The 70,095-nt window shown below is 53.8% G+C and overlaps 1 protein-coding gene across 1 annotated transcript; it reads left to right on the forward strand.

The window, feature by feature from the left end:
- Positions 1–6,027: 6,027 nt before the first annotated feature.
- On the forward strand, positions 6,028–59,243 carry BMP7 (bone morphogenetic protein 7). The gene is made up of 7 exons (XM_049776347.1): positions 6,028–6,489; positions 32,515–32,707; positions 40,576–40,724; positions 48,183–48,380; positions 54,539–54,615; positions 55,788–55,898; positions 59,011–59,243. Exons 1-7 carry the CDS (start codon positions 6,066–6,068, stop codon positions 59,158–59,160), a joined length of 1,302 nt encoding a protein of 433 aa, XP_049632304.1. The 5' UTR covers positions 6,028–6,065; the 3' UTR covers positions 59,161–59,243.
- The last annotated feature ends 10,852 nt before the right edge of the window (positions 59,244–70,095 follow it).

Genomic DNA, 70,095 nt, shown 5'->3' on the forward strand with positions numbered 1-70,095 from the left:
GGGGGGTGTTCTTTTTTTTTTTATGACTGAAACCCAACAACAAACATGCTTATAATCATAATGCTTAGATAAAGATATTAATTTAAAAAAAAAAGAATGAATTCTGGGTTTTGGTGTTACTGGTGGCTTTCTGAGCTACAGGATGGTGGAACTATCTATAAGGTTAGGCAAAGATCAGTGGGCCAAAAAGCAGGCGTGTCAAAGGAAAGGCAACTTCATATAAAGGATTCAGCCCTTTTTGGGGGAAGCACAAGGGTGCTTGGGAGCTACTCACAACATGGTGCTAAGATTCCCCAGCAGTGCTGGGATTAAACTCCAGGCTCCAACCTTTAAACCATCTTCCCCTGCTTCAGACACCATGTTTGCACCTTGAGGCCAGAATTTAGTGGAACTGCTCAGCACTGTGTCTGCCTCAGAAAACCTTTGGTTTGGGGACGGTGGTGCTGGAACATTCTCCAAACCACTCATAGTTCTTCATGAGGCCAAACTGAATCTTCCAGTCCAAAGGTGAGTGGGTTTGCTTTGGTTGCATTTGTTGGCAGACACCTGGGATGTGTTGGCAACAACTCTGGTGCAACTGAGGAGAACCCCAGTTCTTTTCTGCAAATAGCTTACCCGGACGCTGCACTGGAAATGGAAGCACAGACAGAACCAGAACCGGGACTTGCGGTCATGAGCCCACCTCTGTGTCTTCTTTCTGGGCCTTGCCCCTTGCCACCTTTCTTCACCTCAGTGCTGTGGGGCATCAGGAGGAAGGGTAGCCCACCACCATCACTATCCAGGTTCTGCTCTGGGGTATTATTGGCTGAGTTCTCTGACTTTCTCCAAACAGAACCTGCAGAATATTCTGGAAGTTCTCCACTTCAGAACATGGCAGGGAATGAGGCTGGGAGTCAGCTGGAACTAAAGAAATCTGATTTTCTGGTTACGGGACCTGAGTGCCTGCTTGAGAAATCTGCTTTCCACCACTTGGCAGTGACATGGCTATGAAAAAGCAGATGCCTCCAGCTTCAGTGTTGTCATTTGTAAAATGGGTATAATTGTCATCTCAGAGGCTTGCTCGCAAGGAGAAAGACCATCATTACACTTAGAGGTGGAGGGGCTGGGGACAGATGGCTCAGTGGCCATAGGCACTCACCCTCCTTGCCAGGGTGAAGTCCTGAGTTTGTACCATGGACCAAAAACTCCAGCACCATGCTGACTTTGGAGCACCATGAAGGGAGGGTACACCATGGCAAAAGACATCTAAGCATGTGACTGAGCACAGCAGCCAGAGTTTGATGTACCCCCTCACGTGAGTATCTGAGCATGAGGCCGCAGGCAAGAACCAAGACTGATGGCGCTGAAGAGATAGCACAGTGGTAGGGTGTTTGTCTTGCAAGCAGCTGATCCAGGATGGACAATGGTTCACATCTCAGCATCCCATATGGTCCCCCGAGCCTGCCAGGAGCGATTTCTGAGCACAGAGCCAGGAGTAACCTTGAGCACTCCAGGGTGTGACCCAAAAACAAAACAAAATGAAAAAAAAAAAAAACAAGGCTGGGGGTGCGAACCCCACATTCAAGCATGTGGCCGGCCACCAGCAGTCATTGTTACCACAGTGGAGATAGTAAACAGAGAGAAGTGATTGTGAGAGAGAGACTGAATGAAAGGAAATAAGGTGGGACCAGAAAGATAGCACAGCAGTAGGGTGTTTGCTTTGCATGCAGCAGACCCTGGACGGACCCAAGTTTGATTCTCAGCATCCCATATGGTCCCCCAAGCCTGCAAGGAGTGATTTCTGAGCGCAGAGCCAAAAGTAACCCCTGAGTGCCACTGGATGTGGCCCCAAAAGAAAACAAAAAAAGAAAATAATGTGGTTTTTTTTTTTGTTTGTTTGTTTTAGGTTTTTGGGCCCCCACACAGCAATGCTTAGGGGTTACTTCTGGAGAGCTCGGGAGACCATATGGAGTGCTGGGGATGGAACTCAACTCCGCTGTGGGCAAAGCAAGCACCTGACAAACTGCTTTATCTCTCTACCTCCAAGAAGGAAATAATGACTTATAACCATAAACAAACAATGGTCTGGGATATGAGTCTCTTCTGCCTGCATGTCCATGCGTACATAGATATGTGTTTAGGCCCATACGTGACTTCCCCGGGGCACTGTGATGACTGTTGTGGGAGCTGGAAGCCCTTTTTAAGAGAAGCACTTTCGGGGCTGTAGCAATAGCACTGTGGGGAGGGCGTTTTCCTTGCATGTGGCCCAGCAGGATTTGACCCCAATTTCTGAGCACAGAGATAGGAGTAACCCCTGAACACCGCTGCAGGATGTAGCTCAAAAATAAAAACAAACAAACAAACAAACAAAAAAAACCCCAAAGAGATTGTTTGGGATCTGTCTTCTTTGTTCAGAAATGGTGCCATGAAAGCCCCCGAGGGAGCAGGCACGAGGTGGCACGCCTGGCACGGTAATTCAGGATGGGCAGCGCCCACACACTTCCTCCCAGAGGAGGGAGCTCTGTATGCCCCGTCTTCTACACCTGCTCCAGAGCTCGGCCTGCTGGGGTTCAAGGACAGCAGGCCTTGGCTACCTGGGCAGACAGAAGCAGCCGCCCCCCCCAACTTCCTGGCCCTTCCAAGAGAGTTTTTCTCAGCGCAGATGGGCTGAAGGCTGCCCCTGGAGCTGAGGTCCCCCCGCCCGCCCCCCGAATGTGCGAGTCAGCAGAATTCCTCTCTTCTTTTTATTGCTCCAAGACAGATGCTGACTTGGTCAAAAGCGCTTCAGCAAATGTGAGGGATGATGTATGAAATGAAGAGAGACCTCACCCCGCCAGCAGGCCAGCAAGCCAGGCGGGGTGGGGCCAGACACAATAACACTCCCTAGGCCCAGCCTCACCCCAGGTGGGGGTTGGGGGGCAGTCTGGCAGCTCAAGTTACTGCATTGCTTGGGTAGGGGGAGAAGTTCCTGGGTCCGGCCTGGCCTGGGCAGCCTGGGGTGACATTAGGGTACAAAGGAGGCTGGAATGCAAGGGACTGTTTTCACCTCTCACCCCTCTTCCCCCCTCTGGCCCCTGTTTTTCTTTACTCCTCCCCGGAGGAGTGGGCTCTGTCGGGCTTCTGGGGGGTATTTGCTTTGTCCAGATGGTCACCCCCATTTATCAAGGGCTGTATCTGGGCCCCATGTGTCTGGTGGAGTTTCGTGGGTGTTTCATTTTTGCACATCTTTCTCGCTCCACATCTGTCGCAGGCAACTCAGGTCCCCATCACACAGATAGGGAAACTGAGGCCAGAATGGTGACAACATGTGGCAGTTCTGTGGGAGAAAAGCAATGGCCAGGCTTCCGGCCTTCTCAAAACCACCCAGCATCTCAGCTTGCAAACCGGCATAGACGATGCTGGGGCTGGAGGTCTGCAATCCACTTGTTTCCAGGAACACTGGTCTGTTCCTTCCTTCATTTACTCACACTCATTCAGTCATTCACATGCTCATTCATTCATTCACTGGCATTCATTCACTCACTCACACCCACTCACAAATCCACTCACTAATTCACACATTCACTCTCTCTCTCTCCAGCCCCTGGAAGCCTGGGTGGGGGGAGTGGGTTCAGAGTTCCTCCAGGAAGGCAGTGGAAGGCAGTGGAGGGCAGGCTTTTTCTCTGCAAGGCCTGGGGTCCTGGCCGGTGTATCCTGGTCCTTTTCTGCTGTTGGTGGCTGTGCCCAAGCCTCCTTCCCAGGGCCAAAAGATCTCGTCCCAGCCTTTCCGGAGCTTGGCCAGTGGCTGTTCTCTGGGAGACCCTCCTAGCGCCCTTTACTTTCCCTCACTTATCTCTGGGGTACAGGTCACATGCTGCCATGAGGGTCCCTCGTCCATCAGCACCTCTCCCTGAATCTGCGGAGCATATTCCGGACTCCTTCCTGTGTCCCCAATCCTCATTAAAGGCCCTACTCCCTCTCCCTGGCCTGAAGCCACCACGTGGACCACAGGGCGTGGCTTTCAGTGAGCACCTTCTAAGTGATTACACACGGGATGGACCTGCCATATCGCATCACATGGCAGGGCTCAAAAGCCAAGCCAAGGTGCTTGTTATACAAGTAAGCAGGACCTCAAAGCAACAGCAGAGCAGGGATGGGTGGGACCCATAGGTGGGTGGCCAGGACCACCGGGCAGGAAGGTGGGACCCGATAGAGGACACCCCTGGCTGGAGTAGCTGCTTGTCCCTGCCCAGGCCAGGGGACAGGCAGGGGGACAGCCAGGGCTGGCTCTGACTGCTGTTTCTTTTTCTTTCCACTCAACCTGGTGCCTAGCAGGCTGCTTTCTCGCCCACAGGGTCTTTTTCTTGTTTGTTTGTTTGTTTGTTTTTTGGTTTTTGGGCTAGGGGTTACTCCTGGCTATCTGCTCAGAAATAGCTCCTGGCAGGCACGGGGGACCCTATGGGACACCGGGATTCGAACCAACCACCTTTGGTCCTGGATCGGCTGCTTGCAAGGCAAACACCGCTGTGCTATCTCTCCGGGCCCTCACGGGGTCTTTTTCAGGCATCATGTCTGCCCTAGAAAGTTCTAGAAGGCCAGATCCGTCTTCACAACTTCTGGATTCTTGGCCCAACCCAAATGAGGGTCAGCTGGCACCCCCCAACCTCCAAAGTCCTGCTTCTGCTCAGACAAACTTTCCCCCTCTCAGCGGAGACCCTTCAGCCTGTCTGGCTGGTGGGACCAGGCAGTGTTGAAGGCCCAGAGATGGAGGTAGAGTTGGGTGTTGGGGTCTGGCACACTCAGGTGTGCTGAGAGAGATGGGAGCCCCCCCCATAAAGTCACACCTGGTTAGATGTGTCCCCACACCCCCAATCAGCAACTGTGTCTCCTATGATCAGAACTCAGTGCTCAGGGGTGCTGGGCTCAGGGTGGGCAGCCTCTCCTCCCTGGACCAGCCTTGGAGCTCAAATGGTGAAAAAATAGAGGGGCCGAAGTGGTGAGGGAGGTGATGGTGCTACTAGCGCCCAGGGGTGCCCCATTTCTTCTGGGAGGGGGAGCCAGGGCCACAGAGAAAAACCGCAGGAACTGAATCGTAATTCCAGGCACGAAAGGCGTGGGGAGGAGGCACCCCAACTATCCAGGCTCTGATCTGATGGGGGGGCTGGAAGTGTTGGCAATGAGAGGAAGGAATTCCATCTAGATACAGAGCAAGGCAGGGGTGAAGCGAGGCGCAGTGGCGACTCCGGTGCCTGACTGCCTGACTGAAGGGGGCAGCTTTAAGGGGTTCTCCTCCGTCTTTCTGTCAGTCTGTCTGTCCGTCGGTCGGTCGGTCGGTCAGTCGGTCGGTCGGTCGGTCAGTCAGTCGTTCGGGAGGGCGGGGAATCCTCCTATCCGCATCCCCGCGGCGCTGGCCCACAAGTACCCCGCGGGTTCTCCGTCAATATTTGCAGTTCCCTGGGCGCGATGAATGAACCCGTTGGGCGCAGCTGGGGGGGGGGGGGGGAGGCGGAGCCGAGGGCAGGTGGGAGGCCGCGGGCTCGGGAGGGGCCCCTGAAAGCCCGTCCTTCCCCTTTCCCCTCCTTCCCCTCCTTCCTCGTCCTCCTCTCCCTCCTCCCTCTCCCTCCTCCTTGGCCCAGGCAGGCCCCGGGCCGGGCGTGGACTCCTCCTCCGATCGGGGCTGCCGATCCCATCCGATCCGATCCGATCCGACCCGGGGCGCACAGGCCTCGGCGCGGCGCCGAAGTGCCCAAACCGGCGAGAGCGCACGGGGTGCGCCGGGGAGCCAGGGGGGCTCTCCACGCCGCCCCTCTCGGCGCTCCTGGGCTGGCCGGCTGCTCCTCCCACCCGCGCCCGCCTCCTGGCTCCTGGCTGGCCCGATCCCTCACTCCTGCGCCCGCTGCTCAGCAGTCCCCCCCAAAGCCCCTCGGTGCGGCGGTGCCTTGGTGCGTCCGTGCGCCCTGGGCGCGCGCGCTCTGCGGGCTCGGGGAGGTCCGAGGCAGCGCCGATGCCCAACGTGGGGGCTCGGTGAGCGGCGTGGACGGCGCCTGCACCCTCTCCGCCCGGCCGGCCGTCCCTCCGTCCGTCCGTCCCTCTCCGAGCCCGGCGCGATGCACGTGCGCCCTGGGCGCACCGGCGGCGGCTCCTCCTTGGCGGTGATCTGGGCGCCCCTGTTCCTGTTGCGCGCCGCCCTGGCCCTGGCCGACTTCAGCCTGGACAACGAGGTGCACTCCAGCTTCATCCACCGGCGCCTCCGCAGCCAGGAGCGCAGAGAGATGCAGCGCGAAATCCTCTCCGTCCTGGGCTTGGCGCACCGGCCGCGCCCGCACCTCCAAGGCAAGCACAACTCGGCGCCCATGTTCATGCTGGACCTGTACAACGCCATGGCGGTGGAGGAGGGCGTGGGGCCCGACGGCCAAGGCTTCTCGTACCCCTACAAGGCCCTCTTCAGCACCCAAGGCCCCCCGCTGGCCAGCCTGCAGGATAGCCACTTCCTCACCGACGCTGACATGGTGATGAGCTTCGTCAATCTGGGTGAGTGGGTGAGTGAGTGAGTGGAGGAGAGAGGGAGACCCGTCGAGGGGCTCTGGACCCTCCGATCCACAACCTGCCTTTGCCACCCCCAGCATTGGGCACCCCCCAAAAAATAAACAAGCAGTGGCGCACCCATCACCCTCTCCAACCTCTCCAAGCGCATTACAGCGTGCCCCAGCCGTGGCCGTGGGAGTTTGGGGCTGGCTGGGTGGGTGGGATAGGGTGGGATGAGGTGGATCCTGGTGGAGTGGAATGGGATGAGATGGGGTGAGCACCCCAATCCCGCTCCGGTTCCCCTCAATGAATCAGTGACTGCACCTCTGCGCCTGGAGGCGTTGGGCCAAGCGCGGGGTTCGGTCCTGTGAGCGGTTCCGGTTAGCTAGCTAGTTAGCTACCTGCCGGCCTTGCTTGCCAAGGCCCTGCCCGGCGAGGCTGCTTTCCCGCCCCTTTTGGGGTCCCTTCTGGGCTCTGCTTGGAGCTGGCCTCGCTGCACACCCCCTTGGACCTTCCGAAGCCTACCTGTGTTCACCTCCCGCGCGCTCTCTTGGGGGAGCCTAGTTGGGGGAAGCCACCCTCCTCCTCCGCCTGGCTCGCAGCCCTCCAGGCTGGAGCTGGGAAAGAAAGGAAGGTTGCCATCGCGAACTTTCTATTTTCAAAGTTTAATGACAGGGCCCAGGCCGGCCCGAATCCATTTTCAGGGGTTATCACGCGCGGCGCGTAAAACCGCCAGTTTTGGGCACTTGGGGAGGTGCGCGCGGTCTTGGAGCCGCCGCCGTCCCCAGGGGTGCGCCCGCGTATGTGTGTGTGCGTGCGGGGTGTGGTGGGGGGGGACTGTGTATCCTGCAGAGGGGTGTCCCATCTCTCCAAGGGAGCCTCTTGGGTGCTGTCGGGCTCCCCCTTGCTCTCTTCTTGGCGCACAATCCTGAGACTGGTTTAGAAACTCAGCTCTGGCCGTGCGCGGTGAGACTGACTGATGGCCAAATATTTGTTTTGCGAGATAACACGCCCCGATAGTGGTGTTTCCTGAACCTTTCTTTTCCTTCTTTCTACACGTGGAACTTTGCAGCGCACATCCCAACTGGGACAGGACGGGAAATGGGCTCAGCAAGGTGCTGGGTCAACATGGAAATAAATAACTGAGGCCCAAAAGCTTTCCCCCACCCCTCCTGGCCGGGGCTTTGATTTGAGGCTTTGAGGCGCAGGGTAAGCTGGGATCCTGCCTGCCATATAAGGGTCCCCCTGTGGCCATTGTTTGCTGCAATAATAGCCCCAAATCCAGAAGTGCTGAGCCCCTGCCGCGAGGGCCCGAGGACCAAATCAAAAAAGTTCTGGAAGTTTCCCTGATCCTAAGGGACGCTCCACTTGGGGAGGGGGGCGTGTTTAAAACATCTCCCGGATGGATGAGGTAGGAAAGAGCAAGATGAGGGTAGGTGGGTGACGGGGCTGGTGGGCCCAGGATCCCCTGACACCCCAGAGCCATGAGCTGGAGCTGGATTTAATTGGAGAGGGGCCTTGCTGTGGCACTCTCTCTGTCTCTCTCATCTCACTGGGAATCCAGGATTTCCTCAACTGTTCCCTGATATACCCAAGCTGTGGGCTTGGAAAAGATATTTGGAACTCTTGGGGATGAGGGCAGAAGAGCAAGCACCCCGCATGGCCCATCTAGGGGGCCTGATGTCCTAGGCGCCTGCACGCAGCCAGGGCAGACTGAGCTGTTTGCTCCCTCGTGGAAGCAGGCTGGGACTTGTTTTTGCCGGGCCAGCAGCTGGGTGTCTGCCTCCCCTGGCTGTGCACACACCTTTACCCCGCTGGTAGTCAGTGCCTTTGCTTTCTTTCATCTTGAAAGGACAAAGACCAGCTTGTCTGAGCCTCTTAATCAGCGGGGCCAGCTGCGTCTTCATTGGATTCGGCTGACTTCTAAGGCCTGGCTTTCTGGAACATCACCCCCAACAAGGTGGCCCGCAGACTTTTCATAGTTTGATTCTCTCTCTCTCTCTCTCTCTCTCTCTCTCTCTCTCTCTCTCTCTCTCTCTCTCTCTCTCTCTCTCTCTCTCTCTCTCTCTCTCTCTCTCTCTCTCTCTCTCTCTCTTGTGCGCTTCAATCTAGAAGTAATGCCTTGCCCAAACTGCCAGGCAAAAGAAAAGTTCCCGGGCCCGGAGAGATAGCACAGCGGTGTTTGCCTTGCAAGCAGCCGATCCAGGACCAAAGGTGGTTGGTTCGAATCCCGGTGTCCCATATGGTCCCCCGTGCCTGCCGGAGCTATTTCTGAGCAGACAGCCAGGAGTGACCCCTGAGCACCGCCGGGTGTGGCCCAAAAATCAAAAAAGAAGGAAGGAAGGAAGGAAGGAAGGAAGGAAGGAAGGAAGGAAGGAAGGAAGGAAGGAAGGAAGGAAGGAAGGAGAAAGAACAGTTCCCAGCATCAAAAATCAAAAAAGAAAGAAGGAAGGAAGGAAGGAAGGAAGGAAGGAAGGAAGGAAGGAAGGAAGGAAGGAAGGAAGGAAGGAAGGAAGGAGAAAGAACAGTTCCCAGCATCTTTGCTTCTGAAACAAGCAGTTCATTCCTTCCATTCAGTTCTGGTCCCCTCCCCAAGTTTCTGCCAAGGGGCTGGAGGCTGGAAATGGGGTCTTTTGAAGAAACCACCACGCTTCTCGCTTCTCTTTAGCAAGCACATTGCGCCGATCTGTAATTTATAACATGTAATCATATGCTGCATCTCAGGCTAAGGTTTAGCTCGTCTCAGACACCACCTGAGCACGGAAAGGTCATGGGTCCATGACATCCGGTGTCTGTTCTCAGGTGGGGGCCATTAGTGGAAAGACTTTTTGACGGTCCTGTCAAAGAAGTAGCTCACCAGGACAGCCCCTCTGGCTTCATTGCCTTCCTCCTTCCTCCTCTCTCTTCGTTGTCCTGCAGTGCTCAGGGGGCCCTCTGCCCGGATTCTGAAGGTTTTTGCAGACCTGGTGCCTTTATTTTTTCTTCCTTCTGTCTGCAGCCAAATTAGTTTTTTGCTCCTATAAGTCGTTCTTGGAATTCAAGCGTTTGGCCAGGCAGCGAGGAAATCTTAGCTTGAGAGAACCAAGCACGTTTATGATAAAACCAGGTTCTCTGAGGCTGGCAGAGACGGTCTGTCTGTCTGCCTGTCTGCCTGTCTGTCTGTCCATCCGTCCCAGGATACCTGCTTCCTTTGCAGCTCAGACCATGCTCATATACCCAGGCCTTGCAGTGGCTCCGCTCTGAGATTTCTAAACCCCTTTGGATTCACAGCCCCATCTGTGTAGACAAAATTTTAGAATTCGAAACAGACCACCTTCTCTTAAGCAGTTCCCCAGGTAATGTGAGTCCACTTTCTGTCTTATTTTTTGGGGAGAGATGCAGCAGCCCCTTCTGGAATCTTCTACAGAGGCTGGCTAGGCTACGAAAGCTGTGTGATTGGTGTTTATTTCTGGTCCAGGTCGTGCTGGCACCACATCTTCAAAGCTCCATTTCAAACAAATAAACAAACAAAAAACCAAATAGAAAGAAAGTAAGAAAGAAAGAAAGATGGAAACGCCGCCTTGCAGGGCCGGGAGCCTCCAAGTGGCTTTTGTTAATGGAGTTGAAGAGCCAGAGGAGAAGAGGCAGGCGGTGTGGCTTTGACATTGTCCCATCTGGCTCTCCTTTTTGTTGACAAGTGTTTGGCATTAAGATCGCTCCTTTTGCCCCCTAAGAACCGGCCCTCCCACGACAGAGTATTAGAAAAAGATTCTGTTACAGTTGAAAAACTTCCTCCGGGGACAGCTTCTCAGGCAGTGCTTGCCGGCATTTGCAGCTGTAACCTGGCTTGTGTTAAAATTTGGAAGGGGCCGCTGCACATTCCAGCTCCGCAGCGCCCGCCCTCGTGGGTTTAGCAGCAGAGGTTAATAGAAATGTCACCCCACCCAGATCACCCCATCTCTCTCTCTCCCCATCTCACTGTAGGTACCTGCTTAGCAGAAGTACTACTGCGTTTGCTGAGCCCTCCTCCCCAATCGCCTCTGATGCAACCTCATTTTTCCCCTGCATCTGTACATCAAAGAGCCGTTTCTATTCTCCCAAGGATTGAGGTGACCCCAATTTGAACTTCTGGAAGCCTGTGTGGATATTTCCCTCTGGGAACCCAGGCTCCCGTGGATGTCTGCTCTGGATTCTTTATTATTATTAGAAACTTTATTGTTATTTTTTGACTTGGGGAGTGGTAGTATTTGTGGGGACTGAGTGGCCCAGGAAGGAGACAGGGAGACAGACAGACCCTGGAAAGGTGCTCAGAGTCTGAAAAGAAGCTGCTCAGAGCTGTGGCTTTGCAGATGGGGGTTCGGGCCTTCTGGGAGTTTGTGCCGGGATAAACACAGCTGGCGGCCGGTCCCTGCCCACCGGCATGGCTGCGTGTAAGCCATGTCATGTGGTGCAGCTTCCGGACCAGGGATGACCTCATTGCGGGGGGAGTCCCTTTCGAACTGACTGATACCCCAATCTCTTTCCTGTTCCCTCCCTTGTTGGGGGAAGGTCATGTCTACCCTTGAAAAGCCCCGATGTCTTCAAACCACCAGGCTGATCAACACCATCCTGCCTGTCCTTTGAGCCACTGGGATCTGTCGCAAAACAGACAACCTCACTTATTTGGGGGATCCTCCTTCACATCTGGAAAGCCCAGAGTCCCGGCTTCTAGACTTCCATGTGGTCTCTGGTTCCGGGATCACGCCTGTCCTTGTGAAGATGGTGAATACACCTTTTGGGCAGGTGGGGGACATGCCCTGCGGCTCATGACACTTTTCTAGCCCAGGGTCTGTTCCTTCGATATTGCTTCAAAATCACATAAAACTGGTGCCCTGGGACTGTGCCCCGCTGCTCAGCTAATGTGGACAGGGAACCCCCATATTTACCCTGGATCTGTTCACTTACCCAACCTTGTTCAGACTGGCTGGGTCCCACATCCACATCAAAGGCCTAGGGAGGGGTAAGTGGAGAGAGAGGGGCAGCGCACCTGGCCTGGGTGTCGGGGTGGAGTAGGGTGGGTGGCGTTTGAGGTGGGGAGCATCTGTCTGAGACCTGGGCATGGTGAATAGTGGGGGTCAGCACTGGTGGTGGGTGCTAGATTTCCAGTAGACTCACAGAGCAGTCCACTGTATTTTTATTTTTTTGTTTTTGGACCACATCCGGTGACGCTCAGGGATTACTCCTGACTCTGTGCTCAGAAATCGCTCCTGGCTTGGGGGGCCATATGGGATGCTGGGAGATTGAACCGTGGTCCTCGTAGGTCTGGTGTGCAAGGCAAATGCCCTTCCACTGCACTACAGCTCTGGCCTCATTTCTTATACCTTTTTTTTTTTTTTTTTTGGCGTTGTTTGAAATCTCTTGTCCCAATGTCCAAGGTTCTTTGTCGGAGCGGCCCAGACATAGGCTGTTTTTTGTCCTGAGCCTCCCGTGCCTTTTTTCCACAGCCTCAACCATGTGTGGGGAAAGAAGCTCTCCTTGAAGACAAACAAGCTGTTTGTTCTGTGAACTGTTCCCTCTCTGAGCTGCGTGCAGCTGCGACGGGAACCCAAGGACTTTGCAGCAAAAGGCATTTAACAAACACTATGTGACCGGAGTGGGACTGGCTGGTCTGTCTTTTAATTTGGAACAGATCTTTGGTACTTAACCTTTCCAGCCACCCCCTCTTCACCCTCCCCACTCCCCTAAAAAGTTCCACACCCCGCTGTGAGATGGCACAGACCCGAACACAGGGGAGACTGCCTCGCACCCCTTTGAAAGTGGGGTGCATGGCATGCTTCTGAGGCTGTCGGGAGCACATGCCGTCTGCTGGGTCGCTTGGCTGACTACGCTTGCCTTCTGCTGCACGGATGTTGGGGTGTGGGGGGGGGCCCTCCTCGGACGCGCGCGCAAAGCCTTTCTGATCCGCGCGGAGTGGATTGAATTAATGACAGCTCCGAGATCACCAGTGTTGGGGTAATTGCTTTATTGTTTTGGAGCCAGGGTGCTTATAATCCGGTTCCTGTACAAACATGTTTAACGTGTGTTAATGCATTTCTAAACCCGAGCCTGAGCACAGCCCTGCTTTTCATTAATTGATGTCGGTAGCCTGGTACAGTGTTTCAAAGGGCTGGCCAGGGTCGAAGCTGTTTCCAATTTCCTTCCTTTCCTGGCTCTGGAATGCCAATGTTAATTTTTTCCCAGGCCGAGCAGGCCCTGCCAACCGCGGCTGGCCGTGTAAAAGGGGCGCCTGGATGAGGGTTTCCAGCCCTCGCCAATGCGCCGGGGCCCATGGGCCAAGTTGCCTGACACTTTGCAGCTAATTCTGGGTGATATATGGCAAGGGGGGTGGAGGGGACTGAACAGCACCGCCATGTAACAGAAGTTCTCAGTGACAGCAGAGGGTGTGACTTGACTGAGGGGGGACTGAGCAACCTCCAAGCCGTGCCTTTGAGGTGCAGTTTGAGCTCATGTGTTTGTAGAAGGGGGGTGCCACGTTGCTGTGTGACCTTCTGTGAGTTGCCCACCGCCTCTGAGTGTATTTCTTCACTGTATTCACGTTGGATGCTGATCCTCCTCAGTGGAACTCGGGGCGCAGAATGAATGTGAGCTAGTTTTTTCAGTGTGGGGGAGCAGGTCGGAGAGCGTTTTGAAGAGACTCAGGATGTCTCACACACACACACACACACACACACACACACACACACACACACACACACACACACACTAAATAAGGCACACTCTGGCGTGTTAGTACATAGTAGAGTTTTTCGGTTCTTTATCTGAAGATTCCAAGATTAAGCCGCCCATTATTTTATCTCATATTTGGTGTTGGATATAGAACCCAGAGCTACTGGCATGCTGCCTCTGACCCATGGCATTGCAAAGATGCCTGAAGATTGACCCCAAAGAGAGGCATTTTCCTCCTCCTTTGGAGGTGGGAGCTTGGAAAACTTTTTTTTGTTTGTTTATATATTGGCCTTTGAGCTATACTCTGCAGTGCTTAGAGATTATTACTCTTGGCTCTGCACTCAGGAATCACTCCTGACCTTGCTTGTGGGGGACCATTGGGATGTGGGGTGCTGGGGATCAAACCCGGGTCAGCTTGCATGCCAGGCAAGCATTCCCTTATCTGCTGTCCTATCTCTCTGGCTCCTGTTTTGTTTATGTTTTTGAAGGGGCCACACCCAATAGTACTTGGGGCTTCCTCCTGGCTCTGTACCCAACTCACTCTTGGCAGGAATGCCAGGGATCGAACCTGGGTCAGACACATGTCAGCTAAGTACCCTCCCTGCCATACTGAGATACTGGGACTTGAACCCCAGAAGTGAGAAATTTCTTCTGTGAGCAAACTCTTCTCCCTCAAGATGCTAAGTCAAATGTCACACAGGTTTTTCTGGGCACATCTGGGCTAATATATGGGGGCCCAAGGGAGCCCCCCCTGGGGAACTCTGCTGTCTTTACAACTCCCCTTAAGTCCTACACCAGCCTTTTTTTTTTTTTCCCACTTCCCCAGCATACCCTTTTCCCAGTGCTGGAGACGAATGGAGATCAGGAGATCAGGCGCTTCTCCTTCGGGGCTTTCATTCCTGGGAATCCCCCCACCTGCCCACACTCTGGATCAGAGCAGGTGCAGGGGAGCCTTTGGTGTCTCCCCCCTGCCTCTCATGGGGTCTGGTTATGAGCTCCCCACACACATTCCACTCCCTCCCACCCTGAGATCTGAGGACCCAGGAGGGTATTCCAGGGCCTCCCGTCACTCAGGCTTCCCTGACCTGCCCGGCAGTTCTGTCTATACCGCTGGGAAAACTGCGACTTCAGAGAGGATTGGGTTTCCTACATCTTTGAGGTCATGTGCCCCTGTCTCCAGGCTCGATCCCCCCAGAGCGGCTTTCAAGTTTCAACCTTTTGTTGTCTGGCTTAATGAAATTTGGCTGTGAATGGAACCGGGCAAGGTTTCCAGGATCTCGGCCTGGCATTCTAGAAGCTTCGGCTGGTCGGTCGCAGTCGCAGGCCTGTGCGGTCTTGCTCGCCAGCTCTGTGGCTTTCAAGTCATTTCAAGACAAACCCATCCTGAGCTTCCACACTGGTCGGCCTGGGCCTGTGTTGGGCCAGCTGCGTTTTGGGGATCTCTCACTCCACCGGCTGCCAAAAGGCCTCCCTGAGCTCACATGACCAGAAGACAGACAGACGGTCCTGCGTTGTGTGCATGAAGGTGGCGACTGTTCTAGTGTTTTCTACACAGTTCCGGAATGTTTGCATCCCTTGCCTACCAAGAAGTCCAAACAAACTGAAGGTCTGCTCTGTAGTCGCCACTTTCTGAAACATAAGCTCAAGGAGAAACAGGAGGAGGCACAGAGGGTAAAACAGTGCAAAACTCAAATGTTAATTGAGTGAATTTGTGTTTTTTGTTTGTTTGTTTTGGGGCCACACCCAGTGGAGATCAGGGGTTACTCCTGGCTCTGTGCACAGTAACCGCTCCTGGTGGGACCGAGTGATAGCATAGTGATGGGGTGTTTGCTTTGTACACGTAACTGATCTAGGACGAACATTGGTTCTATCCCCAGCATCCCATATGGTCCCCCAATCCATTGCTATTGCTTCTGCCCCATGTTTTTTTGTCTGTTTGTTTTTTGTTTTTGAGGGGGATTAACCATTACCTGGTGGTACTCAGGAATCACTCTGGCAGTGTTCAGGGACCATATGTGGTACCAGGGATCAAACCTGGTTGGACAGACGCAAGATAAGCACCTTACCTCCTGTATTATGTCTCCAATCCTAAGAGAAAAGATTCTAAGTGGAAATTGCGACTGGAGAGACCAAACATGCACCTTTCCCTCTGACAGTCACTATGAGTTTTTGCATGACACTGTTTTGGGGGGCTCGAGGGGTTCGCACCCAGCAGCAGTGCTCAGGGGTTACTCCTGACTCTGTGCTCAGAAATCACTCCTGGCAGGCTCGAGGGACTATATGGGATGCCAGGGATCTAACTTGGCTCTGTCCCAGGTAGGCTGCATGCAAGGCAAAGGCCCTACTGCTATGCTATCTCTCCGGCCCCAATGACAGTGCTTTTGACATCATGCTAAAACTGTGTCTTCACTAAATGCAAAAAGTCTTGTCCAGGCTTTGATGGATTGTCCCATCAGCTCTTATGTCCCATCAGCCTGGAGGAAGGGGTTAAACACCTCTGTCATGGCTTTCTTTTAAGTTTGGAGGCCACATCCAGCAGTGCCGGGAACCCTCTCTTGGCTCTGCACTCACCCTTCCTGGTGGTGCTGGCCTGACCCCTCTGTGCCAGAGATCAAACCAGGGCCTGCTGTTTGCATGGCAAGAGTCTCCCCCTCTGTCCTATTGCTCTGGCCCTGATATTGTTCTAGGAAGATGGGAGGCCATGACTTGTGTTGAGAGGCCCTATAAGAGATCCTTGGGCCCACGGAGCCTCCACCCTCTCCAGTGCCTGTGAAAAAGTTCCCGGGGACTCTGCTGGGATTTGCTGGTCTGTAGGAAACTGCTTGGCAGGTCTGCTCTTATTTCATTGGTCAGAACTGCTCATGTGGTCAAAATCAAATTTGGTGGGGGATGGGGTGGTGCCACCCCCCTTCAAGCTTGAGTAGGGGACCTTAGAAAGAGTCTGGGGACCTTTCTGGACCACTGACTTCTCTCTCTCTCTCTCTCTCTCTCTCTCTCTCTCTCTCTCTCTCTCTCTCTAGCTCTCTCTCTCTTTGACTCTCTCTCTCTCTGACTCTCTCTCTCTCTCTCTGACTCCCTCTCTCTCCCTCTCTCCCCCCTTTCCTCTCTCCTCTCTCCCTTTTTCCTCGCTCAAGAATCCTATCTCCCAAGATAATGAGATAGGAAGGGGACAAGTGAATTGTTGGCTGCGGAGCTGAAATAAGATCCTGTTTTCCATCCCAGCCACCAATTATGCAGAAATTGTTGTTGCAGCTCAGCCAGTACAGAGGTCCCCAAACTTATCTGGCCCCACTGCCTCTGTTCAGAAAAAATCCCCCCTCCCTCAGAACCCCCCACTCTGTCAGTGAACAACCAGAAAGAGGCCCCATACCAAGATTCCAGCATGGGGAAAAACACAAGTTTCCATCTTCCCTCCTGCCCCGAACCAGCTCCTGAACTTTTCTTTTCCCCACCTTCAACTCCAGCAGAACCCTAAGGCTTCCCTACGGGCCTGTACCCCATTTTGGAGACCAGCAATTCTAGAAGCTTCCATGCCACTGAAGTGTTCATGTGATTGAAAAAGAGGAACCCTCTCCCCAGCCCCACTTGCAAAAGGATTGCCTCTTTAAAAAAAAAAATTACTTTATTTAGGGGCCAGAGCAATAGCACAAGAGTAGGGCTTTTGCCTTGCACGTGGCCAATACAGGACAGGATGGACCCAGGTTTGAGTCCCAGCATCCTATATGGTCCCCCAAGCCTGCCAGAAGTGACTTCTAATAACAGAGCCAGGAGTAACCCCTGAGCGCTGCCCGGTGTGACACAAAAACAAAAACAAAACCAAAAAGAAAAGTCTACTGTTGAGTCTGGAGATAGCACAGCAGCAGGGTGTTTGCCTTGTATGCAGAAGGACGGTGGTTTGAATCCCGGCATCCCATATGGTCCCCCAAGTCTGCCAGGAGTGACTTCTGAGTGCAGAGCCAGGAGTAGCCCCTGAGCACCGCCGAGTGTGACCCCAAAACCAAACACACACACACACACACACACACACACAAAACTTAATTTAAACACTGTGGTTGCAAGGTTGCTCATAATATAGTTGCTTTATTTTTTTCAGTTACAAAGTTGTTCATGATCGAGTTTCAGTCATACAGTGTCCAACACCCTTCAGTAGGGCACATTTCTTTTTTTTTTTTTTTGGTTTTTGGGCCACACCCGGTGGTGCTCAGGGGTTACTCCTGGCTGTCTGCTCAGAAATAGCTCCTGGCAGGCACGGGGGACCATATGGGACACCGGGATTCGAACCAACCACCTTTGGTCCTGGATCGGCTGCTTGCAAGGCAAACGCTGCTGTGCTATCTCTCCGGGCCCAGGGCACATTTCTTACCACTTATGTCCCCAGTTTCCTCCCTCACCCCTGCCCTCTCCCCTACCTGCCTCTGGGGCAGACAATTTTCTTCTCTGTTTCTGTCTCTGTCTCTTTGTCTCTCTTGTTACTAAAGGGGTGTCATGCTTCTCACTTTCCCTTCTTCAGACCTCAGTTCTTTGGATCCACCTCTTGAGCATTTGTCTTTCAGCCAAAGCCTATGCCTGTAGGTCACTGGGTCCCTCATGCCTCAGAGGGAGCCTGGCTCTGTAGTGGCCCTGGAACAGCCCTTGACCAGGCTGGGTAGGTCATTCCTTGCTTCCAAATCTTGCCTTGCAGAACTGCAGCTTTTCCCAGGCACAGGGGCTCGCTTCATCCAGGCAGGATCTTGTGTGGTAAAATCTCAGAGCCAAGACCCCAGAGGTTTGTGGGCTCAGCTTGGTGCTGAAAGCTAATGGGGTGATAAAGGGGAAAGGGGCCTGCACATTGAATGCTGGTACCCCAGCCATATCCTGCTTCTTCAGGCTGCTGAGAACTGAGTGCCTGGCCTGATTCTGGGTAGAGGGTCACTAAGTCCCACATGCTGAAGCTTCTTGTCCAGGGACCCCTCACTCCATCAGTGGACATCGTGGTGAGGAATAAAGATGTTGTTTTGTTTTGTTTTGGGGCCACACCCGGCAGCACTCAGGGGTCATTCCTGGCTCTGTGCTCAGGAATCGCTCCTGGCAGGCATGGGGGACCATATGGGAAGCCTGGATTCTAGTCACTGTCCGTCCTGGATTGGCTGCATGCAAGGCAAACACCCTATTGCTGTGCTATCTCTCCAGCCCCTGGCTTTTTGTTGTTGTTGTTGTGTGTTTGTTTGTTCCTCCCAGGGATTACTCCTGGCTCTGCACTCAGAAGTTCTTCCTGGCAGGCTCAGGGGACCATATGGGATGCCAGGGATCAAACTTGTGTCGGTCCCAGGTCAACCTGGTGCAAGGCAAACGCCCAACTGCTGTGCTATCGCTCCAGCCCTGTTTTGCTAGTTTCTGGCCAGTGCCCCAGTGTAGGATCAAACAGTAGAAATGGTCCCAATCCCCATTGACCAAAGTGCATCAGGGATTAGTAGTAGCTGAAGAGGCAACCTGCAGAGCCCTGAAAAAACGGATCCCCAAGCGACCCAGAGGAAGACAAATGGCTCAAAAGCAAGTTCTTCCTCGATGACCAGCACAGCCTCAGTGCAGTGTCCAGAGGAGGGACTGTGCACAGGTGTCGGTTAGGTAGGATCCCTTGTCTGCCACGTGTACACAGGCAAGTGTGGTGTGTCTTGCTATGGGTCCTGGGTTGTGGGTTCATGCCAACACCCTGGAAATCCAGTCAGTTCACACCTGCTGCCGCTGGGGAAGCACCTGGAATAACCTCCAGAGCTCCTGTCCCATTTCTTCTGCTGCCATAATAAGAAACCTCTTGGAGGTACAGTATGCCTTCTGGGGTTCATCTTGGAATAGAACAACTGTGGAAAAAATGGGTGAAATATGTGAAAAGCTGGTCAAAACTGGAGTTGAGTTCATGACACAAAACTATTGAGGCCTTGGTTCCTTTCTCGTTTGTTTGTTTTTTGGGCCACACCCAGTGGCGCTCAGGGTTACTCCTGGCTCTACACTCAGAAATAGCTCCTGGCAGGCTCTGGGGACCATATGGGTTGCTGGGGTTCAAACCCATGTCCGACCTGGGTCAGCCGCGTGCAAGGCAAACACCCTACCACCCTACCCTACACTGAGGCCTTGATTCTGATGGGTATTGAGGGGTCCCTGGAGCTCTGCAGCTTTTCTGTAAATTTGAACTTTTTCCACAGTAAAAAAGTTTCTTTTCATGGGGTAAGGAAGCACTTATCGCTGGGAAGGTCCTTCCCGGGGCTGGAGCACAGAGACCATAATTCTGTCCCTGGTACCTCCATAGTTTCCATACCCAGAGTTCAGGCCAAGGGAGTCCCTATTGCTTCCCCAAGCATTGCTTGAGACACCCCTAAACCTAACCAGCAAGCACATGATAGAAAGGCAGCCCTGTTCCCCCTGCTAGTTCTCAGTGATTAGTATTTTCTCCTCATTCTCCCTGTGTACCCCAGTTTAGAATGCACCCCCTTCCACGGACAGGAGGCTGTGGTAAAGTGGAGACATGACAGAGTCCAAAAGTGGGACTCTGGGGTGGGGAGAGAATGGTGCACCCCCCAAGACAGCCCCAAGATCAGTGACTCCTAAGGAGATTCTGCAGTGCTCCTTCTTTGGGGGTTCTGGGGGAGCCCTAGGGATCAGCTACCCTTTGTTTGGGGGCGCCAAGGTCTTGCTGGCTCCTTCCTGGCCCTGAACTCTGAGTCGCCTCCCTTTTCACATTCCGCTGGGGGGCTGGCTTTGCCTCAACTTTACTGAGAGAGAGAAAACCTTAAAAATGGCCAGGGGCCCCCAATCTTCCAGGGCTAGTAAATGTTTATAGGGGAGAGGCCCAGTGGGTCATTTCCTTTAGGAGGAAACAATAAATAAAAGCTTCTTGCCAGAGTCCTGCTCAACCAACATCCCTTGGGGTCCGACTTTACTGGGGGCTTAGGTGAGACCTCAGCATTGCTGAACCCCTGAGTATGTGGCTATGCCCTTGAGGTCAATTGAGGGAGGGATAGCCCAGCCCCTGCACTTTTTTTTTTTTTTTTTTTTGTGGTTTTTTGGGTCACACCCGGCAGTGCTCAGGGGTTACTCCTGGCTCCATGCTCAGAAATTGCTCCTGGCAGGCACAGGGGACCATATGGGACGCTGGGATTCGAACCGATGACCTCTTGCATGAAAGGCAAACGCTTTACCTCCATGCTATCTCTCCAGCCCCGCCCCTGCACTTTTTAAGGGGGTCATTTCTCCTGGGGGAGCAGTGGCAAGCTTAGGGGGTGTTGAGTAATGCCTATCTCTGCCCCAGTGAGAACCCACAGCGATTCCAGGTGGGGTACAACGAAGAAGCTGGGCGATATCAGTGTCCCCCCCAAAAAAACTCTGCTGTGGATTTCAGAGTTTTAGTGTCCCACAGCCCAGAAACCCCATCCTGGCATGGAAACACAGCTTCTCTGGTCTAGCTTGTGACTTGGCATTTGAAAAGCTACCAAATGCCACTGGCCCCGCCTAGTGTCAGACACTGCAAGGAAAGGGGCCACCCCGAAAGAGGGTGCCAAGCCCCCGGAACCGACACATCTCTCAGGGCCTTTCACACTGTGAAACCAGGTCACTGGTGGGAGCCTTTCATCCTGTCCCTTTTTTGGGTGGAATGATGCTCCTTCACTGAGCGTAGGAGCTCTGGAGGCCAGTCCCTACCATTCTCAGCCCATTGGACTTGCAGAGATCGCTTGGGCCACCCCCACGGTTTTTGGGAGCCTCTTGGGTTGAACCCTGTGATGTTCAGATTCTGGGGTTGTACCTGGGCTAGAACATGCCAGGAAGTACTCTGAGCCCTGTATCTTGCTCTCTGTGTGTCCCTGGTCCCTCTTTTTTTATGCCTGCAGATCCCCCTAACATGGCCACCTTCCCTGCTCCTTTCCTGCAGAGCCAGGGTGGGGTCTAGTTGTAATCCAGTGCCAGTGGTCATAGAGGCCTTTATAAGCCCTTTGCACCCCAGAATGCCCCAAGCAGGGCCATGGCCTGAGATTTGGGGTTCACTGGAAGGACAGTCATTGGGAAGGAAGCAAGATTGGCAGACTGTGGTCCGAAAGGGCTTGAGAAATTGCCCTGGTGCTGAGGGCTACACCTGACCCTGAGAGGGGACTTTAGTGCTACCTGTCGGCTGGTGGGCAGCTACCCAATAGGAAAGTAGGGGCTGTCTCTTTTGAAGTGTTGGGGAGCTGAGGCATATGTCCAGGCCCAGCTGACTGTGCTCCTGACTTAAAATCTGTCTCCCTCAGGTAGCACTGGACACTCTCTCCCAAACCTGCAACTGTACCCTTCCAAAGTTCTATCTACACTGTTGTCCCTCTGTGGCCTTCCGGAAATACCCCATCCTGAGCTTATGGGGCCCTGTGTTTATTTTTTGTTTCTTTTGGGGGGGGGTCACACCCAGCAACAATCAAGGGTTATTCCTGGCTCTATGCTCAGAAATTGCTCCTGGCAGGCCCAGGGAACCATATGGGATGCCGAGATTTGAACCACCATCCTTCTGCATGCAAGGCAAATGCCCTACCTTCATGCTAGCTCTCCAGCCCCCTTATGGGACCCTATGAGTTCAGGAAACCCACAGCTACATGGTCAGTTTCTCCAAAGGTGCCCCATCTTTTTTGTTGTTGTTTTTTGTTTGTTTTTTAGGTCATACCTGGCAGTGCTCAAGGCTTATTGCTGGGGGAGCTCCATGAACCATATGGAATGCTGGGGATCAAACTTAGGTTGTACTAAGTTTGTACTATCGCTCTGACCCCGTGGTGTCCCAAACTTCTTTCTTTTTGTTTGTTTTTGGGTTACACCCGGTGATGCTCAGGGATTACTTTAGGCTATGTGCTCAGAAATAGCTCTTGGCTTGGGGGATCATATGGGATGCCGGGAATCTACCGAGGTCCCGAGGTCCGACCGCTGTGCTATTGCTCCAGCCCCCTGGTGTCCCCATCATTAACCCGTGTATCTCTGAGTCCCCTCCAAAGGTGATGGTGAATGTGCACAGAGCCTCCTATCTGCCAGCACCCCAGCTCCACAGCTGGGATATGGGTTTGAAACATTCTCCTAGCCTAGAGCCTCTCAGCCATGCCACTGTACCTTTAGGCAGGTGGTACCATGGCCCTTTTTCTTCCAGGATCCTCTAGCACCAATGGGGACCTGGACAGCCCCTTCTCATAAGATGTGGTACTGGTTACTGAGAGTTGAGTTTGCACCCCTGGGTCTGGCCAGCTGGTTCTGGACTGGTGGTAGCAGAGATCCCCTAAGATTGGAGTCAGGCCACCATAGCTCAGATACCCCATGGTGGCCCGTCTCTGTGACCGGCACACTTTAAGCAGTTTTCTTAGAAATCCTGCTGTCGGGGCTGGAGAGATAGCATGGAGGTAAGGCGTTTGCCTTTCATGCAGGAGGTCATCGGTTTGAATCCCAGCTTCCCATATGGTCCCCCGTGCCTGCCAGGAGCAATTTCTGAGCCTGGAGCCAGGAATAACCCCTGAGCACTGCCGGGTGTGACCCAAAAACCACAAAAAAAAAAAAAAAAAAGAAAGAAATCCTGCTGTCTAGATGCTGCCTCTGGCTGCTTATGATCCAGTTCCTGAATTCCCAGGTCCTGGGCAGTGAGAATGGGTCCCCTGTTCATGTATCTGCAATCTGGGGTACCTGCCCCCCTCAGTTTGGATGCCTGGGCTACATAGGAAATTACAAGCCAATCTGCCCTTCTCTGTTGTTTCTCAGCTTGTGAATGGGCCTGAGTGAAGTTACTTGGACTCCCCCCAATTGGAGGGGGTCTGGTAGTTTCTCCTAATGACACTTGGCCAGGATCTACATGCCCCATGGGTGTGGTTTGGTGTTTAGCCTACTGATCCAAGGGCTGCTCAGGGGACCATGCAGTATCTGGGATCTAACTTGGGGCCCCACGTGCCAGCCCTTTGCACTCTACCCAGCTGCCTCCCAAGTGGGCTGAGGCTGCTGGATGAGCAGCTGGGGACCCCTCCCACCCCTCTTACCAGTCCCCCTATTCCCCGGTTGCTGATGCCTGTGGTCAGTGAGGGGGAATAACCAGTCACCTGCTGGTCACAGGGTCACTGGTTTGAGACCTGAGGCTGGTGGCTGAGGCACTGACATGCCCTCTAGATCTTGCATTGGTCTTGGCCCAGCTGCTCTGGGCACCCCGCCAGATATCCAATACCCAGGACTGTGTCTACCACAGTCTGGGGGCAGCTTCCAAGGTCAGTTCCTTCCTTCTTGGGGTGTTTGTCCCAGTGGGCATATGCACCCTCCAGACTTCACTGCACCCCTTTATAGCCTAGAGGCCCCGTGTCCAGAGACTAGAAATCATTAACCTTTGCATGCCTGAGTAGTGGGGTGCATTCCCCTGTAACTTAAGAGTCTAATTTGGAGAGACTGCTCAGGGCTGCAGTTTCTTCATGGCCCTTCTAGTGGCCTGTGATTGAGCTCCTGCCTTTTGGCCTTAACTTCCCAGAGAGGGACAGACAGAAGTTTCTTGAGGGGACAGCTTGGCCCTATTTCCCCAGCTCAGCCTTCTGGGCACAGAGTCTGACTTACAGGGACTGTTTGTCCCATTCATGCTGGCTGGGCCCAGGGCAAGAGGACAGAGGGGAGCCAGCCTTGCCCTTGGGGCGTAACAAGTACAACTCCTGGACATAGCCCTGCTTGTCTTTTTTTGTTTGTTTGTGTTTGATTTTGGGTCACTGCTCAGGGGTTACTCCTGGCTCTGCACTCAGAAATCGCCCTGGCAGGCTTGGGGGACCATATGGGATGCTGGGATTTGAACCACCATCTGCCCTGGGTTGGCTGCATGCAAGGCAGACGCCCTACCTCTGTGCTATTGCTCCAGCCCCAGCCCTACTCATCTTAAAGCCTGGCTCTGCCTTCGTCTTCTTCCCCACAGCATCTCCCAAAGCTCCTGCTTCTGTAGGAAGCCCTGTTGCTACCTCTTTCTCTTTTCTTCTCATTCCCCACAGCCACATCTACCAGGAGGTAGTTCCAGGTTTGGGGTCGAAGCTCTGTGAGGTCAGCCCAGTGTCCGGGATGGCCGCTTTCACCTTTCCCTTCCTCCACCATTCACAGGGCTGGCTTCTTGCCTCTTTTCTTCTGGTGACAAGGTTCCAGCCGCAACCCCAGACATTGCCTCTTCATTCCATTTCACGTTCAGGACAGGTAAAGGGAGGAAGTCCCAAGTTTTCCTTCTTTGCCTGTCTCCCCATTTCCGAATTCCCTACAAGAGTGGGTTTGCCACCTTTTCTCGCTGGAGGATTTGGACTGGTTCTCACATTGGCAGTTCAGGAGTGCAGGTCTTAAAGGCTTTCTTAGTTTTTTATTATTATATTTTTATTATTGTTGTTTGTTTCAATTTTTTTTTTTTGGTTTGGGGCCATACCCAGCGGTGGTCAGGGCCTACTCTTGGCTCTGCACTCAGAAATCCCTCCTGGCAGGTATGGGGGACCATATGCGATGCTGGGAATCAAACCCAGGTGCATCCTGGGTCAGTTATGTCGTGCAAGGCAAACGCTCTACCACAGTGCTATCTCTCTGGCTCTTTGAAGATTAAATTGCATAAAGCCAAATTGGTTCCGAAGGCCAGAGCCTGTAGCCAGGGAGGTGCGAGGATGTGAGACTGGCCCCTTGTCCATTTAGGCTGAGGGTGGTGAGCTCTGCACACACCCCTGGTCAGTCTCTCTCTCTCTCTCTCTCTCTCTCTCTCTCTCTCTCTCTCTCTCTCTCTCTGTCTTTCTCTCTCTCTTTCTCTCTCTCTCTCTTTCTGTCTCTCTCTCTTTCTCTCTCTCTCTCTCTCTCTCTCTCTCTCTCTCTCTCTCTCTCTCTCTCAATTGTTCCCTGCTCAAGTAGAAATGCTCATTTGTGAAGCTGCCAAGTCGTCGTGTGTCCCAAACATCGCTGAAGAAGAGGCTGCCTGTGGGGCCTGAAGCCTAAGGGCCTCAGCCAGGCCCTCTGCTGCCCACTCAGGCCTGAGTTCCCCTCCTCGCTCCACCTGGAAGCAAGTGTCGCATCTTCCCTCGCTTGGATGACCGGGACACCAGCCAAGAGCTGAGTTATTGTTTGCCAAGAACAAATTTAAATTGGATCCGCAAAGCCCTTCAGATGTCAGGCAAGGGGCAGAAGTTCTTGGACATGCCTGAGGTGTGGGATTGCCATGTGCAGGAAGCGGGCTGGGTGAGGCAGGAGAGCCGTGATTTGCTCTGGGCTGAGGACGCGCAGATCCAGCTCCTTGCCCTGCATCCCTGTCCTGGGCCTAGGCGAACAGCAGCTGGGAGGTGGCACAGGCTGTGAGGACCTTCCTAATAAAAGGGTCCCGGGCGGAGCCAGAGCCATAGCACAGCGGTAGGGCATTTGCCTTGCATGCAGCCAACCCAGGATGGACGGTGGTTCAAATCCTGGCATCCCATATGGTTCTCTGAGCCTTCCAGGAGCAATTTCTGAGTACAGAGCCAGGAGTAACCCCTGAGCGCCACTGGGTGTGACCCAAAAACCAAAAACCAATAAATAAATAAATAAATAATAAATAAATAAATAAATAAGTCACTCATTCCTGCAGGTTTTCAGCTGAGACAGACGTGAGGGACTGGGCACCCTCAGGCCTTGGTCTGGGGCAGCAGGTTCAGGATGAAATGAAAGATATTTTTTGGAATTTTTTTTTTTCTGGGCAACATGGAACAGGAAATCGAGTCAAAGTCTTTATGCCCAAAACAAACAGAAGACAAGTCGGAAGGGAAGATCCAGAAATCTCATGCATGCTGGCCTACATACATGCTGCTCATGCTGCTCCCATGGGGCAAATCAAGGGGACTCAGGACTTGTCCTGATTCGAGAGGTTGGAGCAGTTATCTGCTGGAGGTACAACAGGTGGGAACAATTCTGAAAAACTGTCTCCCTCACGAACTTTAGGGGCACACATAGGCCTTTGTTCTCTTTGTATGTGTATGGCATTGGGCGTGGTTGTGCGAAGGTATCGTGTGATGTGTAAAGGGCACCCTGGCAGCCCTTTTAGGGCCATGAGGTGGCCAGCATTTAAGATGGCCGAGCAAAAAGATAGAGGCACGGTGGTGGGGGGTGGATGTGGGGGAAATCTCGATCCTGGACTGGAGCTACTGTGCCCAGCTACAGTTCTGGAGGCAAGATAGCAATCTGCCTCCCACTCCTGAGCGCCCCGAGTCAACTGGGGCTACGTGGGAGATTGTGCTTCCTAAGCAAAGGGCATCGGGGTGTGTATGAGAGTCAGTGATCGCTGTGTGAGCCTTAATGATAGTCCTGGCTGCTACCACGTGGCCGGGACTTCCTCCTCACCTGCCTGCACACGGGTCATTTTCAGAGGCCCCCCTTTCAGGCGGGGGCTGTAATCACTGGATCAGCGGGAAACCTGGAGACATGTGTCAGTGGTTCCGGAGACAGAGCTGCAAAGTGAGTTTGAACTTGGCGGTCCTGTCTTTCTGAAACTCGATGCTGGCCTGTAGTGTGACTTGGGGCATGCACACACACACACACACACACACACACACACACACTGAGAGAGCCAACAGAAATGCCACAGCCTTCTGCTGTTGGTGGGAGTCCCTGGTGAAACCCTCCTTTGTTTTTTCCTTGGGGATGTTGGGCCACACCCAGCAATGTTCAGCTCTGTGCTCAGAAATCGCTCCTGGCAGGCTCAGGGAACCATCTGGGATGCGGAGGATCGAACTCGGGTCTGGTCCAGGTCAGCCGCATAAGGCAAACACCCTCCGGCCTCTCTGTTTTCTGAATCCAAGATGCTGGAAGGTTCCTGCCCTGAACTCAGCACTAGAGCCAGCCCATCCTCGATCCTCCACACCGTGAATGTTCTGCTGAGCTCCCAGACCTGGGTCCCTTCTGCAAATTTGAGGGGCTCTGAAACTTGCACAGTCCTTTGTCACCTGAGACATTTGTATGCCTGTCTGTCAAAATAGAGTGGAAAAATAAGTGCACAAAGTCAGCATTTGCAAGCAGAGAATGTGGGAGGAAGAAATGTGTTTTCAACACATCCTAAGGAGGGTTCGGAGGTCCCACCTTGGGTCTCCCAACCTTTGAAAAAACGGGGTTCTGTAGTGGAGATTAAGCCCGTTTTTGAAGAGAGGGGATGGAGGGCATCATCTCTCTGGACATGATCTCAGGAATCCTAGGAAGAGGGCTTGGGGAAGATACTCACGGAGAAGTGCTTCCTGTAGCCATCCCTGCCACTCCTGTGCTCGGAGTGGTTCAACCTGCTTCATTTTGTTTTTAGTTTTAGGGGCCACACCTGGCAGTGCCTAGGAGTTACTCTTGGCTCTGTGCTCAGAAATCATTCCTGGCAGGCTCAGGGGACCCAATGATATGCCGGGGATCGAACCTGGGTTGGCTGCGTGTCAGACAAATGTCCTCCCTGCTGTGCAGTTGCTACGATCCCTGTTTATCTTTCCCTCCAATTCTTCCACTTTCTGGAAGAGGCTTTGCCGTTACAGGAATGTGACTTGACCTCGCAGCCTGGGGGTCCAGCATATCCCCCTGAGAGTTCTCCGTGCCCTGGGCCATTCTGCCTACCCACTCCACCTCTCCTACTCTCAGATGCTGCCTCTGTGCCCAGCTTACTATTCTTGGGACTCAGGTCCAGTGCAGGTCCTCGACTCTTACCCTGAAAGGGAGGTGGGAAGGGAAAGCTATGCAGCCTCAGAGCTGCACCTGCAGACCAAGCACCCCCCTAATGAGTGTAGCTGATGGGATCCAGACCCCAGGATTACAAATTCACATTTGATTTGATTTGCTCCAAAAAGACCTGGACCAGCTGCACCAGTCCAGCTGACCTGGAGTCTTGGCCACTGTGGGGAGGTGTGGACAGCCCCCCTAATATCCTGGGGAGTGGTGGAGCCACAGAAGTCTCTGGCCCACTCCAGCTGCATGGGGTGGAGTGTGTGGTTTGTGGAGGCCCTTCAGCACTGACCTCAGTCTCAAGGAATTCTCACAGTACCTCAGAGAGTGGGGACCCCTAGTACCCCTACTTTGCGGTGGGAAGTGAGACTGGTAGAGGGTTTCCTGTCCCAGTCCATGCTGGTAGCAGACAGGCACTGAGTGACCCCTGGGAAGTCACCCCCACAGCCTGACTGAACCCCAGATCTCCCTGTCACCCCCAAAGGCCTGTCTGAACCCCAGATCTACCCTGTGTGCAAAGCTTCTGGGGTCTCCAACTAGAGGGTCAGAAATGGGCCGTGATTTTTAATCCCTGCCCAGGTTGGTGATTTGTTAGAAATGGCGGGCTCAGGGTTGGAGTGATGGCACAGTGGGGAGGGCACTGATCTTGTGTGTGACCAACTGGGTTCGATCCCTGGTACCCTACATGCTCCCCTGAGCCCTGCCAGGAGTGATCCCTGAGCACAGAGCCAGGGGTGAGCCCAAAACTGAAGGAAAAAGAAAAGAAAAAGGAAAAAAAGAATTATAGATTGGGATATTGGGCTCTGATGGGCAAGCTTGGTATATTCCAGCCCACACCTTCTCTGCACCCCTCTCACTTTCACAGAGTCTGGGCAACTGCTTTTTCCTCCCCAACCTTCTTTTTTTGTGTTTTTGTGTTTTGGGGGGGCTACACCAAATAGTCCTCAGGGACTACTCCTGGCTTTGTGCTCAGAAATCATTACTCCTGGCAGACTTGAGGGACCATATGGGATGCTGGGGATCGAACCTGGGTCGGTTGCATGCAAGGCAAACACCCTACCACTGTGCTATTGCTCTGATCTCCTTCCCCAACTTTCTTTCAGGCTTACATCTTTTGCTCCTGGAGTTACAGCAGCTTTACCAATATCCCATCAGAGGGATGTGGGAGGGGAGGGTCAGGCTCTAGAAAGTTCCATGGTGCAGGCAGGAGGCCTCCATGCTCCTGAGCTCTGTGCTTCTAGTGACAAACTCCCAGCTGGTGACCAGCTCCTGGTGGCCCTGAGACTGGAGGTGGGAAATGTGGTGCTGACATGTCTTGTCTTACTCACAAACTGAGAGAGAGCGCCATGCTCTGTCTCTGATGATCCCCTGCACCTCCATTGTGTCCCTATGTCCCAACATGGCAGGACTGAACATATGGCAAGAATCCTCAAAGTGACCCCGAATCCCCTGAGCACTGCCTGGGCGCTATCCCCAACACAGAACCAAAGGACAGACAAGGGCAAAGTGCAGAGGGCTCCTTACAGCCAGCTCCCCTCTTGTGTGTTCCCCAGAATGTTCTATGTCTCTACGCAGTGCTAGCATGTCTCACTGAGAGCAAGGCCTGGAGGCAGGAAGGGTCTGTCTGAACTCCAGTCCCACATGGTCCCCAGAACCCACAGGACCCTGATGCCCCCCAGCGCCGCTGGGCCCAAGCCCTGGAACGAACCATCTTGGCACGAAGCTAGGTACCAAGCCCTGAGTCTGGGCACACCCATCCCCCCCCCCCCCCCGCAAAGAAATGTAGTTGGGTTGAGATAAGGGGGTGCGCCTTTCAGCCCCATCGTGTGTGTGTGTGTGTGTGTGTGTGTGTGTGTGTGTGTGTGTGTGTGTGTGTGTGTGTGTGTATGTGTGTGTGTGTGTGTGTGTAGGCAGGTACAGACTTGCTTGTGTGTGCTGCGATGTCCATGCCTGGGTGTTTGGGGGACGGGTCTGTTTTGGTGAACACAAGCTCCTGCCCCCGGCCCCCTTCTTCCTTGGCGCCACAGGATAACATTGTTCTGAGCATGTTGATTCCGGAGCGTTTAATCTTGTGGCTCAGCCACCTCCGCCTCGCCCAGCTTCACATCTGGGTTGCTGATGACAAGGAGGGGGTCCGTCGAACTGGCAGCAGTGGACCCAGGCGCCCCGGGAGCCCTATGTGGAGTCGCTGGGGCTGTGTTGGGAGCTGGAGCCTGGGGTGGCGAGTTGAGATGGAAGCAGTGAATGGGGGCGATAGGGAGGGGGGAAAGAGGAGCACTGTGTGAAGAGCACGAGAGGACAGAGCCTGCACACGCTCCCCCTTCTCTGGGTAGGCTGGTGCAAGGCCAAGCTGAGAAATTTGCTGTCGCTTCAGAGCCTCCTCTTGGTTGAGCTGTCTCCACTGCCCTGAGGCCGGTGGTGGTGTGTGGCGAGGATAGAGAGTATGGGAGGTTGTGGGTGTGAAGGACCTTATGGGTGTGTGTCCATGTCTTGTTGTTCCCATCTGTGAAATGGGCTGGATACAGTGTTGGTGCTAGGGACTGGGTGGGCCACGTTGGGGGTGCCTGTGTGAGTGATGAGAGTGTGGGGGTAGGATGTCTAGGGCCATGCTGATTCAGCCAGGGTAGGGGCTGGGGAGCAATACCACCGTGTCACTCAAAGCAGCAAGGGTAATATCACCCCACGCCGAGGAGTGACAAGGAGTGACGGGAGCAGAAGAGCACGGACTGTGGTGTGCTCCCCTTAATGTTCACAGGGGAGCACTGGCTAGGCCCACAGTGGGGCTGGTGGGCTTCAGCACTGGTTCTCTGGTTGGGCAGGTTGCTGAGTTGGGCCTTGTGGTCTGGGCACACTCAGGATATGTGCTGGAACATGCTGGAATGTTCTGGCCAGTGGGACAGGAGCTCTCAAAGCTAAGGAGAGATTCGTGCTGTTCCTCCCTTTGCAGGGGGCCTGGTTTTCAAGGTCTGCTCTTTGGCCCCACTTACCCTTTTTGGTACCTTTTGGGGCCCAAGTGCTGCCCCCAGAATGGAGAGCCCATTCTTGAGGATGAGGTGGGTTGCCAGCCCCAGGCATTTTCTAGTGAGGATCCCAAGCTCTCTGCCCTGACCCCTGATCCCTGACCCATGTCCTTCGAGGGATGCTCCCGCCTGCCCCCGTGTCAAATGGGGGCTTTACCATTTGGTTTGCTCTGTGCCTGAAGCTGACACTGAGAATGGGGTTCTTGGGACGGGGGTGCAGGGCTAGCAAGTGAGATCTGGGAGGACCCTGACAAGCCTGGGCTCTCTCCTGGGGGGGTCAGAGCCCTCTGCCTGAGACCTCTTCCTCTTCTTTCTGAGTGGACAGCCTGAGAGTGGATGATCCACAGCATTGAGAATCGACTAGTTGGAAGATTTCAAATGCTTTTTTTTTTTTCATTTCTGGGCCACCCAGTAATGCTCAGGGGTTCCACCTAGCCATGCACTCAGAAATTGCTCTTGGCTTGGGGGACCATATGGGACTCCAGGGGATTGAACCCAGGTCTGTCCTGGGTCAGCCACGTGCAAGGCAAACGCCCTGCCGCCGGGCCATTGCTCTGGCCCTTTCATATGCATTTTTGAGAGCCAGAGAGTGAATACAGTGGGCAGAGCACTTGCCTTGCGTGCAGCCAACCTGGGTGAAATTTCCAGTGTGGCATTCATTAGGTTCCAATTTTTATCAATTCTCTGCCTCATATTCCTGCAGCAGGAAGTGGAATCGAGTGGAACCCCAGAAGGCTGCACCTGCCTCCCGACCCTATAGGCCCAGTTCTGTCATGCCCCGACTGCCCCTGAAACACAGGCTGCCCCTCCATAACTTGGGTGAGCCCCATCCTGGAGTCTGGTTTACATAGGCTAGCACAGGAGGCAGCAACAGGGAGCAAAGGGGCCTGATTCTGATGAGACTGATTCTCAGAATCCAGCACCTGCCCTGTCGCCTCCCTCTCTGGGGTCTTGGACCTGTGGCTCTTGTCCAGCTGCTCTAGAAGGCCAGGTTTTGGGGGGCCTGGATAAAGCGCCATGCTGGGCCCCACTCCGTCTCTGGAGACTTCCCTTCAGGATCTTGTCTTCTGCCCACATGGAAGTTGGCAGACACCCCTGCTGGGGTCCCTGAGAACCAGATACCTTTCTTGGACCCCCACAGGCTTTGGATGGCACCCCCTGCCCATGTAGTGGTCCCTCTGCAGGTAGAGCCTGGGGTGGAGGGGAATGCAGCCAGATTCTAGCTTGCACATGGGCTCTGGGTCTTCTAGTAGCTTCTCTTTAGCCAACTGCAGTTTTATTTTACTCCCAGCAGGCCCGAATTCGATCCCCAGCTTCCCACATGGTCCCTCGAGCCTGCTAGGAGTAATTTCTGAGCACAGAGTCAGGAGTAACCCCTGAACACTGCCAGGTGTGGCCCAAAAACCAAAACCCAAATCAACTCAGCCCAGACCTTTCCGGGCTTCTGGGACTCCGTGGGCAGTGCTCACCCACCCTACAGGCCATTGACACATGCTCGAGGGTCCAGGGGGACCTTGGGGGGTGGGCGGGGCCTGGCACCCACCCACTTTTCTCAGCCAACAAGGAGTGGCAGAGGCAGGGGGGATAGGGGAGGCAGGGTCTGGGCTGGGGGGGGGCAGAGTGAACCCCAGTTCCTAACAGGCCCCCTGTTCCCCTGCAGTGGAGCACGACAAAGAGTTCTTCCACCCGCGCTATCATCACCGAGAATTCCGTTTCGACTTGTCCAAGATCCCTGAAGGAGAAGCGGTGACAGCCGCTGAGTTCCGCATCTATAAAGATTATATCCGGGAACGCTTTGACAACGAGACCTTTCAGATCAGCGTGTATCAAGTGCTTCAGGAGCATCTGAGCAGGTGGGTATGATGCCCAGGGCCCCCCACTGGTCAGCTGCTATGCGCCAGGCCCTTAAAAGAATCTTTCTTGAAATGAAACCCAGAGGAGAATCTCTCACAGGAGGTGTGAGCTTGGGGACGGACGGACTGAGAATTCTTCTGGAAATTCATTTTTGGGAGGTGGGTTGAGTTTTTGGGTCACACCCACTGGTGCTCAGGGATTACTCCTGGCTCTGCATTCAGAAATTTCTCCGGCAGGCTTGGGGACCATATGGGATGCTGGGAATGGAACCTGGGTTTGTCCTGGGTTGGCTGCATGCAAGGCAAATGCCCCCCTGCTGTGCTATGGCTCTGGCCCCTCTCCTGGCAATTCTTGGCCTGTTGGGGTCAGTGCGAGTGTCTGAGGACTCGAAACTTCTAAAGGTGACCAGTCCTTCTGACATTCTGGGGTCTCCCGGGCTATATACCCTGTGACATTTAGGGGGCCTCATGTTGAGTGGACTGACGCAGGCTTGGCCACACACAGAACCCCAGCCCTGGGATGACTTTTTAGTACCAGGGCAATGTGGCATCTCGGTGGTTTGGATGTTGCTATCTTTTGCTCCCTCTGGGTTTTGGTGCTCAGGAATCACTTCTCACAGGGCTCAAGGGAAATCCAGATTTGATTTTGATATGAGCTGCTGGAGTCTGTCCACTGTGCTGGGGGTGCATCCTGGGCTTCTTCTGTCCTGCTGTTCCTTTCTGAGCCCTGAGTTTGGGGTGAATTAGGCAAGCCTGGCTCCCTCCTGTCCCCATCAGCTCAGTATAGTGGGTTCCAGGTTGAGGGAATGGCCTATGACCCTGCAGGTCTCTGTTCCCCTTCCTCCCATGCCCCCTTCTTGGGTCCCAGCTCTTGGGGGGGGTCGGGGGTCACAGAGCACTCTCATGGGCCACTTCGAGTGGGGCTGGTGCTGGGTGAAAGGTGTTTCTGGAGACCTGTCACTTTGCTGCCTGGATTCCGAGTCCAGCTGGGTCCAGCTGCTGCCAGGCTGCCTGTGAAGGTTCAGAGGGGGGGGGGTGCCACAGAATGCTGAGAAGGGGGTTGGGTCTGAGGAGAGGCCCCATCCTACACTCTCAGTACTCCAGGGGATTGTCTTCCCCCTTGGGAAGCCCCCCCCCACCCAGCCCTGTCCCCAAACCAGCACAATCCAGGTAGCACTGAAGGGTGACAGGAGGCGGCTGGATCAGTCATGTCTGAGTATTTCTGTTCCTGTTAGGAGGGAATGCCCAGGTCACTTTGTTCTCTCCCCGTGGCCTTGCACCCCCAAACCTAAGACCTCATATACCCACAGGAGAAGTGTGACTTTTTCTTTGCATACCAAGTAGGTGTCTTGCCTTGGTCTCCATAAAAAGCACCTGATTATTGTCCAGGGGGATGGGACCCAAAGTATGGCCCAGGCTCAATGGTTCTGAGAAAGTAGTGTCTGAGGGCGGAAGGAGTGTCTAAGGGTGGAGATCCCTGGCTGTCTTGGGCTCAGAAGCTTCCAAAAGTTTCTGGATCCTTCTTGCTGCTTCAAAAGGAAGGCTAGTCCCATGTGTCTCACCACCCACCTCAGCCCTGGGGTGTGACCTTGACCTCCTGCTGCCTTTTCAGGAGTGGAACCAGTTGACCAGAGTGCCCGCTCATCCTCCACACCTCTCCTTTCTCTGGGTCCCTCCACAACTCCCCCAACACCCCTGGGTTCACTTGGGACCTTCTTGTAAGTTCCTGGGGTTCATTCTACAGATCATGTCTGGTTCTGACCCAGCTGCTGACCTCACAGGCTCTGGGGAGAGAGTGGGGGTGATAGGCAACATCTCAAAGCCACCGAGGGTGCCTCTGCTTCTGCCACCCTCAGTCACATGGGCAAACTCGGGGATGGGGTTCAGAGCAGCCTTGGGGCCCCAGGATGGAGAGTTTTGAAAGCCCCTGAGAGGACACACTGTGGCTACTCATGGAATTTTGCATTGTCCAGCAATGGCCACCAGTGGGGAATGCCACACATCCTCAGGGAGGAGACATGGTTGCAAAGCTGACCCTGAGTACATGGTGACATGGCCACCCTGCCACCCTCTCCTGGCACGGCCTGCTGACCTGCTATGTCCACTATATGGGGGATTCCCAAGCAGGACCCTCCTGGGGACCCCTACCCCAGGGACATGATGGACTAGGAACAGGGTCCATTCTGCCACAGACACTGCTCACAGAGAAGGAGCAGTGTGGCGCCCCCGGCTGAGCCAGCAGAGAAACTGAGTCATAGACCAGCAGCGGGGGTGAGAGAAGGATGTGTCTTCCCTGCCCCGCCTTCCTCCCTCCTGCAAAAGGGCTCCTCTCTCTTTATAACCCAGGGAGGAAGTCAGTGCCCACTGAGTAAACTGAGGCAGGACACGTGCAGCGGTCACAGCCTAGATCAGAGCCTCCTGATTCACTTCCTTCATTCGCTGTGATTGTGGCTGTCATGGGTCTCCTGGCCCCCCCCTGCCCCTCCCGAGCACTGTCCCCAGGGTTCCCTTGCATCCCAACTTCATCTGGTGCATTCATTCCAAGAACTCTGCTCTCGGCCCTTGGCTGTCCTAGTGGAAGGAGCCTTTTTCCACATGTATTAACATCTGGGTTTCCTATCAAGACCTGTAACTGCCTGAGCCTTTTTAGCAAGCAACAAAGGGAATTCATGTCTCTCAGTCTGGTCCTCTGCGGCTGGGGGCCGTGGTCAGGGCAGACGGACTCACTGGAAGGGCAGGGAAGCCCTCGGGGGCCACACGGTTCAGGACGACCCTTCTTCTGCTTAGTTCAAAGCAGACCGGAGGGGACACCTGGGTGGCACCTGAGCTGCTTCCTGCTTTCTTCAAAGGTCCATTACCATCATTTCCTATTCTTTCCACCATGTCCTGCCAATCCAGGACAGAGGAGGGAAAGTGGTGCTAACCATTGTGACACCCAGCTCTTCTCTCCTCTCCCCCAAGGGATCCAAGACAGACATTCCCATTGTGCCCAATCTCTGCCCAACATGGCATTGCCCGTGTCCTCAGCTCTCCATAGTGCCTCTCCAGGACCTGCCTGGTTCCCCAGTCAGGCCCCTTGGTGATGGCATTTGATGAGGAGCCTGAGGCAAGGGTTGTGTATGAGAAACAGTGACCAGAAAGTGATTTGGGGGCTGTAGTACCCCTCTGTGCATGCACAGGAACAGGACATTTAGTGGGGGGGCTCCTTCTAAGTTCTGGGGCTGTTCTGCCCTTTGGGGAGTTAGCATCTTTTATACCCTCAAGTGTCACAACCAGAGATCCTGAAACACTCAGGGACATATATGGTGGCAGTAAGACCTACACAGGCTCATAGGAACATGAGAACCACATGCCTGGATTTTCTCTGAGCTCAAAGAACACAGCCCCAGGAGACTCCCCTGGTCTCAATGCCTCCTCCATATGGCACCCCACAGTCTGGCTTTTCCCGATCTGTCCTGCCTCCCATCACCCTACTCTCCTGCCTTCTCCCTGTTCTCTCCCGCCTCCATCTGAGCCATAAGCATCCAGCAGTTCCCGAGCAAGACCAAGGGTCTGATGTGAGCCAGGGCCGTGCATCTGTGGCATTTCCCTGTGTGCGTGTGGGACAGGCCAGACCCAACCTCTCTTGCTCCTTCTATTTTGATCCGGGGCTACAGGAAATGGGGCGCCCAGGAAAAGTCTCAGCAAGGCGCCCTACCTGGCGCCTCGCCTGCCTACCTCCCACTGCCAGACCAGCTACCCGCAGCCCTTTTTCAGAAAACCATTTCAGAAACCCAGTGACACCAGCCGGCCTTTCTGGGAGGTGCAGGGACCGCCCAGTCTTACCTTGTCCAAGCTGAAACCTCAATAGCTTTGGAATGAAATGACAGGGTACAGGGTTTCCCAGTGAGGGGAGTTTTGGGCCCAAACCCTGGGGCCTTTGTTTTCTTTTTAAGGAATAGAGGAACCACTCAAGCAATGTTTTGGGGTCCCTGAGGTCCCCCAGCAGCATTCAATAACCAGATCCGATGCTTCAGAGTGTGATGCAGAGTTGCTCAGAGTCTGGGTGCAAAGGGCCATCAGGGGTAACGGGGTCCCCATGAGGTTGGGGACCGGCCTCACCATCACATCAACTCTTAGAGTCTCCCCAACCCTGAATCTTAGTGAAAGGCCCAGAGCCAGCCTGAAAGTGGATTTGCAGTTGGCTCCGTGCCCACCTGCGGCTCTGCCCGTTTGTGCTTTTGGCTTGCTTCCCACTGTGGGGACCAAGGGCCGAGACACGGAAACAGCCCTGGGGAAGCCGGCTCTGCGGGGGCAGCGGGGTGTGAGGGTCTGCGGCTGACCGCAGTGTGTCCTCTGGCAGCTGGCCCCAGAGCCAGGAGGGGGGCCCCGGCCTGATACCCCAAGAGATGGAGGTAGATCTGTGTCCTCTGCAGGTGGTGAGTCAAGACGTGACATTCTCCCTGGCCTGGGGGAGACCCCCTGAGGTGTGGGCATCTTCTTGCCACCTGTGGGGGGAACCTTCTGTGCCCTCAGCTCTCAGCTGGGGGCCAGGGCCGCAGCACAGGGAGCTGTGGCCCACAAAGAGGTGAAAATGCAGAGGACAAAAGCAGGAACCCCAAAGAATGGGCCATAGGGAAGGTTCGTAGACTGCAGACCTGGACAGATGAGGCTGGGGGACTGGTCCATCCTGGGGAACCACTGCTCCCCAATGCACTGGTGGGCCATGCCCCCTTTTCTCCAGGCAGCCTGGTTTGCACCATTGGTTTTCCCTCCCACTATAAAGCATGATTAGAGAGAGTATTATTTGTTTGTTTTGGGGGGCCATATTCAGCAGTGCTCAGGAGTTTCTCCTGTTGGCAGTCAGGGGTCCCTATGGGTTTCTAGGTATCTCAAACTCAGGTCAACTACATGTAAGGCAGGGACCCCACCTACTGTACTATCACTCTGATCCCCATGTCAGGGAATTTTGACTTTTTCTATTATTTTGGTTTGTTTTGGGGTCATACCCAGCAGCACTCGGGGGTTACTCCTGGCTCTGCTCTCAGAAATTGTTCCTGGCAGGTTCAGAGGACCATATGGGATGTCAGGATTTGAACCACTATTTGTCTTGGATTGGCTGCATGTTAAGGCAAACGCCCTGCCATTGTGCTATCTCTCTGGCCCCCATTTTTTTTCTTTCTTTCTTTCTTTCTTTTTTTTTTTTTTTTTTGATGGGTATCTCTGGAGGTTACTCTAGAACTTTGGGGAACTGAGTGGTTTTCAGGGACCATGTTGCTTGGAGATCCTACATGGGACCCCATGTGCCAAGTCTGAACTCAGCCAGTCCTTTTGTCTGTAGCCCGGCCCTCAGTGACTACAGATGTCATATCTTGAGTGGTTAGACCCAGCTAGACGTGGTCCTCGAGCACTGTCATAGGAGCTGTGGTCTTAGAGCAGAGTGGGCTGTAGGGGCAGGAGGAGGTAGTTGGAGAAAGGAGATGTGCCACATGAGGAAAGCAGTGATACCCCCAATTCTGTGAGCACTATTGCTTCTGTCTGTCTCCTGGGAAGAGGCTCGGTGGGCAACATTGCTCAGATTCTGGTTTTGGTTTTGCTTGTTTGTTTTGAGGGTCTTGGGCCACACCCGGCAGCTCTCAGAAATCACTCTGGCAGATGGGATGGAGTGACAGCATTGAGGTAGGGCGTTTGCCTTGCAACCAACCCAGGATGGACCCAAGTTTGATCCGCGGCATGCCATATGGTTCCTGCCAGGAGAAATTTCTGAGCACAAAGCCAAGAGTAACCCCTGAGCACTGTCAAGTGTGACCCATAAACAAACAAACAAACAAACAAAAAAGAAATCACTCTGGCAGACTCGGGAGACCCTATGTACGCTGGGGACCGAACCCAGGTCGGACGCATACAAGACAAATGTCCTCCCTGATGTCTCTTTCTCTGACCCTTGTTCAGTCTCATGCTCAGCGGTGCCTCTGGTTGGTGCTGGAGGGCAAAACTGGGAACTTCTGGGGATGGGAGTGGGAGCTTCCTCGGGTGAGGGGTACACCTGGAATCTCCGAGGCTCCAGCTCTGGGCTTCCCATAGACCATCTGTATAGTTCTGAGCACCAGGCTGAGGTGAGCCCAGAAGACCTCATACATAATTGGGGTGTGCCCCGAAACCCAGGAGGCACTGACCCCCACTGTGGGCCCGTGTTGAGCTCCATGTCCCCCTCCACCTCTGGCTCACATCTGTGTAAGCAGCCTGAGTGCAGCATTGAGACGGGGGGGAGGCCTTTCTTTATGCTGAGCCATGGGTTGTGCCCTCGAGCATTGTCGCTGGGCTCGAAGACTTTGCTGAGCCCCAGATGGACTTTCCCTAACTCCCCAACCCCCCCATCCTCTCCTGCAGTGCCTGTGGGCGGGGCACCGACACAAGCAGACAGGGTAGGGGGGCTCCCAGGGGAAGCTGTGGAGGTGGAGACTGATTTAGACCCCATGTCGTCTGGCGCCCCGTGCTAAAGAAAGCACATTTAAAAACAGATGCTCCTGCCTGGCACAGGGCCCGGGCCGCTGCGGACAGGGCAGTTACAGGACAGTGGCAGGACAGGATGGTGACAAGACAGCGACGTGACAGGACAGGACAGTGACAGTGACAAGATAGGACAGGACAGCACAGCCATTGGCCTTGGTAGGAAGGTGAGGCATCCCCTGAGATGCTGGCACAGTGGGGGGCCTGGGCTATCCTCAGCTTCTTGGGCCTTTGATGTGTACACCAGCAGTATCTTCTTCACTTCCTTCCTTTCCTTTCTTCCTTCTGTCATCTCTTCCTTCCTTTCTTCCTCCCTTCCTTCTTCCTGCCTTCCTCCTCTCCTTCCTTCCTTTCCTCCTTCCTGCCCTTCTTTCTTACTTCCTTCTCTTCCTCCTTCCTTTCTCCCTCCTTTCTCCCTTCCTACCTTCCTTCCTCCTTCCTTTCTTCTTTTCCTCCTTCTGTCATTCCTTCCTTGCTCCCTTCCTCCTTCCTTTCTTTCTTTCTCCTCTCCTTCCTTCCCTCCCTCCTTCCTGCCCTTCTTTCTTCCTTCCTTCTCTCCCTCCTTCCTTTCTCCCTTTCTCCCTTTCTACCTTCCTTCCTTGTTCCTTTCTTCTTTTCCTCCTGTTATTCCTTCCTTCCCTCCTTCTATCACCCCTTCCTTCCTCCCTCCTTCCTGCCTTCACCCCTTCTTCCTTCCCTCCTTCCTGCCTGTCTTTCTTCCTTCCTTCTCTCCCTCCCTCTCTTCTCCCTTCCTTCCTTCCTTCCTTCCTTCCTTCCTTCCTTCCTTCCTTCCTTCCTTCCTTCCTTCCTTCCTTCCTTCCTTCCTTCCTTCCTTCCTTCCTTCCCTTTCTTCCTTCTCCCATTTATCCACCCATCTTCTATCCACTAAAAAAACAGTTAGGCCTTTATTCCTTCTCTCTCTCTTTACATTAGAGGGAGAGAGACTGACCTGTGTCTGTGTCAGCATCATTCTGGCCTCCCTTTCCTGTTCTGGAAGCATAAGGAACCAGCATTGTATGGCTGAAAAACATCTGCTCTGGTGTTCGGCCTCTGGGCTCAGTTTCAACCTTGGAGGTCTATTCCTGGCCAGGTGTCCTTGGGCACATCACATACAACCCACCTGATCACAGGTACCAGAAGCCCTGCAGCCTGGGCTGGGATTGAGAGAAGAAGGCATGTGGGAAGCTTGGAATCGTGCCTGTCCAGTGACACGTCCTGACCAGGGTGGGCTGGACTCTTCATGGTCCCTCTGGAACCCCTCATGGACCATCTCCGAGCAGACGGGCTATAGCAGCTCCATGTCCCCACCCAGGTCCTGCAGAGTCTGAAAGCGGCTCTCCCCTTCTCCTGTGGGACCCCTTGGCCTCTCCTCTTTGCAGGGACTCAGACCTGTTTCTGCTGGACAGCCGGACCCTCTGGGCATCAGAGGAGGGCTGGCTCGTGTTCGACATCACAGCCACCAGCAACCACTGGGTGGTCAACCCCCGGCACAACCTGGGCCTGCAGCTGTCCGTGGAGACCCTGGATGGTGAGTGCTGCCCTCACCTGCCGTTTGTCCTCCTGGCCTCTGGGGGTGTTCAGGAGCCACTGCAGTAATGATGGGTCCCGCTAGCCCCACCCCGTAACCCCTACTCTGTGGCCGCTGGCTGACCACTCTACTTGGTATAGGCCAACTCATGGCTATTGGCCCCCAAATACCTGGCATCGGTGGAAACGCAGCTTCTTGTTTTTACCCCAAATCCCGCAAGAGTGCCAGCCTCCAGGGCCCCCAGGATGTAGGTCTGAGGTGCTGGTGTGGTTCCCAGCCCTCTGGAATGTTAAGTGGGGTCCCCTGTCTGCACTCCACATGCGAGAAGCATGTCTAGCTGTGTCTCCTCTAAATAGCGCCACTGCTGCCTCCTTACTCTCCTCAAAGTTCAGTTGCCAGGACTAAGGCATGAAACCCTTCACCAGAGAGACCCCAAATCCAGCTTGGCTTGGCTTGGAAGGTGACTAGGCTTTGCATGTGCCCCGTTTCTCCTGCCACAAGCGCCTTGACTGTGGCGGAGATGTTGAAGCCACTGCTTCTTCCTTACTTACACCAGTTTTAGGGGGAAAATGGTCAATTACGTAGGAATGGGGACCTGGCCGGTGGGTCTGGATTCCTGGCGCTGCTCAGGCTAAGAAGCTCTTTAGGTCTGTCCCCCAATGTGCTGGTCCTGGGGTGCAGGCCAGCCGGCCCCTCCTCACAGGCCCCATCTACATCTCTGAAGTATGGCCGGGATGCACAGACGGACTCCACGCCCCAAATCAGGTGTTTCCCCTCTCATACAAATGGGAGCTGGGTGCCATGATGGGTGCAGCTTGGGATGGGTCTCCAGAAGAGGCAGAGTTCCTGGGTTTGAGACGCTGGCGTCTCTGGCAGCATCAGGCCACTAGGCTCTCTTTCCCCTACTTTGCCATCCGCTTGTCCTGGGGAATAGCCATCTGATTGCTGTGCCGTGCCCAGTGGGTGCCCAGTGGTCTGGTGCCTCCCCTGCCTGTGTGAAATGGACCCCTCGGTAGCCAGAGCAACCAGTACTCCCCAACTTTTTGTTTTTCTTTTTGTGGGGAGCCTCCCGAGGCATAGTTAGGGGACTCTGCCCCTTCCTGCCATTCTTCACTGACCTGGCCAGCAGTTCTGTGCTAGAGCCTGAGAATGTGGTGGTGCCCAGCCTTGTGGTACTGGGATGATCCAGATCACCCCATGAGGCTCAGGGGACTGTGGAGTGCCCCAACTTTATGCTTGCTCCTGGCCCAAGTGTTTGCACTCTGAGGTTTCCTCCACCCCTCATTGAGGCTCCCCTGCTTCCGTTGCTTATGGACAGCTCAGAGACTGCTAGCCCTTTGCTGGATGTCTTCACGATGGGAGTCTCTGGTCCCCACTCCCACACACATTGGGGCTGTTTGGGACTGGGCTTCTATTTCTACTGGGGGACCTCAGCCTGGTACCCCTTTAACCCACTTTGTGTCCCTCACAAGCTGGGATGTTTCCGCTTTCGCCAGTGGGGGAAAAAAAAACTTAAGCTCACATGGATGGCGTACAGGCATCTCAGGGGCTATTATGTCCCCATGGGGGCTTGTGAGTTCATGGAAACCCCAAGGGTTCCTACTCAGGACCTGCTGGGAGCTGCAGCTACCCGCAGAGACGCGGAGCTGTGGAAATGCTGCGGCCCAGGCCAGGACTCTGGGAAGCAGCATTTGCAGAAAACGTTGCTTCAACCTGCTAGTTTCCCAGATGGAGTTTTGTGGGAGAACTTGGGGTACTTGTGGGCCCTGTGCTCTGTAGGACTTCTCAGAACCTTTATCCTGCGGGCAGAATCTGTCCTGAGCCTCAAAATAGCAGGGATCAAAGGAGATCATGTTAGCCTCTTCTTGTCACAAGAAGACAAGGAGCTGAGCCATAGCACAATGGTAGGCATTTGCCTTGTATGTGGCCTACTCAGGATAGACCTGAGTTCCATCCCTGGTATCCCATATAGTCCCCCGAGAGCCTGCCAGGAGGATTTATGAGCACAGAGCCAGGAGTAACCCCTGAGTGCTGCTGGGTGTGGCCCTCCCCCCAAAAAAGATGAGAAGGACTCCAAAGGCTGCAGAAGATGGGCCCCTCCTCAGAAGCACTGCTTTCTCTGGATGGGAGCCCGAGACTACACCTCCCAGCCTTACCCCCCCCCCAAGAGTTTTCCTGCTATCCTTGGAATCCCCCAGAATTGGTATTTCTGCTCCGTACCAGGCCTTGCCCTGCCAAGACAGCCATTCTTCAAGGCAATGGTTAGAGCCAGGCTCTGTACCCCCTCACCCCCAACACACCCCGAAGCACCATCCCACGTGCACATGACCTGACTGAGTCATAAGATGTTCCTATCTGGAAAATGGGTTAATAATAGTTTCCAGCTCCTGGGGCGGTGGCAGTGGCGTGTCAGGGCGCGGTGAGCTCATGCCATGACCGGCTTGGTGGCCCCGCCCATGCAGCTGTGGGTGAGGAGCCCTTAATGCCTGTCCCCCAAGATCCCCAATCCCCAGCACCAACTTGTACCACAGGTGGGGACTTACTCGGCAGGGGCTCCATTTCCCCAAGCCTCCAGGACGGTTGTCATCTGAGATCGGGACTGTCCTCCCTTTAGTACGGCCTATGGGTAGGATGGATGAGATGGGCAAAGTACTAATCTTCTGGCAGGGGTCTGGTGTCCGATGGGGCCCAGGAGGACCATCCCTGTAGCAGTTGGACCTGCGGGTGTCCCACCTGGACATAATTCTCAAAAAAGGGGACATAGTGGTTTCCTGTCAGAGGTCTGGTCCAGGGACACATGTTCTCTAGCCCTCTATGAATCCCTTGATGCCCTTCGCTGGCAGGTCCGGCTGTGCCACCAGCCTTGGTACAGGTAGACCCTAAACCTCAAGCAGGCTGAGTCTGGCCAGAGTTGGGGGCAGCAGGGAATGAGGGGCGTCGGGCCACTTATCCCCATGCAGATCTGGTCTAGGCACAACCAGGGTCTATGTGCCAGACATCTGGAGGTGGGGGAATCCTGCCTGCATCAGCATGAAACAAGGTCCATCAGTGGCCTTGGACCCAGCAAAGCCTGCCCCCACTTGGAAGAGGAGACAAGCACTGAGTGGAGGTACCCCAAATAAGAGGGTCCCCTGGAAGCTGCCAGAACTAGACCCTCTACCCACTTCAGGCCTAGTGTCTTAACCTGCACAGAGACCAGCCTAGCGCGTACCTAACGAATCACAGATGTCTCGAACCTTCCATTTGTCTGGCCTCAGGGTCCCTCAGGGGGCCTCCAGATGTCCCTGAGACCACCCAAGATGCTTATGGCCTGGTCTTCCTTCCACAACTGTGACCCACCTGCCAGTCCCCCTTGGAGACAACCAGCGGGGCCCATTCCTACCGAACCCCCAGTTATCCGGCAGCCTGCTGGCTCCCAGGGGCTGGTCGCTAAGGACAAGGACAGGTCTGTTTGTGCAGTTGCAGGTGACAGGCCACCACAGTCCACAGGTCTGGTCCCCATGGCCTCTACCCTATCATCATGTCCTGATGGTGTGACCTGGGCTGGGATAGATGGTTTTTCTGCCTCACCTGTCCCAAGTTGGTGTCCTGGCTTTGGGGGCACTTCACAGCCCAGCAAGTCCCAGGAACCTGGGCTCTCCTTGTACATGTCATCCGGGCCTGCTTCGGACTGGGAACAAACTGGACTGGACCCTGCAGGATAAGGTCCATGTGGGAGAACCAGGCCGGACTGGACCGACTGGACTGTGCTGGCCCAGCTCCATGTGGAGGAGCCCCCCCCACATCAGGCCCATGACTGAGCCCAGTATCCGATGGGCCAGGCCCTCAGCAAGTCCGTGACAGATGCTGGGTGGGTAGGGTAGGGGCTGGTGCATACAGGAAGTATCGCTCATGGCCACCCAGGTCTGGAGCCCCGAAACCCACAAGAGCGTGTTGGGAGACTCAGACCCCTTTGCCCTGGAGCCTCCTTGACTTTGCCACATGGAATCCACACATGTGTAGCCCAGAAACAGTGTCAGCATCTGCCCCGGGGTGTCTTCCCATCACCAGCTCAGACCCAAGGGACCACCAGGAGTTCGTCTTTGTCTCACCCTTCGCCTCCAGCCCCCCACGCCCCCAAACCCTAAACCAGGGAGGTTCCTCCTTAGACTTGGCCATCCCCATCCCTGGCTGTCTCCCGCTGTCCCTGCATGCAGCTGTGTCTGGTCCTTGTCCAGCTCATCCCGAGGCAAGGACTGTGGAGCTCCCTGGGGCGAGGCAGAGCCCTATATGCGAGGCTGGGGTGAGTCCCTCCTCTGCACAGCTGGTTCCCAGGTGCCTTCACCCCCATCGCCTCACATCCTGTTTGCCCAGAGCCCAGTGAGGGGAGGGGAGCTGGGTCCCAGGCCAGGCCTCCATCATGCGCCTATGAGGGCCCCGTGGCTGTCTCTTTTTTTTTTTTTTTTTTTGGGGGGGGGTCACACCCAGCAGTGCTCAGGGGTTACTCCTGGCTCTATGCTCAGAAATTGCTCCTGGCAGGCTCGGGGGACCATATGGGATGCCGGGATTTGAACCTCCGTCCTTCTGCATGAAAGGCAAACGCCCCACCTCCATGCTAGCTCTCCGGCCCTCTTGCACCCAGTGCTGAGAGATGGTATCTGGATGAAACTAAGGATGTGCAGGCTTTCTGGGGCCAAGGGGCTGGGTTCTTAGGGCCAAGGGTAGCCATGACTGTGGGCTGGGCAGTGCCCCCTGCATCTCCCCAAAACCCCCTCCTAGTCCTTTTGTGTCGCCTCCATCTGTGGAGTATCACTGGGCAGTTTTCTCGAGTTCCCTCCCTGCATCCCCACTGCAGTGCCCACAGGGACCCAATTCTGCACCCCCAGTGGTACCCAAGTTCTGATCTTTCCCTCCCTGAGGACTCTTCAGGTCCTGTGGTGAATCCAGCATCCCTGGCCAGTGTCTGTCACTGTTTCGCTCAGGCTCAGGGGAGAGTGTCTGAAGTAAGGCCAGTAAACCTGCCCTCTGAGCTGGCCTCTCTTGCCCTTGTTCTTGAGCCTCTCAGAAAGGACCAGGATTCCCTCAGAAAGCAAACTAAGCAAAGAAGATTCCTCTGGTGCTCCAGGCTAGAATGTTGGGTTTGAGCCAGTGGCCAGTGACATCTCAGAGATGGCCGTCTGCAGCTCTGCTCCTGTCCCATGCTTTCCAGAAGGAGACCTTATCTGGAATTGGTCCTCTTTCCTCCCTCGGTTCTGCCCAGGAAAAGACAGAGCTGCTTCTGATGCTAGATGGGGAATTTTTTTTAACTTGATTGGTTGATTGTTGGGCAACACCCAGGGGTGCTCAGAGGACACTCCTGGCTCTGCACTCAGAAATCACCCCTGGCAGGCTAGGGGACCATATGGGAGGCCCGGAATTGAATCAGGTCCCTCCCAGGTTAGCCCCATGCAAGGCAAATGTCCCACTGCTGTGCTATCTCTCCGGTCCCTACATGGGAAATCTCTTCCAGAAATTTCTAGGACATCTATTCTTTCTTTGGTCATGTGGGGCCATATGTCCATTCCTATAACCATGGCTCAAAGAGGGGAATCCTTTGCTGTGGGTTAGACCATACTGAGGTGAGGGCAGAGTCAACTATGAAAAAGGGGTACAGATGCCCAGGGATGGCATAGTATCAACTTCATTCACAGAGAAGTTGATTCCTCACACCCTACATTCCTGATGCTCAATCCCCCCCCCCCAACTGGTGACTCGCTCCCCTCCATGTGTCCGTTTCTCAAGGGACAGCGTGGGTGCCTGGGCCTCACACTGACACTCCCTGGTGCCAGGATCCCAGCAGGGTTGCCACTAAAACCCGTCTAAGGGTGGGTGGGGGTAGAGAAACACAGTTCCTTGGGGCCTTGGTGGAATTGCTCAAATTATAGATGGCTGAACTTGGGGACACCCTGCTGAGGAATGTGGGGGAGCGCTGCGTGCCAGGGCCCCTCTTCACCCCTTTGCAAGTTCACCGTTAACAAAAACACAACAGCGAGCCCTCGCTGAGGGATGTGAGGCTGCGAATGGTGAGTTTCCTGACTTCCAGCCTCCAGGGGTTCCCCGAGAAGTTAGTTCCAGATGTGGAGGTGCTGGGGTCTCTGGAAACTTCGCTTTCACTGCCCCTCCCTCCCTCCCAGCTCACTGCAGTGTCTGCTTGCCCCTGTTGTGGCCAATCTTGGGGTCTTGGGGTGCTGGTCTGCCTCTTTCAGTCTCGTTCTGCTACTAGACAGAGAATTATGGTGCTCATAGCTTTGTCCTTCTGAATTCTTAGCCTAGCTGGATCAAGACTGGCTATTGGCCAGAGCTGGTGACATCCACTTCCTGCTACGAACTGGGGTCCCCAGCATCCTGTGAAGCAGCCGTGAGGAGAGGCCTCGGATACTGGACCCTCTGGACATTCTTTTTCTTTTCTTTTAGCTTTGTTCTCTTTTGGGGCCACACCTGGCGTTGCTCAGGGCTCACTACTGGCTCTGCACTCAGAAATCATTCCTGGCAGGCTTGGGGAACCATATGGGATGCCGGGGATCAAACCCAGGTTGGCCATGTGCAAGGCAAACACCCTACTGGCTATGCTATTGTTCTGGACCCTGGATCTTCTTTTCTTTTTTTTTTTTAATTTTTTTATTTTGCTGTGTTGAGGGCCACATTCAGCGGCACTAATGTCCTGTCTCTGTGCTCAGAAATTGCTCCTGGCAGGTTTCGAGGAACCATATGGGATGCCAGAGATCGAACCTGAGAAATACTCTACCACTATGCTATTGCTCAGGCCCCTAGATCTTCTTTTCTGCCACTCCCACAGCCCGCCCTCTACAGTTCAAAACAAAATGCAAAGGGAGCATTGACTCTCGGGGCTCCATACTTGGTCCTTGCCAGGTTCTCACCCATACCTGATCTTCATTGTTGCCCTGATGTCTGGTAGTCCTGGGTCTCAGTCGGCACAGTGGTTCCATGCCCACCAAGGGCAGCATCCCTCACCCCATCCATGTATCCTGAGCCCCTCTGCCTTGCAGCCATTCCCAAGTCTTTTCCATACTAGTTAACACTTGCAAAAAACTTTGCAGCAAGGTTGCATCCTGAGGTGTAGGACTTGAATTGGGGGACACTTCCCCAGGAAGCAGAGGAGGCAGAGAGCTTGTTAGCAGAACACAGACCCTGTGTCTCCGCTCCCCATGACCTCCCTCCAAGCCCTGGCTTCATTGCTTGCCCTGAAACACCCTCTCCTCATGCAGCCATATGGCACCTCCTCTCCCTGGTTCCTCATTCTCTGGTGGGTCTCAGGAGGACGTGGCATATGGGATCTCTTACCCTGGGGTTTCCTGTGAGTCCCCTACTACCACCCTCCATTTCTGGAGCCCCTGACCTCAAGAAGTGAGTTGGGGGGGAGGGGGCAGCTCGACCCAACTCACCTCTTCCTTGTAATGCCTCTGACTGCTTCTGGTCTAGGGCAGAGCATCAACCCCAAGCTGGCAGGCCTCATCGGGCGACACGGACCCCAGAACAAGCAGCCATTTATGGTGGCCTTCTTCAAGGCCACGGAGGTCCATCTCCGAAGTGCCCGCTCTGCGGGGACCAAGCAACGCAACCAGAACCGCTCCAAACCGCCCAAGAACCAGGAAGCTCTTCGGGTGGCCAATGTCGCAGGTACCCTGACTGGGATGGGAGGGGATCCACACTGGGATGTCCCAGCAGGGGAATGGGAAATTCCAAACCCATCTGGGCGTTCTGTAGATGGTTCTAGAAGGAGACAGCAGGGACCATCAGCCCCAACACTTTCCACACAGAACCACTCCATCCCCTTCATGCTGAATCATCTGGAAATTCCAGAACAAACCTGGCTGGATTAGATTTTGCTCTCTAGCTTCCCACTAGGCCAAACCCTGAGTGCAGAGAAACTGAGACACACACAGATTCAAAAAGGGCGAGATTCCTCCAGCTCCCACTTCATCTGGATCCCCCTGGGTTTCCCAAGATGTGGGCAAGTGAGAGTGTCTAGTGCTGAATTTAAAGGCAAGAAGCAGGAACTAGAGATAGCACAGGGGGAGGGCACTTGCCTTGCATGCAGCTAAGCTGGGCTTGATTCCCAGTGTCCCATATGGTCCCCCAAGCCAGGAGCGATTTCTGAGCGTAGAGCTAGAAGTAACCCCTGAGCATCACTGGGAGTGGCCCCCCCCCAAAAAAAAACACAAAACAACAACAAAAAACAACAAAAAAAGAATTGCTCCTGGCAGTGCTTGGGGGACCATATGAGTTGCTGAGGATTGAGCCTGGGTCAGTTGTACGTTAGGCAAGTGCCTTACCTGATGCAGATGCACTGTCTCTTCAGTCTTCATTCATTTATTAAAAAACACAGCAACTGATGGAGAGATAGTATAGAGGGTGAGGTGCTTGCCTTACACATAGCTAGCTGACCAGGGTTCGATCCCTGCTATCCCATACGATTCCCTTGAGCCCATCCAGGAATGATCCCTGAACACAGAACCAGGAGTAAGACTTGAGAGCACTGCTGGGTGTGACCCAAAGGTTAAAAAGGAAAATAAAACTAAAAACACAGTGAGAAACCATCCCAGGCTGGCCCGGAGCTAGACATGGCCCTGGGGTGGCCCCAAACCCAAACTAAATGGTGATGGCACAGCGGTAGGGCGTTTGCCTTGCACACGGCTGACCCAGGGTGGACCGTGGTTCAATCCCCGGCGTCCCATATGGTTTCCCAAGCCAGGAGTGATTTCTGAGCATAGAGCCAGGAGGAACCCCTGAGTGTCACCGGGTGTGGCCCAAAATAAAAATTAAAAAAAAAAAAAGAAAGATAAAGTGAGATACGGCTCCTGGAATGCTCAGCCGGTCAGTCCCAGGAGGGGTGACTGGTAAAAGTTTGGGGACTCCGCTGCATAGACTTTAGATGGGCCCCAAACGTCTCTTACTAAGTGCTAGGTTCAGAGGGGGCTGCATGAAATGTTCCCCTGTGGTGCGACAGTGAACAAGACCTCAGGAACAAAAGCACAAATATCCCATGGGGTTTGTGGTCTGAATGTGGCCATACTCAGGGCCCCATTATTGGGACGTCAAAGCTTCCTAAGACACCAAGCCAGGGGAGTCCCTTTTGACATGAGGTGGATGGAAGAAGGGTTGGGGTTATGCAGGTGTCTGTTGTCCAGCACACAGTGGCCAGAGCTGAGACTGTACCAGCCAGTGCTGCTGTCTCCCATGACCCCTGTGCACCCCACAAAACAGTTCAGCTTCGATTGGACCCATCGTGGAGGGCCTTGATGGTCCTTGCTCCCTGACTCACAGGAGGAGTTTGGGTGTTTGGGGGTTGGTTCCCCGCTGAGCTCTCTGGCTCTGGGGCAAGGCCGCCGCCACTTCCAGATGGGCCTCGTGTCCTGAGCTTCTTTGGCTTCTTCTGTTCATCTTTTTCTTAGTATAGGGATTTTGGAGTGTGGGGATTTCTTCTAACTCAGCGCTTAGGGGCTTATGCAGGCTTGGGGGATGGACTTGTGCCTTCTGCACTCAGCCTTAGTGGCTCTCACATCTGGAAATGATTCCCTGGAGTTTCAGGGTTCACTCCTAGTGGTGCTGAAGAGACCCTATAGAATGCCAGAGGTCCTAACTCGGGTCAGCCACGTGCAAGGCCAGTGCCCTTCCCTCCGTTCTCCCAATCTAGGGAATTGCTAAATAGATTAGAGACACCCTTGAAAGTGGGGCTCTCCAGGTCCAGAGAGTCTGTGAAGGGGCTCAGTCTCCTGGCAGGTGAGTCCATGATGCCCCAAGTGGAAACATCACCGATATGGAACACTCCCCTCAGCTTGAACTCTTGTGATGGGCGTGTCTAGGGATAGAGCACAGGTTCTAGAGTCTTCCACACCTAGAGCTGGGCCAGTTGGGGTACCCGGCACCAGGGGAGGGGACTTGGTGATGGAAACAGGGCTGGTTGGCTAGAGTCTGGGGTTCCTTGGGGCCCAGTTGCTTCTACTGAGGGGCCTGAGCACGGGGCACAGACTGAGTGAGTGTGAGTCATGAAGCTGCAAAATTCTGAGTGCATGGGAACCCCAAGTTTGTCTAGAGCCTACAACCCTCCCTGATCTGGGTCTTTCAAGGGGTGGCAGGTGGGAGACATGGAGGGAGCCCTGGCCCCACTCAGAGCTGTCCCTCTGTGAATGGGAGGGAGACTGTGCATGTTGGTTTTGGGGGGATCATTACTCAGGCTGCTCTGAAATGACAGCAAAGGGGAAGAAGACTAGTAAGGCCTTCCCAGAGCACTTGGCAGGGAGGGCTGACCCTTTTCCCTTATCCATACTAATGGGGTCACCTCAGTGGTGCAGGGGGCAGGGGCTCAGCTTCTGACCTTCCAGTTTAACACCCGACTGTCCCTCCTGCGCTGTCACCAACCCCCTACAAATCTTCACTTGCATACCCCCTAGGATGGGGCGCTCACTGCCTCCACGGCACCTGCGTGCACAGGACGTGCGCCAGGTACGTGAATGAGTATATCCATGCATCCACGTATGCACACACATGTCTACAAGTGTGCTTTTGTGCCTGTGTTGTGTCTATCACGCATGCATCACAGACACATGTGCACTAGTGTTTGCATGTTTCTGTACATACACAGTGTGTCCATGAGTGTGTCAGTGTTGGTGTGGCCCCAGGGCTAGGTGCCTCTTTCCAAACACAGCCAGCATCTCACACACAGCCTGTATAGACACGGCAGCCATATCTCCTGCCATCGGAGCAGCGACGGCTCCTCAGAGCTGTGGTTTGGGGCTGAGGAACGACCCCCCCCTACTTCTTTTTCCCACCCACGTACTTGGTATTTAGCCACCCTGGGGACAGCGGGGTGGGGCTGCATTCCACACTGGCCTCGACTTGCTGCTGCTTGCAGGGCACACAGAGGAAGTGGCATTTGGTCTTGCTACCCGCCAGGAGGGACTGGGGGCTAAAGTCTAGACTCCCTTTCCCATACCCTATCCCCCCATTCTCACCCTCTGCCGAGAGCGATAGATGAAACAGGACCCTCAACCACGCACATGTAAGGCAGACCTTCCAGTAGGCTGGAGGGCAAGTGCAGGGTCTGGGGTCTGACAGTAGACAGTGCTCAATGCCTAGTGCTCACTTGTGCCCCACGTGCTCCCTGAGCAGCTTCTGTTGTCCAATTGGGCCTTGAGTGACCTTTGCTCTGACCTGTGTGGCTTCGGGGACCCAGATGGCCCCTGCTGTGCTCCTGGCAGACATCATGAATTGATCACAGCCTATTGAGCTCCCTGCCAGACATCACTAATCAATCACATGGCCTTAGACCACCCATGGCTTTAGCAGCAAAGTGGCTTGAAGCGACAAGTTTCTCTGTCTCAGTTTGTGTCCTACTGGTACCGCCTGTTCAGGCTGCTCCACCCAGCTGGGCCCCTCCTCACTCCTCTCCTCCAGTCTCCCATTGGGTGAGGAGGAGAAGGCTGCTGGTCTGGCGCAGGTTCCTCTCAGTTCCACAAGTTGTAGAGTATGAGGAGGACCTGGTAGGTTCCTCTATCCCTCATCCCGGCCAGTGTATATGCAGCACCCACAGCCCTGGTCTCTCCTCACCTTCCCCTGGACACAGTGAGCCCCCCTGCCCCCGGCAGGCTTTGGATTCCCTATTCCCCAACCCACACCCGGAAGGTACCAGGGTCTGGCTTTCAAACTCACCCCCTTCCTCTCCACCTCTCCTGTCATCCTTCCCAACTTGCTATCTCAGTCAGGGTCCTTGTGTGCTGGCTTCTGAGGGAACAACGAGACCCATGCATATATCCAGAGGCTCCCCGACCTGGCAGGGGCTTAGTCCCCCTCAGCCCCATGTCACAAAAAACTCAGACCCAGGGCAGGTCACGTCACATTGCGATGGCCCCGCCCTATACCTGACAGTGCCATGCCCAAAGGGTTGCAGGGGCTCAGGAAGGCAGAAAGCCCAGAGGAACCCATATTCTGTGGGACAACAACCCCCCTAGTTTGTGAATGGGGCTGGCAGGAGCAGCCTGCCACCCACCTAATAAACCCACCTGGAGGCAGGTGATGACAAATGACTCAGTGCTGAGTGGGTCTGAACACCCAGGGCTTCCTTTATCAGGTATAGACACTTTCTCCTCACTCTTCAAAATGGGAGCCATGTGTAGACAAACTGGAAGTCTCACCCAGCATGGGAGGAGTATTTCCGGCCTGGTTCTGGGCACTAGGCACCTGCTTGGGTGGGATAGAGACAAGGCGAGCCAGGATCTAGATTCTGACCAAGTGGGAGCACTTCCATCTTGGTTCTGGGCACTGGGTGCCTCCTGGGGTGGGCCATACCCAGCTCTCTGCAGGTCTAACCTGGTTTGGGGTGAAGCTGCACAGGCGGGACCCTGCAGCCTGCTTTGGGCACAGGTGGCAGGGACACAGCTGACATCAGTAGGCCTCTCCATCACCATCAGTGTTGGCCTAGTGGCAGCCATTAGCACTTTCTGGCCCCAAGTGGCAGCAGGAAGGCACAAGCATCTCTTTCTTCTGGGGTATAAGAAACCTTCCAGAAAGTTCCAGAAAATTCCTTTTGGGTCCTTGTAGCTGCATGGGAACCCCTGGGCTTACCTGAATCCACCCTCACTCCAAGGATGGGACATGCTGCAAGTTCAGCTGTGGGCCCTACACTGACAAAGTGGGGTGAGAGGACGTTCCCACAAGAACTTGAAGCTAAACCCACCTGGGTGGGTCCCACAGCTGAGCCCCCTGCTGGTGTATCTGGGTGTCTCTGAGAACAGGTCATGGGGCAGCTACTAGATACCCACCTGCTTGGCTTCTCCCCTCCTGCCCCTCCACTGCCTACTGGGACACTGAGGCTTGAGTGCCCCCTTAGTAGGGGACAGAAGCCAGAGCAGGAAGAGAAGATGGCACAAGCAAAGGCCCTGGGGCAGGAAGGGCGACCCCTTTCGTGCAGCAGAAAGAAAGTTGGTGACACTGGGCTCCCGTGCTGAGGGTTCAAGAAACAGGTTTCAGACAGGAGGTGAGACTTGTCTCTCAACATGGCAAGAAGGTTCTGGAAAGAGTTTGGTGGCAGCAACTGGTTAAAAAATCCATCTCTCTGGTTGTGTGATAGAGGGTAGATTGTGCAGGGACGAGAGAGAGAGAGAGAGAGGGAGAACATAGTTTCTTTGTTTTTTTATAAATGGCTCTGGAAATTCCCAGATGTAATCTGGCACTTCAAAGAAACCTCAGAGAGGTTTTCCTGGGAGGCCAGTGGGACTTGACCTTCTGCCTCTAGTTTCTCAGCAGTGGACGTGGAGGGCTTGTCCTCTGCCCTCTCTGTGCCCCACCACCCATGTCAGCATCCAGGCCACATGTGTGCTTTTAAAGGAACCTGTGTCCAGAGTGGGGAGAGAGAAAGAGAGAGTGCGAGAGAAATCATTCATTTGACATATTCAGTTAAGTTAGTTAAGGGTGTGGGACTAGGGGTGGAAATGATGAAGAGTCAAATTTCAGCTAGGGGTGTGTGTGTGTGTGTGTGTGTGTGTGTGTGTGTGTGTGTGAGAGAGAGAGAGAGAGAGGGGGGGGCAGACAGACAGACAGAGACAAACAGACAGACAGAAACAGAGAGAAACAAAGATAGAAGAAAGCCAGCCTGAGACGGAGACCCTGCGTGGGCCTATCCAAGACTTTGGGGGATAGACAGCGGGTGGAGGCTGCTATTCCTTGAGTGATTCTCACGTCCCAAAGGTGCCCCTGCACTGAGCTACCCTCACCCCAAGACTGATGTGTTCTTTTCTTCTCTCCCCCATTCTGTGCCCCCCACCTCCTTGCTGGGGCAGAGAACAGCAGCAGTGACCAGCGGCAGGCCTGCAAGAAGCACGAGCTCTATGTCAGCTTCCGGGACCTCGGCTGGCAGGTAAGGGGGTTGCCTGATTGGCCCTGGACTCCAGAAGGCTTTGGGGGAAGTTTCCTGTATGCCCCCCCCCCCCAAATAAAACTCAGCTTCTTGACTGAATTCTATTACTCCTCAAATAGCTTACCCCAGGTAGAACCTTTGAATCAGGGACAATGGAATGTCTGAGGCAACCCTGGAGGAGGATGTGAACCCCAGATCTGTTAGCTCAGAATCCCCTTTCCATATTGGAGTGTTCATACCCTAGTGCTCCATATATGCTCACACCTAGGCCAGCAATGAGTGGGGATTTTGCTGCCTAGATAGCTAGTCCCGCCTCCTGCCCTGTCCCTGATTGGCCCAGATTAGGTCAGGTGGTATTTCCTGAGCCAATCAGCTGCTAGAAGATGGAGTCATGTGATAGAAACATGGCTGCGCCCACTGGAGCTATATTGGGTAGAGTAGTCTTGCAGGGCAGGCGTGAATTCTGCACTGGAGCGGGAGCCAGACAACCTCACCATGATTAGGCATTTCTGTAATATTCTGGGCCTCTCTAGCATGGAGCCACAGCAGTGAAACTGCCCAGTGATGCCCTGATCAGCTCATTGTCCTGGGACCATTAAGACATGGGGGAGACAGGCTCCTTCCTGGGCATTGTCCTCCATGACTTCAAGACCCTTGGAGGCCTTTTGAGATTATGTCCAAATTCTGGAACAAAGCCCTTAATTCTAGGTGTCTCTGGTGGCAGGTGGGAAGAAATGCCTTTGCTGCTACCCTGCCCTGCCAAGCAGAATGTTTTTTCCAGGCCCTACTCTGGGCCAAAGACCCGAGTCATTCAGCCCATAATAAGTCTAGGCACTGGAAGGACGCAAGGACGTTTGGCTTGAAACCAACTGCCAACAGGTCACCACTGAGTTGATGGAACAGATGTCCCCCCTTGTCACTCCTTCCCTTTTCCTTAAAGGTTTGAGATCCCATACTGGCTTCCACCCCATTTTGCTCATTTTTCTGTCAGTCACCTGTGACTCCTGCCTCTGCAGGCCCCCAGCTCCCCAGTTACAAGCCCGTGGGAGTCCCTTGGTGTCCTCAGGGCAGGTCAGGGACATCACATAGGGTTGCATTCTGAGGGCCACTGGTGAGTGGCCATGTGTCTCTGGACCAGCCCGCACCATAGCCTGTCCATTCTCTCTCCCCAGGATTGGATCATCGCGCCCGAAGGCTACGCAGCCTACTACTGTGAGGGCGAGTGTGCCTTCCCCCTGAATTCCTACATGAATGCCACTAATCACGCCATTGTGCAGACGCTGGTGAGTGCTCCCATGATGGGGTGTGATCAGCGGTGGTGAGGCCAGCTTGGCATGGTCAGCAGAGTTATGCCTTGGGGGCCTTGGCCCTTCTTGCCTGCTAAGTGTTTGATGAGCTGGGCCAGGGTTGACCTCTGCCTCCCACAACCCCACCCAACATGGGTCCTGGAAGTGTTGCATTCCTTCCTTCACTAAAAACCTTTTAAAATATTATTGAAAACATGAGCAGGAGAAACTCATCTCCTACTACTAAGGTTCTGTTCTCTTTTTTCTCATGTTGAAAGAAATTAAAATAATTTGGTTTGGTATGTTTTTTGGTCACAGTGGGTAGTCCTGGGGGATCTCCTGGCAGGCTCAAAAGACTCTAGAAGGTGCCAGGAATCAAACCTAGCTGGGGTGGCCTGTATAGAGCAAACACTTTAACCCCTGTACTGTCATGAGCCAAAGCTAGAGTGGGGTGGGGGGTCACATCCCTACCAGAACCTCCAGCTGGAAGTCCCTGCTCTAGCCCATATGGTGGCCCCAATTGGGGTTCCCTTGGAGGGTACCAGCCCTGCCTGTGCCAGGGTCCCCTCCCAGGACTTGTATCTTCTCTCTGAGCCTTTTGGTTTCTTGCCTGGGCTCCCTGGCCTCACTCTGGCTGTGCGTTGACCCTGCCTGAAAAATGCAGGGGACATTTGGAGGAACAGGCCAGATGTGGTGTCTGCCTTCCCTCTGGCCTGATCTTCCAGGGACGGAAATAGTTGAGTAAACAGTCCCCAGAGCAGGGAGCTTCAAAGCGGGGCTGTGTGATGACTAGCAAACAAGAAAAGGGACCAAGACGGGGCAGAGTGTCGCAGTTTCCTTTGCTTCTCCAGCATGGCTGTGAGATGAAGGAGCCAAGGACCTGGGGACCAAGTGTAATCTGCCACCAGGAGTGATAATAAGGGCTTGAGACCTAATTCTTTAACCTAGGAGCTGGATTTTGTGCCTTGTTAACAGCTCCCACCAGGAACCTGCCTGGGTCTTCTTTTTTATATGGGGGAGGCCCACACCCAGTGACACTCAGGAGTTACTCCTGGCTATGCGCTCAGAAATCGCTCCTGGCTTGGGGGACCATATGGGACACTGGGGGATCGAGTCTCGGTCCATCCTAGGTTAGTGCTTGTAAGGCAAGCACCCTACCACTTGTGCCACCACTTCAGCCCCATGCCACCCTGAACATGCTTGATCTCATCTGCCTGGGTCTTCTCTGACAAAAAGCCACTCAGCAGCTTGATTGCTGTTGCTGACGGAGAGCTCAGTATCAGCCATGAGCAACCCCAACTCTGGGGCTCCTGCCCTCTTCCTGCCGCAGCCCTCATGGCCCCTGAGCCTATGTTCATCTCCTCCACTTCCTGGATCAGAACGAATCCTCCAGTCGTAAGAAATGCGGGTCTGGGATCATATGCAAAGAGGATGGCTCCTCACCTTTCTAGAAATTTCTGTGAAAGGCAGCAGCGAGTGAGCCCCACCTGGAGTTTGCCCTCAGACTGTGTGCATGGAGAGGTGGATGGATTTGGTTCTAGACCATCAACCCTTTCAGGCCAGGGGGATGCTGGGCATGAGGGGTCCCTGCCACCTATGCCAAGCCCTCACAGTTTCTGAACACTGCCAGGTATGGCCCCAAAACAAACAAAAAAAGAAAAGAGAAAATACCAAAAGTATGCAGGATGGTAAGGATTTAATAGCAAGAAAAACAAAAAGCAAAATCTCGCCCTGCTGACTTCTTATATTTGTGTGTGTGCCTGGGGCCCTCAGCCTGGATTCTTCATGGGCTGGGCCTCAGGTCAGGGTATTTTTTTGGTGATAACATTCACATTAAAATGCTAATACAAGAGCCGGAGTGATACCACGATGGTAAGGCATTTGCCTTGCACATGGCCGACCCAGGTCTGATCCCCGACATCCCATATGGTCCCCTGAGCCTGTCAGGAATGATTTCTGAGCACAGAGCCAGGAGGAACCTCTGAGCGCTGCTGGATGTGGCCCAAAAACCAAAAAAAAAAAAAAAACCTAATAAAAAATGTTAATACTTTGGAAATACCAGCTTAGCGTAACTGTGTTATGGAAGTGAATATCCCCTGCTTCTTTTCCATCTTTTAAAAGGTGGCTGCTAGAGCACTTTAGATGGCATTTGGGACTTTTTTTCTTTTATACTTTTTTGTTGTTGGTTTATGAGCCACAGCAGGCAGTGCTCAGGAGTTCCTGTGGCTCTGCATTCAGGAATCACTCCTGATGGGATTGGGGGCCATATTGGGATGCCAGGGATCAAACCTGGGTCATCTGCATGCAAGGCAAACGACCTCCCTGCTATCCTATCATTCCAGCTCCTTATTTTTCTTGAACAGGGCAGGGACGCCAAGGCCTGCAATCCTTTCTTGGACTCTTGGGCTTCCCTTTTAGACTCATAAACTGTGACAATAATCAGACCAGTGAAGAGGCATTTAGACTATATGCAAATGAGTGGGTAGGCCAGGTGCTAATTAAACTTTATTTATAAGAACCCAACAGTGGGGGCCGGAGAGATAGCATGGAGGTAGAGTGCTTTCCTTGCATGCAGAAGGATGGTGGTTCAAATACCGGCATCCCATATTGTCTCCAGTGTCTGCCAGGGGCAATTTCTGAGCATAGAGCCAGGAGTAGCCCGTGAGTGCTGCCGGGTGTGACTCAAAAAAACAAAAAACAAAACCAAAAAAGAACCCAACCCAGATTTGGCCTTCAGGAAAACCCTGCGGACTTTTCCAGAATGCTGCCCATCTCTGGACTATTAGAGTTTGTCACAACCAGGGCGCTTGGGCAGCGTGTCTAGCTTCTTTTGGGTAGAAGACACAGAGTGGCTGGTCAGAACCACAGTGCCCAGGGCACTGAAGACAGGACAGCTTTTGACACCCAGTGTCTGAAGTGGCCTCAGTCCCTGACTGTAACGTTTCATCTTATTGCTTTGGTCCCCTGCTCTGAGGGAGCCCTGCATTTGCTCACAAAAGGGCCAAGTCTGGAGTGCCCAAAAGGCCTTCCCCTGCTAGTGCGAGCTGGGCATGTCCCCCCTAGAAGTGGAGCTGCCTGCCCTCATGTGCCCGCTTCTCATGCCTTCCAGGTCCACTTCATCAATCCAGAGACGGTGCCCAAGCCATGCTGCGCCCCGACCCAGCTGAATGCCATCTCTGTCCTCTATTTCGACGACAGCTCCAATGTTATACTCAAGAAGTATCGCAACATGGTCGTGCGTGCCTGTGGCTGCCACTAGCCTGCCCACGAGTCTGAGCCTCTGGGGCCACATTCTCGAGACGTGGTGCCTTCAGTTCCCCCCTGTGCCAGGGAGCCAACAGCCACCCCTGCCTCCTGCGAGACTGTTCTGGGCCCTCCCTGGCTTAAAGGGCAGAAGCATTAATTAAGGGGCTGGGCTTGTGAGCTGTTTCTCACTGACACCTCCAGGAACCATCCAGGCCCAGCCTACCTACCAGGAACAGATGCACAGAAACCAGGGTCCTGGCATGGGCCGGACCATGAGGTGTCCCCCCTACCCACCCTCCCAAGCACTGGCTCATCCTGAGTGGGAGGAAACGGGTCGGGTGCAGCCAGGGATGGGCACGTTTGTGTCTGCGCAGAGAAACCCGATGTGGAAATTTCTGTAATAAATGTCACAATAAAACGGATGAATGAGAATGGTTAGGATGTTATGGACCTTCTTCTAAACAGTTTACCCCCATTTCTTGGTTTACTCTTATTTCATAAACAGAAGCTGTGTCCGGTGGAGGGAAGAACACCCCCCCCCCCTTCTATCCTTTCTTCCACGCCCGGTTTATTCGGAGTTTCTTGGAATCCCACTTGTTTACAGAGCCCGCCCCCATCCCTGCCTGCCCAGGGACGGGCTGTAGTGGAGAAGGAAGAACTTGATCCTGGATGCATAGGCTGGCATGTGGAGGCCACAGGGAGCCATAGACCATGTGGTACCCAGAGCACATAAGCACACCCTACTCCATTCTTCTAGAAAAGCCTTACTGGGGCCGGAGTGATAGCACAGCAGTATGGCATTTGCCTTGCATGCGGCCAACCTGGGACGGACCCGGTCAATCCTCGGCATCCCATATGGTTCCCCAAGCTGCCAGGAATAACCCCTGAGTGCCACTGGGTGTGACACAAGAAACAAGCAAAAAAAGCATACGGGGCTGAGGTTGGTGGGGGAAGAGGGCGACAAACTTGAACTCCACCATATTCAGCAACCAGGAATCCAGCTCTCCTGCAGTTTGGTGGCCTCTCCTCTTAGTGCAGCTCCCAGGGGTTTCAGGAGAGCCTTGTTCTGAGGTAGGGTCCCTGCCTGGCTTCCCACGGTCACCTCTGTACTATGGAAACCCTCTTGCTTCAGCAGAACCCCAATTCTTTGAAGTCAAGGTGTGCTGGCTGCCATTACTGCAACATATAAAGGCATCTGGATTTAGAGACTGGATTTAGCTAAATTCCCAGCTCAGTCAGAACTGGGGGGCTTCATGGTGTACCCTATCCTCTAGCTATAAGCTCATTCTGGCTGACCCAGGCAGAGAACAGAGCTATGATGTCATGGCCACATCTGCCTGAATGAACGGAGACTTTGGATTTCTTTTTTCTTCTTCACTAGCTTAGGCTGCCGTCTCTGCACCAGTCCCCCAGTCAGGACAGCTGCTCTCTTCCGTTTTGTCAATGCCAAGTTTCTTGGATCAATACCGCTGCCAGTCCCCGAAATCCCTGTCTCCTCACCTGTGACTAATTGGCAAAGGTTCAGGAATCATTCTGGGCCTCAAGCTCTCACTACACCCTCCTTCAAACAACCGCCTGCCCTGGGACCTATATTTGAGCATCAAAAACTGAACAACAGTTGGACGAACAGACGCAGTCAAAGGGCCCAGCTTGGCCCTATGAAAGGAGACACTAATGGTTGTTCCACTGCCCGGCATGTTATTATTTCTCTCCGCTCCCAGACCTTGGGGCGTGCTGGGGCGGCCCAGCCCTGTGTGCCTTGGCCCCCTCATTCCCCGCTGTTTGTCCCTTGGGGAGGCCTCGCAGCTGTGTGGGCTCGGCCTGGGCGGGAGGGATGGAACGGACAACAATAAGAACTTGGTAGTTGCCACTACAAAGGTCCTTGATTGAATTACTGCGGGCCTGTGTCAGCAGCTGTTTCGGAGAGGCAGGGGGTAAATGAACTGCGTTTACTGCGCGCATACTTGAGGGGTTGAGTCATCCCAATAAAAGAGAGGCCCCAGAAGGAGCACAAAGCCCGGGGGTGGGGTGAGTGTCCGCCCAAAACTTGAAAGCAGCTCTGGCCCCAGCTGCCTAATAGTGTTTAATCTAGATGATTTTGAGGGTAGGGCGTGGGCAGAGCTGCTGTGGGTCCCCGGTTTGAGCCCTGGAGGGGCCACAACAACTGGCAATCCTGTACACACACACACACACACACACACACACACACACACACACACACACACACGCAAACACACATGCACGCACGCTCTCACACGTGTACTGCCAATGCTCCCAGATGTTCAGAGACCAACTCCCAGGTCTTTTTAGCTTTGAAGTTCCCCCCAAGGCTGCCTGTTGAAGGTTCAGTGCTCCCATTACCCCAACCTCCCCCCATCTCACCCCGGATCCACCTCTGACTTGCAGCATCCTTGCAGGTTCCAGCTCGGGGCCTGGCAAACACCCGCACCAGTCCTGTTGGGCTCCAGTTTCTGCTCCTGCTCCAGGTCTGAGACCTGCTGAGTCTGCCTAGGTGCCTTGCTCCCTTGCGTATTGTCTGGTAAGGATGCTTGCCGCCAAAGGGACCTCAGGGACTCGATGGTAAGGGGGCTCACAAATCTGAACTTTCTGCAGCAGACAGCTGACCTGGACCCAGGGAGCCTCCTTCAAGCTGTTGCAATTCCCCATCTTGCCCTGCTGCCTCTCCCATCCGGGACAGACAGAAAGACAGACAGACAGACAGACAGACACACACACACACACACAGACACACACACACACACACACACACACACCACCCAGCCAAGGTGGGCAGGCCAGGCCACCTTATATAGATGCCACCCTGAGAATGCCAGGTGTGTCGTTTTCGGCCAAAGACAGGTGTCCCATCCTGCCTCAACTTGTCTGCTCACCTGGGCACTGACTCGGACACTCACCACGTTCCACTTGGTGCTGACTTGTGTGTTTGCTTGTGTACTCACTCATTCACAGTCATGCTCCCTCTTGCAATCACAGATCAGTCCATTCCCTCGCTCACACGTGTCCTGTGTGGCAGGTCCTGGAGACAGAGGGGGAGGCGAATCATGTGCCTGGGTTCAGTGCTTTGGGGAGCCTGGGACACAGTACACACCCCACCTTAAGCTACAAGGGCCCTTTCCTACATGCAAAAGGCCACAAGTCAGTTGGCTACGCAGTTGTGAAGGTGAACGTGATACGGACACAATCCATGTGTGTTTCTGCTTTTTTGTGGGGGGGGGCACACCTGGTGGCACTCAGGGGTTTCTCCTGGCTCTGCACTCAGAAATCACTCCTGGCAGGCTCGAGGGACCATATAGGATGATGCCGAGATTGGAACCACCATCCTTCCTGGGTCAGCCGTTTGCAACGTAAATGCCCTACCGTTGTGCTATCTCTCCAGACCCAGGGTTTCTGTTGACTTTAAAAAATGCTAAAAAAAAAAAAAAAAAAAGGGGCCGGAGAGATAGCATGGAGGTAAGGCATTTGCCTTTCATGCAGGAGGTCATCAGTTCAAATCCCCGCGCCCCATATGGTCCCCTGTGCCTGCCAGGAGCAATTTCTGAGCCTGGAGCCAGGAATAACCCCTGAGCACTGCCGGTGTGACCCAAAAACCACAAAAAAAAAAAAAAATGCTGACCTGGGGCCGGTGAGGTGGCGCTAGAGGTAAGGTGTCTGCCTTGCAAGCGCTAGCCAAGGAAGGACCGCGGTTCGATCCCCCAGCGTTCCATATGCCCCTCCCCAAGCCAAGGGCAATTTCTGAGCTATTAGCCAGGAGTAACCCCTGAGCATCAAACGAGTGTGGCCTGAAAAAAAAAAAGCTGACCTATTGTGGCCCCCAAACAACTCACTTTTAAAGATAAATGAAGTCTCGGGGCCATACCTCACTACCACGCAGTCTGGGGCTCTTGTCTTTGGCTTTGGGTTGCATGTACACATTCACAACTTATCAGTCTGGGTCAGAGAGATGGTACAGGAGGTAAGGTGCTTGCCTCTCCTGTGGTGGACATGGGTTCGATCCTTGGCCCCTGAACACCAGGAGTGATCCCCGAGCACAGAGCCCGGAGTAATCCATGAGCATAGTCTGGAGGGTCCAGACCAAGCAGCCATTGCCCTCAATGGTGACATTGTTGGGTGCTGCAGACAGACATTCCACTCCCTGTCCTCATTTCCTGTTGCTGCATCACCATCAACTTGGGGTTCCCCTCCTCACCCAGTGCTTCTGCAGCCCTCACTCCTCGCCTAGTGCTCCCTTCTTGCTCAGTGCTTCTACTGCCTTTGCTCCTCACTCAGTGCTCCTGCTGCATCCGAAGCATGGCTGGATGCAACCATGTCTGCTGCCTATATGCTCACGAGCTACGCCCCCTCCTAAAGTGCATGCCCCCCCAAATCATTGGTCAGACCCCGTTCCTTGATATTATGCTTCTTTATTGTGCCCACTGCCTGGTTGGGTCCCTTTCAGCGCTGAAAGGTCCTTCTTGGCTCCTTCCCTGGTGCTCTCACAACTCCTAAATTGGCAGAACTGTGCTCAGGCGAGTAGGGGGGCTCACCTGATTGTGCCAGACCCACCCATGGTGATGTCTCGTTTATTCCAAGTCCATTGACAAAGGACACTCATGGCTTGTCCCCTGGAGGACAGTAGTTCCACTCAAAATTTTGGAGTGCTCTTGCAATTCTTTTTTTGGCCAGTACGGAGCTCTTCATCCTACAGGAGGACCAAAGCTTTGGGCAGAGCATCTCCAGCCAACCCCCTATCCTCACCTTCCAGTTCTAATTCCTGTGGGGATCAATATTTGGTGCTAGGGATCGAATGCAGGTTGACCAGGTGCAAAGCGAGAACTTCCCCCTGAAGTTCTCTTCAAGCCCTATGTCTCCCAGCATGTGTCCCCCCAGATGGGGGGCTAACACCTGACCAAGCTGGCTGCATCTTGGAGAAACTTGGAGCTGACTCTCAAACACCCCTGTGTAGATGGGGGTGAATTCCCCACGCTGCCCTCTTCAGCTGCCTGCAATCTCAACTTCATTCTCCTGCCATTCCCCAAGGCTCAGAGATGTGGACAACACCCAAGGGCAAGGATATTGGGTCCCCACAACCCCAGGCGGCTTCTCATCCGGGTCATTGACTCAGGGCAGGAATTTCCAGGCAGTCATGGCCCTGCCCAGACTAGGCACAGATTGGGCAGGACGGCCCCGTTTCATCAGCTGCTCCTGATATCAGGGTGACCTCTGAGGATACTCCCCTCTCTGTGACTCAATCACACTCTGGCACAGACATTCTTGGTCTCAGATTTGAAGAAATAAAAATAGAAAGGAAAAACACAGAACTCTCCAAGCCTTTGAGTGGTCCAGCTGTTTGGATCAGGCAGAAAGCACCTGGGCCTGAGGGGGGCAAAGAAGCCTTTCCCCAAGCCCTCCAGGATGGCTGCCAAGGCAGAAGAGCAGTTTGGGGATGTGAGGAGACCCAGCAAGTCAGCGGCTCTGCTGGTCCCCTAGCCCCAGGCCAGCCCACTTGGAGACGGTGGACACACTTGAAGCTTTTCCAGCGAGAGTCGCTGTAGATTGCAAATGTCTTGGGACACAACTTGGATTCCATGTCACACTTGCGGCCAGTTGAGTCTTAAGGGCATCTAGGAGCTACAGCCAGGGGTTCGGGCATGGAGGACGGGGGTCCGGCCATGGAGCATGGGGGTTCAATGGCGGTGGGGTAGTAGCTGTTTGGCAGGGTGTCTGGAGAGCAGGGTGAGGGGCTGTGCAGGGACCCCAAGAAGGAAAATAATAGAGGACAGTGCGGTTCAGGGAACCCCAAAAAAGTCCCAGCCTGCAGGAACATATGCACTGACCCTTCCTAGATGGCTGGGATCCTCCTCCCCACACATATACACAAACACACATTTGTATGACAATTGTTCCTGTCCCAGGGCACTGTCCAGGCCCCCAAGAACAATCCTTTCTACTGGGAGTTCCCAAGGAGTGGCTCAGGACCTAGCAGTGTCCCAATCTGGGATCTCGACACTGGCCTGGCCATGGGGACCGAACTTTGACTGTGTTTATTTTGGGATACAGTGGAGAGACCAGCAAGGAGAGAGGAAAAGCACTGTGGAGCTGAGCGGTGGGCCCCACCACAGAATTTCTGGTCTCGGTTTCCCCTTTCCAGAAAGGGGTCTCCTCGTCACTGGCCACCAAAGAAGCAAAACACCCAAAGAACATGGCCCCCAATTTGAGGGCAGAGGGTCCCAGTAAGCCTAGAGTGACCAGAATGACTCCTGGAACAAATGTCCACACAACTCCCAGGGCCCAGATGTGGGGAGCTCATGTCTCTGGGGGTCTCTGGAGGGGCAAGAGGAGCTGGGAAGAGAAATCAGTGTCCTGACATCCCCACTGCGGGGAGTGGGGTGGGTGTCCTCACTCCCAGTGTCTGCTTCAACTTCCTGCTCTCCTCTTCTCCCTGCCCCTCTAAAATCCAGCACCATTTTGACAGGGTCCTGTTTGAGGTAGGGAGGATTTATTCCTAAAATGCTTTCCAGCCACATCCAGATGTCAGGGCATGACTGACCTTCCTAGAGTTTGACTCCAAGGACCAAGATTCGCAGAGTTCTGCAGCGAGGGGATAAAGAAGGTACCCCTAGAATACACTCAGGGAACTCACCCTCCCAAGACCTGATTCTATTCAGGGGCAGCCCCTGAGCTGGACCCTCAGTCATAAACACGATTGGGCAAAGGGATATGCCCACCTGAGTGATTGGAGCTGTTCCCTACAATGCTCAGACCTGAGGGGGACACAAGGAACACCCCACTTCCTAGCAGGGTGATGCCAGATCTCTGGGCATTTGGAATTGGTAGGGAGCAAGGCAAGGTGAGAGCAGCTTTTAACGGGGGATGAGGGATAAGCACTGACCCTGGGAGGTTGGAGTCCATAAAAAGAGATTCAGTCAGGGGGATCTGGGAAATGGGAGAAGTGGTAGCTTGGGGAACCTTCCCATCCCCCCAATATCTGGGTAAGTTCTAGGTGGAAACAGCTAACCGAGTGTAATGAACATGAATTGGAATGTCCCTCTGATTCAGGGTTTTGGATATGGACATCTTCAAGGGAGGGCCATGGGGTAGCCCATTTCTGTCTCTCCCCTTGCTGCCTCGGGACCTTTAACAAGCTTCGCCTGGTGCCAGCCATGGTTTCCCCAAAGACAGCTATAGCTGGCCCCGCTCTCACACTGTCATTCTCTTGCTGTCACTTCTGCCTCCTGTCTGCTTGTCTCTCGCAGGCTTATGGCCTCTGGAATATCTCACTTACGTATTTCTGTGTGGGTCACGGCGGGTTCCTGTGTTGTGCTCAAGGCTTGGCAGGGCTGAGCTCATTGACGTGTTTGGGTGGAAAAACGTCCTTGTTCTCAGCAGCTCAGCAGTGAGGACTCAGGGCTAGGGGCCTGCACTCCCTCATCTTCAGTGGGGTGTCTGGGACTAACCGGCCTCCTGGACCAGCCACAGAAGAGCACCTTGTGGGCATAGTCATGAAGCATTATTTTCAGGATGCCAAAAGCCTGGTTCTGAGCTATGGGGCTCCAGCTCTGACGCTCACCCCAACAGCTGGCATCCCCACTTCACACTCTGGGAAGGCAAGAAGGGGTGAGGGGATGAGGAGGAAAGGCAGGGAGCAGCCCCTAGACGATTCCTCCCAAATTTATGTCAGATCTCGGGCCACAGATGGCTGTTTCGTCCCAGACTAAATAGTTTCAAGGAAGTTTATGCGTCTGTGTGTGGTGTGGAGGGGTGGCAGGAAGGGTGGGGTGGGTGAAGGTGGAAGTGGGGATACTGGCCAGTTTGCTCAGCATTGCCCCACTCTAACTTAATGATGTTTATGAAGTTAGGAAAACCCAGGATAGAAATGCAACTAAAGAAAACAAAGAAATTTCCTTTAAAAAAAAATGTGGAGGTGGTGGCTGTTTGGGACCACATCTGGCAGTGCTCAAGGCTGACTCCTGGCTCTGTGCTCAGAAATCACTCTTGGTGAAACTTAGGGGACCATATGGGATGCTGGGGATCAAATCTGGGTTAGCAGGTGCCAGGCAAGCGCCCTCCCTGCTGTGCTATCACTCCACCCTCCCAGAAATTACACCTCCTACTCTGACCATTTCCAAGCATGGACTTCTCTGTGGACGCTTCCAGGAGTCTCCAAACGAGGTGGTTGAGATTTGGGGGATGGCTGGGAGGCTGAGCACAATGAGACTGTCTCTACCTGTCCTACATTTCAACCTGAGGGGCCTAGGTCCCCTCCACCAGACCATCATCAAGGGACTGTGTGGGTGGGAGATTATTTTCCAGTACACAGGCAAGCTATTCCCAGCTCATTGGCTCTGTGAATGTGGATGAAGGGAAGGATGACAGATGAGTCAGGCCCATTCCTTCAGAATGCTCCCTAAAATAATACCATTAGTGGGGTCAAGCAGAGGTGCCTTATCTCCGGGGCAGGCTTGCTGATAACACTGAGGGGTCCCCCTCAACTGGACACAGGGCGCGATGTATAGCAAAAGCCTGTTCCCAGCCAGTCTGGTGACATTCTTAGGCTATAAATAGTGGAGCAGGCACAAACTTTGATGGTGAAGGGGCGTCTTCTGAGGCAGAACACATCCCCAGAGACTCACTCCAACCAGTCATGGATCATGTGCCCCACACACTGGGCAGGTCCCAGGGACTCATCCCCACATCTTCCCCTCAGCTATACCCAACTGTATTCCCCTCTTTCCTGTCACTTTTAGGGTGCCACCTTCTAGTTTCTGCCTTCAGAACTGCCTGTTCCTGGCTGACATTGATGAACTGGGTTCTGGACCTGTATGGGATCCCGTTTCCTTCTTGGGATTTCTCCAGGCTGGATACTCTGGACCCACTCTGGTTGACCTTCTCTGGACCCCATTTCAAGGTCCTTAGGAGGCCTCCAACTGGGCCTGTCCCAGCACCCCTGTAGGAGACATCCCAGAGACCTTCCAGAAGAACATATAGGAGCTCTGATTCAGCCTTAACTATTGTCCCCAGACTGGGATGCAGTCTGGGAAGGGGACCAGTCCTGCTCCCAGAGTCCTAGCCCTAGAGATGAGACAGATCAGCCTCAGGAGACCCTACTAGCTCAGAGAAATGGGGTTGGAAAATTCTACAGATGTGCCTCTCTGGGGTGCCCCTCAGCTGGGCACCTGACAGTCACTGGTCACTGGACCTAATAGACATGGGGTCCCCAGCCTTAAACATCATGTTCTGGGAGAAATGAACATGACTGAGAGGCCATGTGTCTGTTCAGTTTCCCACATGGCATCAGGGCCAGTCCTTGCCCGGGTCTGTGCATCAGGGTAGGGTAAGGGTTCGGGTACTGATAGGATTAGGTTAAGGTTAGGTTAATTTAGGTCATGGTTAGGTTAGGGTTAGGATTAGATTAGGGTCAGAGTTAGGTTAGGGTTAGAATTGAGGGTTAGTTAGGGCCAGCTTTAGGTTAGTATTACAGTGAGATTAGGTTAGTTTTGGATTAGTGTTGGTTTAGAGTAAGGTTAGGGTTAGTTTTAGATTTAGCTTAGATTTAGGTTAGATTAGGGTTTATTAGGTTTAGTTTAAAGCAGGGGTCTCAAACTCGGCCATCCGTACAACATTTTGTGGCCTGCGGCTGGCCTTCAAATATCACAGTATTCGCAATTATTCGCTTACCAAATAATCGCAATAAAAATCACATTAGTAAGAAAAAAATTGCATTAAACATTCGCATACCCCGAGCAGTTCCATTCGGGGTATTTTTTTTTCTTACTAATGCGATTTTTTAATGCGAATATTCGGTGAGCGAAATCTCTTATGTGGCCCTGCCTCACCCCAACTTTGCCTCCTGCGGCCCCCAGGTAAATTGAGTTTGAGACCCCTGCTTTAGAGTTAGGTTTAGACTTAGAGTTAGGATTAATTTAGGGTTAGATTTAGTATTTACTCAAGGTTAGCTTAGGGTTAACGTACAGTTTATGATTTGGATTGGTGTGAGATAAGGGTTAGAGTTACTTAGGGTAAATTTTGCATTTAAATTAGGTTATATTTTTGGTTAGGGTTTGGCACATAGCTGGGTTTGGTGTGGCATTAGGGTTAGCGCTAGAATCAGGCCTCAGTTTCCAAATTGGAGAGATGTGGGTCTGAAAGCAAAGCAAAGGTCGATGGAGGAAAAAAATCTACACACACTAAAGAGGGAGAAACGGGTCCAGGAATTCCAACACATAATCCTTCCACTCCTAAGAAACAGGAAACTCAGTGGAATGTCCGGAACTACAAGAGAGCATTTTCCTGAAAATCCAAGTATTTATTAGAAGGAACAGGGCCCCACCCGGAGGTGGGACTAGGTGGTCTAAACATCAATCCAAGGAACATCCAAAGATGTTTCCAACCAATGAATAGCAGGGTGTAGACTGAATGGGATGGATCCGATTAATCCTTTTGGTTAGGCTTAAGATTATGGTTAGAGTTAATATTTGTTTAGGGTTAGGGTTAGGGTTAGCTTAAGTTTAAAGCTATGGTGTACATTAGGATTAGGGTTTGGGTTAGGTTTGATTTAAGGTTAATTCCAGGATAGGGTTAGGGTCACTGCTATTTTAGGGTTAGGGCTAGGGTGTGTGGGAGACTGTTCAGTCTGGTTAGGGTTAGGTCAGTGTTAGTATTAGTGTTAGGGTTAGGTCAAGGTTAGGGTTATGGTGAGAGTTAGATTAGGGTCAGGATTAAGGCCAAGGTCAAATTTAGGGTTGAGATTAGTGTTTGTGTCAGTGTGTTATTTTTTCACCATGCCTGTATGAGCTGACATGGTTGAACCTGAGTACAGACCCCCTCAAAATTTTGCACCCCGATGGCACTCACCTCCTGATGTCCAACTGTCGCCTTTGGCTTGGGGTGTGGACAGAGGTAGAACGGGAGACTCTAGGCCCACCACAGCCTTCTGCCCACACTGGGTCAT

The sequence above is a fragment of the Suncus etruscus genome, chromosome 7 (genome assembly GCF_024139225.1).
Source record: "Suncus etruscus isolate mSunEtr1 chromosome 7, mSunEtr1.pri.cur, whole genome shotgun sequence".
In the NCBI taxonomy this organism is placed as follows: domain Eukaryota; kingdom Metazoa; phylum Chordata; class Mammalia; order Eulipotyphla; family Soricidae; genus Suncus; species Suncus etruscus.

Coding starts and splice junctions, on each gene's coding strand:
- BMP7 (XM_049776347.1), top strand. CDS start 6,066: ATGCACGTGCGCCCTGGGCGCACCGGCGGCGGCTCCTCCTTGGCGGTG. Junction 32,708..40,575: donor CTTCAGGAGCATCTGAGCAG/GTGGGTATGATG, acceptor TCCTCTTTGCAG/GGACTCAGACCTGTTTCTGC. Junction 54,616..55,787: donor TCCGGGACCTCGGCTGGCAG/GTAAGGGGGTTG, acceptor CTCTCTCCCCAG/GATTGGATCATCGCGCCCGA.